The following is a 72,089-nucleotide window of genomic DNA, read 5'->3' on the forward strand; positions in this document are numbered from 1 at the left end:
GGTCTGAGGTAACCTAGGTAACCAATGACTAATAGAAAAGAACAATAATGCCTGTAAGTGTGGAGCAGCCCGGGGGAGGCTTGCAGCCAATTTCAAAGGGAGAGGAAGATGGAGAGCAAGAGGGATTCACGCACCAGGCAGCCTTGTGTCTCCTCTCTCACCTCTTCCCCGTCCGGACCCACCTGCGACTCTCCTGTGGAGCTAAGCTTTCTCTTTGCTCTTAAATAAAATTCACACAGAGACTTCCGTGGTTGCTTCGCTCTCTACCCAGGCTGCCTGAGTGGCTCAGGTTCTGTCTCCACTCACTTTTGCTTCTGATTCCTGCTCTCGGTGGAATTTTCTAGATCAGCTGAATAATTGAACTAGGTCAACTGCGTTCACGAAACTGGGACTCCCCAGCCCCAAAAGTCCCTCCTGGGTGTTGTGAGCAGGACTGTGTAACAAGCAGCAGCTTTGTCAGAGCACGGGTGCCACCTCCCTGGCACAGACGGACGATGCCAAACCAAATTTCCCAGGTGAGGGTAAAAGTCAACACCAGTTGGACTATGTGACATGCAGCACTCTGGCCATCCCTGTCACGGACTAAGGTGCTTGAACATGACATTTAGAGAACTGGCCTGGGAGCTGAGGTTGATCCCTTGGGCTGAGTCTTGAATGAAGGGGTGGTCTGGAGTCCCGGTGCCTGTGAGGGGGGTGGCAGCCTTCAGATGTTGAAGGTCTCGGGGCCACCCATCTCCAGGCACTGGCCTTGGTCTTTCAGGAGCTCCTCGGACACTCCCACTTGGCAGTACCTGGGGACATTGGCCACGAGGCCCAGACACAGCATGCAGTGTCCAGAGCAACTCATGGGTCAAGCCAGGCCTACAGTATGGGAAGGGAGGCCAACTCAACCCAGCAGGGTGCCCAGCTGCTCCCATAGTCAGGCCTGGAAGCGGATGGGCCCCTCGCTCAACTCCTGACAAAACTGTTTCTAAGACCCAATAATCATATTCCTGAAACAATTCATCATTTAATAAATCATTTATTTGAAAATCTACATATACTAAACCTAAAAATTTAAACATAAAGTACAAGGCATGTAGAATGACACTTCATTTACAAATTTAAAATGTATAAATAGTTCATTACATGCTCTAAATGTACTTCATTTATAATCTTATTTATGCTTACCAACTCCCCTCAGAAGAAACGGACACCACTTGGTCCTAGCTGAAGTCTTTATAGTTCCAAATAAAGCCTTATTGAGGTCCTCCAAAGCTGAAGTACTGGTCACTTCAGCCCTTTGTTTCCTGCTTGTACAAGGGGTAAGTTGTGTGAGCACAGAGCTGTACAAACTCTCATCCTTCAGGTCTAAACTGACAGCCAACTCTACTGTCCTCATCAAAGTGTGTACAACTCACGCCTGGGAGGAAAACCCTGAAGTCAAGGTGGTTACTGTCACTATTTTGCTGAAGATTCCTATTCAAATATATATTAAGAAGTTAATCTACAGTTTTTTACTTCAGAAATTTTTAAAAACTTAAAAACTTTTAATTGGCCTACAATAATTGCAGTAATATTTGTGGGGTACAATGTCATGTTCTGATCCGTGTCTATACATTGTGAAATGATCAAACTGAGACAGTTAGCATATCAGCAATTCAAACATTCCTCATTTCTTTGTAGTAATACACTCAAAATCCTCTCTAGCTATTTTGGCTATTCAATCCATTAGTGTTAACTACAATAACTCTACTATGCAATGGGACACCAGAGCTTATTTCTAATTGTAACTTAATACTCATTAAGAAAGGTTTTATGTGCAAATAATGGCCAGTTCTGCCCATAAATTCTATTTTCCAGAAGCAGAAGCATCTTAAAGGAAAACTGCAAAAATCTTAAAAGGCACTGAAGATTCCTCTGCTTCTACATCACTGATAGGCTAGAAAAATAAGGCTTGCTCTGCTGGGACTCACACGTTAGAATCAAGTACTTGCCAAACTTTCAGGCTAAAATTACTCAACATCCCCAATATCTACAACCACCTATCAAAGTGAATCCCGGTCAAAACAGTACAGTGTAATTAGGCTTCCCCAAATAGTTAACTATTTTAAAATTGCACGTGAACTTTATGGACAGCCTGTATGAGGCCATTATGTTCTTCTAAAATGCTAATAAACCACAACAGGAAATAATGAAATCAAACTGAAAGACTGTCACACGGTCTTTCAAACTGTCACACAGATTAGTTCCTTACTGTACCCCCCACTTTCTAAGACATCTTACTACAAATAAATTTTATGTATCACTAGCCATGAATTGTTGCCATCAGTGGTTACATGACGCTGATGGGTACCATTACCCAAGTGACACGGCCAATTTAGGACTGTTTTGGAAACAACAGTGTAGGAGAGACATATTCCATTGAGAAGTTCTAAGCCTCTAAACGAAGATTTTCCAGTGTCAAGTAGAAACGGTACAATGAGACATTTAGGAAACCCAGTCCGTGTCCACAGCCTCCTCTTCTTGTCTCTGCTTTCCTTTACGGGCATGAGGGGCCCAGAGACGATGAAAGCTCTGCTGTGCTTCCTGCAGGTCTTTATTCTGCTCACTACACATGCAGCTCGCAGCTCAGCGCTTCTGCTCCAACTCCCTGACTCTCCTTAATGCATCAACAGTTTCACTCGACAGCTCTCACTGGCATTTGACAGGTTCATTTCTGCATTTTTCAAATTCAGATGAATTAACTTTTTACACCAGCTGCTTCATGGAATGCTTTTAGTCCACCAATCTTGTGAGGATGGCACTTTGTAAAGTTTTTATGGTATTTGGATTTACAGAATCTGAGCAGCCTATAATAGCTGCAGACAAAAAATACATCAAGGCCAGGGTAGATGGTCCCAAAGGGAAGTGACACTTCCCAATATGTACGGTCCTTACTGACCAAACACCAAGCTTGAGAGAAAGTCACTTTAGAATCCCATGTTCTAACCCATCTTTTTTGAAGAAAAGTGATGCATAATTTCTGGATAACTGATAGAGAACTTACAACCTTTTCAGCTAGCTTTAAAATGAGTTTTGTTTATCAAATTTCTAAATTCACTAGTTTTTAAAACTGGCTTTAATAAAAGGCCCCAAACCTAGGCAACTACCAGAAACCACATAACCTCGCCCAAAAAGGTACTTCAAAGCATCTGAGAGTTAGTTTTCAACTTAGGGGAAACAACAGACTCCACTAAATCCTAAAGAGCACTTTATTTTTGAGACAGTCTCACTCTGTTCCCCTGGGTACAGTGCTGTGGTATCACAGCTCACAGCAACTTCAAACTCTTGGGCTCAAGCAATCCTCTTGCCTCAGCCTCCCAAGCAGAGACTTACAGGCATTTGCCACAATGCCCAGCTCTGAAGAGGATATTTTGCGAAAAACGGCCTGGTGTGCTAGAGATTAGACTCCCAAGACAATTCCACATTTTACTAGGGAGCCTTAAAAAAGTTTCATCTTATGAGTGACAGCTGTGCTCCCTGACGACATCGTTACCACCGAGCCCTCACAGCATAACCAAAGGTGCTAAGGAGTAAGATGTCCATTTCCACTCACATAGCAACAAACACAACTACCAGCTTCTTTTTTACCCAGAAAGAATATTTTCAAGAGGCTGAGAAAAACTTAAAACACTAGAAGATTAAAGAGTTTCAAAAATGTAATCAAAATCTACTGCACATTTTCTCCATACAAGAAAGGTACTAAATAAATTACATTTAGGTGTCCTAATCATATACAAGTATTTTTAAAAATCAGATACTTCTCATTTAAGAGAAAGGAGCACAGGTAAAGGATGAGCTATGTATCCAACTCAAATTACGTTAAAAGCCAAATACAAACAGAAGTGAAATTTTCCCAAAAGGAAATAAATATTCACTATTCCTCTCCTGAAGTAGGTAAAGAACACTAAAGAAAAAACCTATCTGGATTGAGACACTTTCTCACTTTGACATAGTAAATAAAAATAAATTCCAGGGTGGCGCCTGTGGCTCAGTGAGTAGGGCGCCAGCCCCACATACCAAGGTTGGTGAGTTCAAACCCAGCCCCAGCTAAAACTGCAACAACAAAAAAAAATAGCTGGGTGTGGCGGCAGGCGCCTGTAGACCCAGCTACTTGGGAGGCCGAGACAAGAGAATCACCTAAGCCCAGGAGTTGGAGGTTGCTGTGAGCTATGTGACACCACAGCACTTTACCGAGGGTGACAAAATGAGACTCTGTCTCTTAAAATAAAATAAAATAAAATAAAATCCATGTTGTCTAAATTTTTAGAGTTACATAGTTAGAAATATATATTCTACTTTTATGGGCAGGTCGGCTAGGGGAAGTAAGTTAACACAATCATCTGAATCGGCTGTCTACACACTGGGCAGGGCTTATTCCTTTTCTTTAGCTTCTTTGCACAGGTGAAGCACGCCATAAGGTGTCCTGTTTTGCCATGGACAATGCAACCATTTTTAGGTCGACCTTGGCAAATCACACAAGGTTCAATGGCATTAAGGGGAAAGCTGGATTCCACACTTTCTTCTTTGTCTTGTGTTTCTTCCCTTTCAGGCTCTTTGACGTCTTCTTGGCTGCTGTAAATAATGCTATTAGAAGTTGACGGCTGAGAATAGGCCTCGCTGTCTTGTGACTGGGAGGCCTGTGTGATTTTATCATCTTTTTCCTCCACAGATGACTCTTTGGAATCTCTCCCTGTAGTTTTTTTACAATCCGGAACATCAAAGCCCTCTTCTGCTTGTGTTGAGTTTTCTAGTTTGGCTTTCTCAGAGGTATCCCCTCTCTCTTTTCCTTTACCTTCAGGAAGCCAGTTCTCACGAAGGGCCCAACACCTGTTGCAATGTGGTGGGAGGGGAGGATTCATTTCATTGCATGATGTACATTTCCAATAGTCCTTCAATGAAAAAAGACAGAGTTAGTTTCTAGAACCCTTAACTACTAGTCCTAACAATGCCAACTTTCAGCATGTCTCAGGGAAAATGAATCACACAGCTCAATATTTAGCATCTCATGTTTTATATAAAACAGTCAATGTGTACAGCATGAAGACTTACAGTTAATAATACTGTATACTGGAAATCTACTGAGAGTAGATTTTAGGTTCTTTAACCATACACACAAAAAAGGTAACTGTTTAAGATAATAGGTGACAACTTGCTTGACTGTAGTAATCATTTCACTATTTATATATGGGGGTGCCAAAAAATGTATACACATTTTAAAGAAGGAAAAAACTGTATTAAAATTATAATACTCAATATATACCAGTAACACGCGTTATCCTCTATCTCGTAATTGCAGAAGTCAAACATACTATTATGATTTTAATACTATTTTTCCTTTCTTAAAATGTGTATGTATTTTTTGGCACCCTCTACATCTGTCAAAATATCACATTTATGGCTCGGCATCTGTGGCTGAAGTGGCTAAGGCGCCAGCCACATACGGGTTCGCATCCAGCCCGGGCCTGCCAAACAATAATGACAACTCCAACCATAAAATAGCCGGGCGTTGTGGCGGGCGCCTGTGGTCCCAGCTACTTGGGAGGCTGAGGCAAGAGAATCGCTTACGCCCAAGAGTTGGAGGTTGCTGTGAGCTATAATGCCACGGTACTCTACCCAGGGGGACAGCTTGAGGCTCTGCCTCAAAAAAAAAAAAAATCACATTTATAAATCTCAAATACATACAATAAAGCAAAGATTTTAAAAAGTCAACATGTAACAATCTCTCTTCAAGTATGAAACTGTAAACAATTTTTTCCCAGCCATATCTACCTGAAAAATTCTAGAACTAAAAATGCATTCACTGTGATATTAATCATGTACCTAAAAAATTTCAGGACACAGATACTGTTGGTTCATTTAGTTGAAGCAAGTGCTATGGGATATTTTACTCTGTAAAGTGACCTGGTCCCACTCCCTTAAAGCCTCAACCCTGAACACGATTCTCCAGAGTCCACCCAATCAATCTAGATAAAATGTGCCTCCTAGAGAAAGCCTCCCAATCCACCAGGGGTAGGACTACCTCAGCAACGCTCTCAATCACAGCTCAACTCAGACCTCCTGGTCTCTACTCTCAAAGGAAATGCTACCATGTTCTTCTCGGTCCCTGTCCGCAACGTACGCCGCTTTGTCCATCCTTCCCTGTGTTCCCAAATGTGTAACTGTTCCTTCTTCCTTATCCCAACCTTTCTCTGCCAAACCAGTCCAACACACACTCTTTTAGGCCCCCAGCCCCCTTACAGAACTATCCTCACTCCTTGCCTTAGCTGAAGCATGGGCCTTGCCTGAGTAACTTTATAAGTAAAACAGCCATGAGCAGGGCTTTCCCTCTATAACAGCGGTTCTCAACCTGTGGGTCGTGACCCCTTCGTAACAATGAAAATACATCACAGCATTAGGAAGGTTGAGAACCACTGCTCTATAACCGTTTTGAGACTGCCTAACAAATGACGTAAGACAGTCATGATAAGGGCAAAGACTGGTCACTCTCCCACACTGGTTCTTTCAAAGTTATCAAAGGTGATTTCCCCTAGCTCATAAAACCGAAGACAAAGGTCTTATGATATTGAACAGAAAATGCTTCAAAAAGTCTAATGAATTGCAAGATCTCCTTGTGTACCTAAAATATTTTACTCAACTTGACATCAAATGGGTCAATTAGTTACTAGTTTTCTACCAATACAGCAAATATTTTGAAAAAGATCTTAATATTTCATCTTTTGTAAATCTGGATAATTAGTATTTCTAACTCAGAAAAAAATGAAATTTATTCCCCATTCAAATATAATAAAAGTTTTAATTAAGTATTAATTAAGAGCAAAAATTAAACTGGTAACACTCAGTTAAATAAAAACTTTCTAATACCTCAGGAACCCAGTGAAACACACATGAGATACGTTTTAATTTCTTTAATGGCAAATTCTACCATATTCTTATACCATATTGATTCTACAAATCAATATTAAAAATCTTTACATTTATAAAAACAAAACAGTTTACATTTGACAAGACTGGCAAAATGCTGGTGACTGCGACAGCTTGGTGAGCACGCCGAGATATATCACACCACTCAGTGCTGTACACACTTGATAAAAGTTCAAATTCCAGAACATAAAAATAAAATTATAACAGATCTCATAACAAATAAAAGAAGAAAAATGCTTTAAATGATTCAGATTTTAAGAAAATATTTTAACTTTATAAAAACCACCCTATTTCCTGGAGGTCTTGAGACCCCTACACATATTTTCCCAATCTTGACCTCAGTAGTATTTTTTGATTCCTTCATAAAGTAGATATATACTTACAGCTAAAGAAATTTCAGGATCTTCTTCAAATGAATCTGTATCACTCTCCTCTGCTTGATACACAGTAACTCGATACACCTAATAAAACAAATTCATCAGCATCAATTCATCACCTTTCTTCCTTCAACTAAGGAGGCTTCTTAGCAGTAAGTCCTAAAACAAACACTGTGTACCACAATAAATGAGAAATTCTGAGACGATGGTCAAGTGTAGTGAGGACAAGGGGGGAAAATGGAGGACAGTGAAATCTCAGCCTGGGAAAGGTCAACAATGTCTAAAACAAACAAAACTAAACAGTCAACATTAAGTGGTTTTATGCTATAAATATGGAGGTATTAAATGACGGGGAAATAGCTAGAAATGTTGAAAGCAGTCACTTCCAGGAAACATAGATGGAGGTACTATTTGACATTAAAACTCTGTCTATGAGGCCAAGTGTGATGGCCCATGCCTGTAATCTGAGCAATCTGGGAGGCTGAAGTGGATGGATCACTTGAGCTCAGGAGTTCAAGACTGGCCTGAGCAAGAGTAAGACCCCATCTCTACTAAAAATAGAAAAACTAGCCAGGCGTTGCAGCAGGTGCCTGTAATCCCAGCAATTTGGGAGGCTGAGGCAAGAGAATCTCTTGAGCCCAAGAATTTGAGATTGGTGTGAGCTGTGACACCACAGCACTGTACCCAGGGTGACAAAATGAGACGCTGTCTCCAAAAAGAAATTGGGTCTATGTCTCACTTTTATAAAAAGCAAGTTAATATCAGAAGAGGGTAACTGAATATTTTAAAAAATGAACAGACCATTATAAGAATGTTTCTTAAGGCCTACTGACTTTTTTTTTTTTATAGAGACAGAGTCTCACTTTATAGCCCTCGGTAGAGTGCCGTGGCATCACACAGCTCATAGCAACCTCCAACTCCTGGGCTTCAGCGATCTCTTGCCTCAGCCTCCCGAGTAGCTGGGACTACAGGCGCCCGCTACAACGCCCAGCTATTTTTTGGCTGCAGTTAAGCCAGGGCCGGGTTTGAACCTGCCACCCTCGGTATACAGGGCCGGCGCCTTACCGACTGAGCCACAGGCGCTGCCCTAGGCCTACTGACTTTTTGGCATTAACAAGAATATAATAACATAAATCAAAAAATAAGATATATTTCAGTTTGAACAAATCAAGAGGCAAGGGTTTCTAGTGAAATCTAAATAATCTGAATATATTTATTACTGCAATCTCAATGTCAACGAACATGGAAAAAACAATTTTCTAATATAATTGGAGGGAAAAAAATTACCTCATCATCTTCATCTGAGAGTTCTTGTCCTTCTTCACTAAGACTATAATCTTCCGAATCAAGAGATTCAACTTCAAATTCTACACTAAACTGATCTGAAACTGAATCCTGATCCAACCAATCACCTGAATGTTCACTTCCACCAGCATCAAGATCCTGAAGAAAGAAAAAAAATACTGTGATTCAATATACATTACCTCCTAGCCTGTGACCGTGTCCTAATTCATCCCTGAGCCTCTATTCCCCCCAGATCCATCCCACACGCTGGCACTAGATTAAGGTTCAAGATTAGCACTGCCACATTATTATTTCCCCTATTCAAAACCCTACTGCAGCACTCTGGGAAGCCAAAGCAGGTGGATTGCTAGAGCTCAGGAATTTGAGACCAGCTCTGATCAAGAGCGAAACCCCCTCTCCACCAAAAATAGAAGTAGCCAGGCATGTGGTGGGTGCCTGTGGTCCCAGCTACTCAGGGGGCTGAGGCAAGAAGATCACTTGAGCTAAAGAGTTTGAGGTTGCTCTGATTATTGACCCACAGCACTCTACTCTACCCAGAGTGATAGAGTGAGACTCTGTCTCAAAAATTAAAAAAAACCACTCATACCTATAATCCTAGCACTCTGGGAGGCCGAGGTGGATGGGTTGCCTGAGCTCACGGGTTCAAGACCAGCATGAGCCAGAGTGAGGCCCTATCTCTAAAAAAAAAAAACAAAACAAAAAAAAAAAAAAAAAACATAGCTGTGTGTTGTGGCGGGCACCTGTAGTCCTACCTACTTACTTGGAAGGCTAAGGCAAGAGAATTGCTTTGCTAAGCCCAAGGAGTTGGAGGTTGCTGTGAGCTATGAGGCCACAGCATTCTACTGAGGGGGACAAAGTGAGACTCTGCCTAAAAAAAACCCACTGCAGAAAGGAAAAAGGCCACAACCCCTTGGCATTGAGGGTACACAGAGTTTAACTGTATCAACATCTTCATCTTATCTTCAACTAGACACCCTGCTCCCTTAGTAAATAGACAATCTAGCCAGATCTAGATTGCTTCCTAAATTAATCATGACACTTCAACTTCCATACATTCCCCCTTCAACAGGAATGATTTGACAGTGTCTAAATCCTACTAATCCTTCATTGACTAAGCCTCTGTCAATACTGTGACTGAAAGAGATTTTCCACCTTTAGTCATCTTTACTGTTAATACTTACATATTACTGACTACATATTCTCAACACATTGTGTAAAACTTAATTTTGTATGCATGCTTTTCATCTGAATTATATGTTCTTTGAGAGCTAATACTTGTCTTAATCATCTTTATATATTAAAACTGGTAGAAGCCAGGCCAGGTACAGGGGCTCACGCCTATAATCCTAGCACTCTAAGAGGCTGATGCGGGTAGATTAAGCTTACAAGTTCCAGACCAGCCTGAGAAAGAGTGAGACCCTGTCTCTAAAAATAGCCAGGGGTTGTGTTGGGGGCCTATAGTCCCAGCTACTCAAGAGGCTGAAGCAAGAGGATCACTTAAGCCTAAGAGCTTGAGGTTGCTGTAAGCTATGATGCCATGGCACTCTACCAAGGGCATCAAAGTGAGACTCTGTCTAAAAACAAAAACAAACAAAACTGGTTCAGGCTGGGCACAGTGGCTCATGCTAGTAATCCTAGTGCTCTGGGAGGCTGAGATGGTTGGACTGCTTAAGCTCAGGAGGTCAAGGTCAGCCTGAGCAAAAACTAACTGGACATTGTGGCAGGTGCCTGTAGTCCCAGCTATGCTGGTGGCTAAGGCAAGAGAAACTCTTGGGCCCATTAAGTTTGAGGCTATTGTGAGCTATATATAACACCATGCACTCTACCCAGGGCAACAAAGTGAGACTCTATCATAAACAAACAAACAAATAAATTTGGTAGAATGCTGCAACAAGACATATATTTATGAGAGTTTTCAGACTTAATTTTTAAAATTTTGTCTTTAAGGCCAGGCTCAGTGGCTCACACCTGTGATCTTAGCAATCTGCGAGGCCAAGAAGGGAGGGTTGCGTAAGCTAAAAACTTCGAGACCAGCCTGACCATGAGTGAGACCCATTTCTACTAAAAATAAGAAAAAATTAGCTGTGCAATGTGGTAGTGCCTATCGTTACTTGGGAAGCTAAGGCAGGAGGATCACTTGAGACCAGGAGTTTGAGGTTGCTGTGTGCTATAATGATGCCACAGCACTCTACCCAGGGCCACAGAGTGAGACTCTGTCTCAAAAAAAAAAAAAAAAAAAAAAACTTTAAAATTCTGCAGCTGCTCATCTGATTCCTCATTTTTGGACTTTTAATAAATTGTTTAAGAACCTAGTAAGACCTTCAGCCCGTATTTGCTGTTAGTGGCTAAAGGTGGGATCACACACGCAGCAAAGGGCCACAACTGTAGAAAGTCAGGATACGGACAGTCTCATTAGATTAGCCACTGAGGAGCTACTTAACCTTAGATGTTATCAGTTAGCTCCAACAGGATACAACTACTTCACCCGTGAAAGGAGTTTAAATGAGCTCTAAAATCTCCATCATTTTTAGAAACAAAAACAAAGCATATTATTTTATGACTTCTGACATCTAAAGACTTTTTTAGAGTGATGTTAGAGAAAGCATTATCAAGATACACTTCTAATTCCTATCAAGGGCTCTATCAGCAAGTAGGTTAGCATCAAAGTCAAGGTAGAATACGGTACCATGTCTAATAAAACAGCCCAACAAACCAGGTGTTTCAATTAAGTGAAGTCTTCAGTGCATTAATTTTAGACTAAAGAGATAAATCACAAGAAGAACTAAGTCTCAGAAAGCATATTCTACAGTAAGGGTCTGCGAAATGTTAGCTCACTGCCCATCTAGTTTTACCAAGTTTTACAGAACACAGCCATGCCTTTTTGTTTACCTGTTGTCCACAGCTGCCTGCATGTCACAACAGTGAAGTGAGAAGCTGCAACAGAGACCCGATGGCCCACAGAGCCCACAGAATTAACTATATGGCTCTTAAGTTTGCCAACCCCTATTCCAGGGTGCAACAAAGAATATAACACTGGGAGTGGTTTTAAAAAGTTTTGGCTAGCTAGGCGAGGTGGCTCACACCTAGAATCCTAGCACTTGGGAGGCCAAGGCAGGTGGACTGCCTGATCTCATGGGTTAGAGATCAGCCTGAACCACAGTGAAACCTCATCTCAAAAAACATAGCTGGGGCCAGGTGCGGTGGCTCACACCTGTAATCCTAGCACTCTGGGAGGCTGAGGCAGGTGGATTGCTTGAACTAATGAGTTCAAGACTAGCCTGAGCAAAAAAGCGAGACCCTGCCTCGACTAAAAATAGAAAAACTGAGGCAAGAGCTTGAGCCCAAGAGTTGGAGGTTGCTGTGAGCTATGATGCCATAGCACTCTACCCAGGGTAACGGCTTGAGACTCTGTCTCAAAAATTAAAAAAAAAAAAAACAAAAAAACCCAGTGTTGTGGCGGGCGCCTATAGTCCCACCTACCTGGGAGGCTGAGGCAAGAGAATCACTTGAGCCCAGGAGTTTGAGGTTGCTGTGAGCTGTGACGCCACTGCTCTCTATCAAGGGTGACAAAGGACTCTGTCTCAAAAAAAAAAGTTTTGGCTAATGTTCAAAAAGAATGACTCAGAAACTGTTAAATACTGTATATTTTAAAAGCATCAGATTGGCTTGCAGTAGAGGCAAGAGGATCACTTAAGCCCAATAGTTTGAGGATGTTGTGAGCTATGACATCATGGCACTCTATCCAGGGTAACAGAGTAAGACTGGGTCTCAAAAAAATGAATAGGCCCAGTGCTCACAGTTCAGTGGTTAGGGCACCAACCACATATACCGTGGCAGGCAGTTCGAACCTTGACTGGGCCTGCTAACTATTGCAACTATAACAAAGACAAAATAGCCAGGTATTGTGGTGGGCGCCTATAGTCTCAGCTACTTGGGAGGCTGAGGCAAGAGAATCACTTAAGCCCAAGAGTTTGAGGTTGCTGTGAGCTGTGATGCCATGGCACTCTACCAAGGGAGAGATAATAAGACTCTTGTCTCAAAAAAATAATAAAAATAATAAATAAATAGCCAGACGTGGTGGCATGTGCCTATAGTCCCAGCTACCAGGGAGGCTGAGACAGGAGGGTCGCTTGAGTCCAGAAGCTCTGGGCTGTAGTGCACTATGCTGACTGGGTGTCCGCAATAAGTTCGGCATCAATATGGTGACCTCCCAAGAGCAGGAGGCCCCCAGGTTGCCTAAGGAGTGGTGAACCGGCCAAGGTCAGAAATGGAGCAGGTCAAAGCTCCTGTGCTGATCAGTAGTGAGATCGCACCTGTGAATAGCCACTGCACTCCAGCCTGGGCAACATAGCAAGACCCCATCTCTTAAAAAAATAAAAAGTCGTTTGACAACTACAACCGAAAAATAGCCAGGCGTTGTGGCAGGTGCCTGTAGTCCCAGCTACTCGGGAGGCTGAGGCAAGAGAATCGCTTAAACCAAGAGTGTGAGGTTGCTGTGAGCTGTGACGCCATAACACTCTACCCAGGGCAACACAGTGAGACTCTGCCTCAACAATAAATAAATAAATAAATAAAATATAAACCATCTGGTATGAAGTCTAGAACACAGTTTCTCAATTTCTTAAACCCAAAACAGAGGAATACAATTTAAGTCCCTTCGTAAATTGGTGAATAATGACACCAAATGATGACTGTACCATTCCCACATGAAGTCAACTAAAACAACAGAAAAAAAATTGGCCCTACCGGCTCGGTGCCCGTAGCATAGTGGTTACAGTGGTTACGGCACCAGCCACATACATTGAGGGTGGCGGGTTCAAAACCGGCCCAGGCCAGCTAAACAACAATGACAAATACAACAAAAAAATAGCCAGGTATCTTGGCGGGTGCCTGCAGTCCCAGCTACTTGGGAGGCTGACGCAAAAAAACCTCTTAAGCCTAAGAGTTTGATGTTGCTGTGAGATGTGATGCCATAGCACTCTATTGAGGGCAACACAGTGAGACTCTGTCTCAAAAAAAAAAAAAAAAAAAAATTGAACCTACCAAGTTTTTACAATTAGGGACTGAGTCAAAAGTTTAGTTTTGTTTTTTGAGACAAAGTCTCATTCTGTCACCCTGGGTAGAGTGCTGTTGTGTCATAACTCACAGCAACTTCAAACTCTGGGGCCTGAGCAACCCTCTTGCCTCAGCCTCCTGAGTACCTGGGACTACAGGAGCCCACACCACAACACCCAACTAGTTTTTCTATTTTTAGTAGAAATGGGATCTCACTCTTGCTTAGGCTGGTGTTGAACTCCTGAGCTCAGGCAATCCACCCACCTCAGCCTCCCAGAGTGCTAGGATTACAGGCATGAGCCACCATATCCAGTCCTAGCAGATTTTTTTTTTTTGTAGAGACAGAGTCTCACTGTACCGCCCTCGGGTAGAGTGCCGTGGCATCACTCGGCTCACAGCAACCTCTAACTCTTGGGCTTAAGCGATTCTCTTGCCTCAGCCTCCCGAGCAGCTGGAACTACAGGCGCCCGCCACAATGCCCGGCTATTTTTTTGTCGCAGTTTTTGGCCGTGGCTGGGCCTGAACCCACCACCCTCGGCATATGGGGCCGGCGCCCTATTCACTGAGCCACAGGCGCCACCGTCCTAGCAGATTTTTAATAGTTAGGATTTTGTAAGAGAATACAGGACAGGACTAAAACACACAAACAAAAAAAAAAAAGAAATACCCTCCTATATTCTGTTTTGATAACAAAGCAGTGTCCAGGTACAAAGAATAACAAGGATTAAAAATATCATTTAGGTAGAACTCTGATACAGTTTTTTAAAGACTGTAAGTTTAAAGTGGTATAGTAACTCTCTCTCTCTCAGGTAGAATACGGTGTCATCAGCCCAGCTCTCAGCAACCTCAAACTCCTGGGTTCAAGTGATTCTCCTGCCTCTGCCTCCCGAGTAGCTGAGACTACAGGTACCTGCCACAACACCCAGCTATCTTTTTTACATCACTTGTAAGGAATAAAATAAGCCAAAACTCAGTTTGTGCACCCATCAAGTTTACTTCAATGGATTCAATTTTCAGATCACACAAATTTGCTCTCAAGAACCTGTATTTTTTTTTTATAGGCTTTTTAAAATGTTTTCATCATCTTGACTACCGCTGGATCCCCAAGGCCACCTCCACTACATGAAACCAGGCACAGAAACCACTCAGACATCTGCTGAACGAACCTGCTCAGACCAGCAGGAGCCCACCATGCCCTCTAGTGGCCTGCAGAGTGACAGCGCCGTTAAGTAACTGCTGACTGCTGGCAGGTCAGTGTGGACACAGTCCCGTCTTAGAAGAGAGAAGTGTGAAGGTGACACAGGAAGTAACAACAGGTAAAAGGTAAGAACAGGGCTGCCACCACAGCTGGTTCAGCCTCCTGCGTCATCTAGAGAACTGTACAAAATGGTCACTAATACCCAGAAATAATAACCAGGAGACACTACCGTATTAACAAAGATTTTTAAGCATTCTTGTTAGCAACAATTTTTACCAAACTTCTTTTAGGGACATCTCTTAAGAATTTTCTTCCCAATACTTAGAGACTCTGTATCAGTTACTCTCCCGTAATCCATGCAATAATACGCCCATATTTCACAGCGTTAGTGAACAGATCTTCCCTCAAGTCTCCACCTATACATGGCAATTGTTAAGCTCAGATTATGTTGACTTATTTGCTTGCAGCTGTAACAAAATATACATTTACTCAAATTTGTCTTAGAATCCTAAGATATTTCATTGAACCAAATTTTTTATTTTATTCCTTTTTTTTAATTAAATCATAGCGGTGTACATTAATGCAATCATGGGGTACCAAGTGCTGGTTTTATATACAATTTGAAATATTTTCATTTATTACCTATTTTTTAAAAAGCATAACTTCCAAATTCTCAGGTTATGCTATTCTCCAATTAATCTGAATTTACTATTGGTGGCAGTGATCTAAAGAGATTCTCTAATACACAGAGTGACATTAATAACCATTAATATCGGTGCCAATTTTACCAATATCAGTGTGCCTGCACTATCTTGCACTATTCACCCCAAACCCGGGGTTGAAGGTAGAGATCAATTCAGTAGAGTTTTGTTTGAAAGTTAAAATTCACCACCATATTTAGCAACAAAAGACTATTATTATTAAAAGGATCTGTTTTGTGAAATTTATGAGCACATACCGGGTGTGACGGTGTCCCTGGAGACTCACTGGGGCTGCTTCTTTCACAGCAGATCTCCCTGATCACACACAGAGCCAGGCTTTCATCAAAGGAAAGGGAAATACTATCAGATCTGTGACGTTTTCTCTGTCCTTCTCCAGACAATTCGTCTGAATTTTCTTCTGGATGTGCAAAGGAAAAAAGTAAATTACTGTTCAGAGACTGATTTAGAAATAGAGTTCAGTTTCAAGAAAACTTAGCTTTAAGAAAATTAAACAGAAAAATTATGAATTACTATTATTTCAAAACCGAACACTGTTTTATATGATCTGTCCAACTGAGAGATGTAGCAGAATACTGTATCTTAAAAAGCTTTCTACTCTTTTTTTTTGGAACTTTATCTCCTTAAACCACAATAAATTTTTTTTTTTTTTTTTTTGAGACAGAGCCTCAAGCTGTCACCCTTGGTAGAGTGCTGTGGCATCACAGCTCACAACAACCTCAAACTCCAAGGCTTAAGCAATTCTCCTGCCTCCGCCTCCCAAGCAGCTGGGATTACAGGCGCCTGCCACTGTGCCCCGCTATTTTTTTGGTTGTAGACCGTCGTAGTTATCTGGCAGGCCTGGGATTTTAACCCAACAGCTCAGGTGTATGTAGCTGGCACCTTAGCCACTTGAGCTACAGGTGCCAAGCCATAAACCACAATTAATTTAACCTGAAGTTTTTTTGTTTTGAGACAGAGTCTCAAGCTGTCACCCTGGGTAGAGTGCCATAGCATCACAGTTCACAGCAACCTCTAACTCCTGAGCTCAAGCGATTCTCCTGCCTCCACCTCCTAAGTAGCTGGGACTACAGGCACCCACCAAAACGCCTGGCTATGTTTTGGTTGCAGCCAACATTGTTGTTTGGTGGGCCCGGGCTGGATTCGAACCCGCCAGCTCAGGTGTATGTGGCTGGTGCCTTAGCCGCTTGAGCCACTGGCACCGAGCCTAACCTAAAGTTTTATTAACCAAACGATCTAGGATTATTCTGTCAAAACCAAACATCATGATGTAAGACTTCTTTTTTCTTTTTCTTTATTTTTTTTTTTTTTTTGTAGAGACAGAGTCACTGTACCCCCTCAGGTAGAGTGCCATGACGTCACACAGCTCACAGCAACCGCTAACTCTTGGGCTTACACGATTCTCTTGCCTCAGCCTCCCAAGCAGCTGGGACTACAGGCGCCCACCACAACACCCGGCTATTTTTTTGTTGCAGTTTGGCCAGGGCTGGGTTTGAACCCGCTGCCCTCGGCATATGGGGCCAGCGCCCTACTCACTGAGCCACAGGTGCCGCCCAAGACTTATTTTTTCTAAAATAAACCAAATATGTTTATTTAGCAGGTATTCATTTTCTTTTTTTTTATCAGCTGAATTTAAGATTCAGAAGGTACTCTTAATGTTTCAAATTCTTCAGTACCCTATATTTTCAATAGAAATTAAAATCAGTAAAAACTGTCCATTTTATTGTAAATAAAAAAATTATCTGACTTAAGTCGGAATGTCAGCCAAATCTGATATGAGAGTCCTACCTAAGAACAAAACCACTAAGCACCTGTAAGAGAACAGCCTTATAATATTAGTAAAGTATTTCACACTACAAAGCCCTCAAAAAAAGACTGCCAATACTACTAGACCACATTAAGGTTACATGGCAAAATAAAACACCGTAAACAAAAATTAAAAGGGAGGGGCAGGACCTGATGGCTCACACTTGTAATCCTAGCACTCTGGGAGGCTGAGGCAGATGGACTGCCTGAGCTCAGTAGTTCAAGACTAGTCTGAGCTAGAGCTTGACCCCACCTCTAAAAACAGCCAGGCCATGTGGCCAGTGCCTGTAGTCCCAGCTACTTGGGAGGCTAAGACAAGAGAATTGCTTAAGCCCAAAAGTTTGAGGTTGCTGTAAGCTGTGACGTCACAGCTCTCTCCTGAGGGCAGCAAAGAGAGACTCTGTCTCAAAAAAAAAAAAAAGTTAAAAGGCAAATGTCAGATTAGATGAAAATACATGCAACGTATCTAAATAGATAATGGTCAAATATTCAGATTATATAACAAAGTCCTCCTAAAAATCAAGATACACTATTTTTCTTTAGTCAAAAATTAAAAAAAAAATCATAGAGGAAATACAAATGATTAATAAACAAGAAAAAAATCTACCTTCTAAGGGTCAAGGAAACGCTAATTGAGATAAATTATTTTTCACCCATGAAAATGACAAAAACGAGTGGACTTCTTCTCGGTTGGAAATCTTACCCCACCTGCACCCAGGTGGGATAAAGCCATTTTAAGTGCACAAGCCAAGCCACCGTTTTTGTCTCACGCCTCAGAATACTCTTTCATCTTTGGTTCTGTAACCTTTCATTTGGTGCTGAAACCTACGATGCAGAGAAGCCCCTTTGGGGGGACAAAGTATATCCCATCGGACCCACCTAAACGGACTCTTCCAGGGAGAGGAAAGAAAACGGGAAACCTCTCCAACCCTGCCTAAACTTCATCCTTCTAATGGTGAGCTTTATTGTCCAGAACCCCTTTTCCTTTTTTTTTTTTTTTTGCAGTTTTTGGCTGGGGCTGGGTTTGAACCCACCACCTCCAGCATATGGGGCTGGCGCCCCACCCCTTTGAGCCACAGGCACCGCCCCAGAACCCCTTTTCTAAACTTTTTTTTTGGAGGCAGAGTCTCACTATGCTGGCCTGGGTAGAGTGCTGTGGTGTCATAGTTCACAGCAACCTCAAACTCTTGGGCTTAAGCGATTCTCTAACCTCAGCCTCCCAAATAGCTGGGACTACGGGTGCCCGCTACAACGCCTGGCTATTTTTTGTTGCAGTTGTCATTGTTGTTTAGCTGGTCCAGGCCGGGTTTGAACCTACCACCCTTGATGTATGTGGCTGGTACCATAACCACTGTGCTATGAGCGCTGAGCCATCTAAACTTTTTTTAACTTCCGTTCCCATCATCTATCCTTAACTTCCTCTTTCCCTCTCCCTCCATCTCTGGATCTCTTACTTCTCCATTTTTTTTTTTCCAGCTGATTTCATACACGGAGGCCTTGCCTCCCTGATCTTAGCCCCTTTCACCCCGGCAAGCCAGGCTCACCCATCTGTCCAGTGCCTTGTGTTTGAGGACACCCTCTTGTAGGCCTGGACTCCGGCTAGTTACACCAGCCTCATTTTTTCCAGCTGGTTTCACACATGGAGGCCTATACCTCCCTGATCTCAACCCTATCCACTCCAGTGAGCCAGGCTTGCCCGTCCATCCAGTGCCTCATGTGTGGGGACACCCTCTTGTAGGCCTGGACTCCGGCAGGCTCCCCAGCTTCACCCCTCTGGTGCCCTACTGTAGGCCTAGACCCCTTGGCTCGTTAAGGTCATGTGCAGAGGCCAGGCCCTCTTTTGACCAAAGTCATACTCGGAGAGTCCAGGTTATCTCCTGACACTGACACCAGCCTCAATGAGCTGGCTCGTCAGTCCGTTGCCCTACTGTGGGCTGGACCATTTTTAGTAGTTCCGTGAGCCAGGTTCACCCGTCCAGTCTGGATGACCATTTTTCCAGCCAGTCTGCCTTTCTCCTTCCTCTTCCTACATTCTCCTTTTAATCTCATTTCTTCTCCTACCTCCAGTTTTCAATATGGGCACCACTCAGTCGCAGATTTCCCCTTACCAACCTTTAAGCTGCCTTTTACCTCCAGAGTCACACATTCCCCCTTCTTCACCTCTAAACTGCCTTTTGACTAATCTCAAGCTTCTAAAGCTCTATCCTGACCTCGAAGCTAAACGTCTCCTCTTTGTCTGTAATACTTCTTGGCCTACGTATAAACTTGACAGCGGCTTGTACTGGCCTGAACACAGCACCTTTGATGTCTCAATTCTCACTGATCTCAATAATTATTGCCAAAAATTGGGCAAATGGTCAGAGATTTCCTACATCCAGGCATTTCTTACTCCAAAATATTTCCTTCTCTGTGGTTATCTTGAGAACCCTTTCAGATTCTTCTGACCCATCAGAATTTCCATTGTTTATTCCTAACCTGGCAAACAGCTCTTCCCTCCTGCCCTTCCACAGCCCCTGCTGCTCCTCTCCAATCCCTCTCCTACAATCCCCTCCATTCTCTCAATCAGAACAACTGGGAAATCTCTCTGTGCGGGATACCTCTCTTCCATCTATAACCTCCCGTCAATCACCCATTCTCACTGACCTCCAAACCCCCTTTTTCCACCACCTCCCACCCGCCCTCCACCACACACGGTAGAGAAAATAATGGTAGAATCTCTCCAGGGCCCTCAGACCTCCCAGCGAGATCTCACTGATCTGACTGGTGTGGCAGGGCCTCTCAGAACTCCAGTAAGCAAAACCTGGCTACTTTTTTTTAAAGTCCGGGAAGCATTCCGAAAAAAAACAAAATCTTCCTCAGGATTGTGCTTTAAGTGGAGCAAACTAGGCTTCTGGGCAAAGCAGTGCTCCAAATCCAAACACCCCCTCCCCCCCAAACCCAGCCCGCATGGGTCTTGGCTGCCCGGGTCTTCTTGAAGATCTGGGGCAAACACTCTCAAAACACGGCTGTAATTCCCTCCTGAACCCAGATGCAAAAGACTGACAACCCCCAGGAAATGAGAATGCTTCCTGAATGCTATCCTAGAAACCTCATTTCTAATTATTTGTGCTTTAAGCTGATCTTTTCTGTTTTCTAACATCCACGCTGCCACCTTGTAAAAAATCCTCTAAAAACGGGCAGAGATCTTGGTAATGGGTATTAGATGTCCTCTCAGGATTGCTGGCAGCCCTGGCAGCTCCAGCTGGTTCCTGCCTCTCACTGTCCATCTTCCTCTTTGGTTACTGTCTGATATGGTCACTAATTATGATTTTTTTTCCCTCATTCTCAGTTTTGAATCAGTAACCCTCTGCCTCAGATCTCGACAGACATCTGAAAACAACAACTCATATCCTCACTTTACTTGATACTAACCCGCTCAGACTAAAAAAGCCAAAGAGAGGCGGCACCTGTAGCTCAAAGGGGTAGGGTGTTGGTCCCATATGCCAAAAGTGGTGGGTTCAAACCCAGCCCTGGCCAAAACCCACCAAAATAAATAAATAAATAAAAAATAAAAATAAATAAAGCCAAAGAGTTCCTGTAAACACCACTCCCTTACTACAATCCCCTCTCCCTCCCATTCTCTTTTACAGGCAGCCCAGACAGCCTCTCCTCCACAGCAAGTAGTCAGAGATACTGCCTAAAAGAATCAACCCCCTACCCTACCCCCCTAGATGTCCCACCTGGGAAAGGTAAATGGTAAACCCAGGAGAGGGAAAGTCCCAACCCCCACCTTCCTGACCTTTAAAACCCCCATTTGCCATTACCCACATGGGGATTTCTTCCTGGTTGGAAATCTTTTGCCACCTGCACCCAGGTAGAATAAAGCCATTTTAATTGAAATAAATAAAAATAAAAATAAAATGACAAAAATGAGCATAATCAAAGAAGATCTGAAAGTGCAATATTGTGTGAACAATTTCTCTAGGTAGAGAAATACCCACATTAATTATTTAAGGATGTATTAGCAAGAGTATTAACCACATATGTAAGTACTAAATTAGGTTATGGGATTAAAATACATAATCCCTATGTCTGAAAAAGGTACAACTCTCTCATCTTTGCTCATTCCATTTCCATCTTTTGACCTACCTAGTCATTTTAAAAAAGCATCTCTTCTTCCTATAAATTCTCAAAACACTCTTACATACTATACTGTATGTTTGTGTTTTATCTTCATAACTAGATCACAAGTTCTTAACCCATAGCCATGTTTGTATTGCCTATAAAAACAGGTGATCTTGGTTCAATGATGTGGGCTAAAAGCCTAAACCACACGACTGGTTCATATTTTCCCTCCATTGAAAGGGGGGGGGGGCTTTTATTATTATATATTACTCACTATAGAATTCTAAAGGAAAAAGATATAAATCATCCATAAAGCTACCACTGAGAATTTAGTGTCATAAATCACCAGTTTTTATTTATTTAGCTATTTACTAGGATAATATTAAGAACTCTAAGTTTTTATAATCCATAAAGATTTAATCAATTTATACCAACTGATACCCCAATAGTGTCTCACTGCCAATACAAGTTGCAAAGATGAGTAAAAAATTTATCTCTGCTGGCTTGGCACCTGTAGCTCAAGTGGCTAGGGCTCCCGCCACATACAATGCCCGGGCCTGCCAAACAACCACGATAACTACAACCAAAAAATAGCTGGGCACTGTGGTGGGTGCCTGCAGTCCCAGGTACTTGGGAGGCTAAAGCAAGAGAATCACTTAAGCCCAAGAGTTTGAGGTTGCTGTGAGCTATGATGCCATGGCACTCTACCAAGCATGACTGACAGCTTGAGACTGTCTCAAAAAAAAAAATTTTTGAGCCCAGGAGTTGGAAGTTGCTGTGAGCTGTGATGCCACAGCACTCTACCCAGGGCGACAGCTTGAAGCTCTGTCTCAAAAAAAATAAATAAATAAAGTTGGAATCTAAAAAATTTTTATCTCTGCTTAACTAGACCAAAAGATACCCTTTTTTGTATTTTTCTTTTTTTTAAAAGCAGGGTCTCTCCTGGATGTCATCAGAGTGCAATACAACCTCAAACTTGAGGATTGCCTCAGCCTCTCAAGCAGCTAGGGCTACAGGCACTCACCATCCTGCCTGACTCATTATTCTGTGTTTTGTAGAGAATGCATTTCACTCTTGCTCGGACTGGTCTCAAACTCTTGGCATCAAGTGATCTTCCTGCCTTGGTCTCCCAAAGTGGCAGGATAACAGGCACGAGTGAGCCGCTGTATCTGGCCCCTTTTTTGTATTTTTATCTACAAAGCTACAATCACCAAAATTCCCCCCCCCCCATAGTTATTTAGCTATTTGTAAAAATTTTGTTCACTTTCTGCCTTATTTGAATTTTAATATTTTCCTTACTGATTCTTGGGAACATCTTATGTAATAAAGATACTAACACTATCAAATTTGAAGTGACTATCTCTTTCACAGGACTGCTCAGTTCTATAAGTAAACTAAGTGGCTATGTTTCAAATACCTTGTATTGTTTTTCATTTATCTTTTAAATTTACTTAGAATTCACTTTAGACATACAGTATAGATGTAACATCATTTTTTCCCCCAAATAACTACTTATTTGTTCCAGAGCTCCACATATTTAATAAACATCCTCTGCCCTTCCCCTTCTGCCCTCATGTTTATTACTCTAGTTCACTGACCCGTCTCTCACCCGACTCATTACAGTTCCAGTTATCAAGACTTCATCAGAGTACAGTCCCTGGCACTATCTTGTCTGTTAAAAAGTGTTCTCATCTATTTTAATTCTTCATTTATAAGATGCTACTTGTTTCTCTATTCTAAAACATACTATTATGTTTTACCATTTATTGAAAACAATTAAAATTTTTAACTGCAAAAGTAACTAAGAATAATGGCTAAAATAGAGTTTATATCCTTGTCCTCTGTTATCTTGGTAACAATCAACTCCAACGGAGCACAGGAAACAGTGCCTACTGTGGTAAGCCGGGAAAATATTGCTAAAAAAGCAACTGGATATAAAATAAAATTTAAAAATAAACTCAGAAGTTCATTCATCTAAGCAAAAAAAGGAGAACAATTTCATTAGCTCTAAAAGCACTAATTCCATTAGAGAAAAAACACCAAAGAGCTGTTTGAATGTGGCCAAATAAACATTTGCTATACCCGTCTCACTGATGGCTCTCCTTCTAGATGAGGTAGACGGTCTAGAAACCACATTTGAAGAGGAAGGTTTCTCTTCCTGTAGCTCTGGCACAGGATCCTAAGTATTCAAGAAAAAAACAAAATATGACAAACTAAACATAACGCCAGGAAACTGAAATTCTTTGTTTTAAACAACCTTTCTAATTTCCAAGAAATATTACACTAAAATGAGAAATCTAAAGATTACCTTTTGGTCACTCCCATCTTCAAGGTGACATTTGTTCTCAGTCACAGATGTACCTGAGTTTGATAATTCTGAGAGAAAATGAAAATGAAGAATCACAAACTAGGAAAGGGCTATTTAATAGTTACCAGTCCTACACTAACTCTTACACAATTTAACCTTTCAACAAATACTAAACATGTATTCCCCAGATGGCAGTTCCATACTAAACACTGCAAATATAAACAACTCAATTTAAATGCAAAAGATAAAGAGTAATTAAAAACACATTTAAAGAAAGTATTATAAAACAAATTCACATAGAAGATGAATAGTAATTATTTGGTAGGGGAAGGTCTGAAGAGCAAAAAAATCAGTAAAGATTTCATAGTACAATGTAGAAACAGGGCTAGGAAAGGCCATTCCAGACCATGAAATACCATATGAAAAAGAATGCAGACACAGTTCCTGCTGCAGGAACTACAGGTAGTCATTTTTACTGGAATGTGAGAAGTCAGACTGCAAAGACCGTGTGTCCAGCCAAACAGCACAGGACATCACCCAGCGACACTGAGGCTTTCATCCCAGCACTGCTGCATTCTTCCCAAGGGACACTTGACAATCTTCCCTAAGACAATGTTATAGCCACTCACCATTAAAAAGGTTTTTAGTCTGAGCAGAGAGAGAAAGGAAGAGGGAGGGGTGGGGAAAGGAAGCGCAGGGAGAGGGAAGGAGGGAGGGGGTGGGGCCTTGGTGTGTGCCACATCTTTTGGGGGCAAGACACGATTGTTAAGAGGGACTTTACCTAACAAATGCAATCAGTGTAACCTTGTTTCTTGAACCCTCAATGAATTCCGAACAATTAAAAAAAAAAAAAAAAAGTAAAATTCAGATTACTATATGGATACAAAAAAAGGGGGGGAGTTTAGTCTAAGAAATAGAACTGATTTCTTAGCTCACAGAAAGTAGTACATCTAGGAATAATAATGAACCTCTAAAATGGTGATTTTAAGCAAGAGTGACAAATCACTGGGAAAACAGAAGAAAAAGAGGACAAAGGCAGAGAAACCAGTGACAGCAGGAAACCCAGTATAAGACAGTAACTGCAATAAAACAGAAAGTCTCACAGCCTAAATTAAGGCATGGAGAAGATAATTCAAAAAACATTAAAAAGGTGAAAACCAACAAGACCTGGTCTGGTGTCTGATACATAAAGCAAGGAAGAAAGAAGTTAAGAGGACTCCAAAATTCTATGCTGGGTGAATAAATGGGTGTTTATCATTCACTGAGACAAACTTCAGAAAGGTGAACAGATTTGGATGGCAAGATAATGAACTAAAATGAGTTATTCAGGATGGAGCTGGAACATATTCTTCTTAGCAAAGTATCTCAAGAATGGAAGAAAAAGTATCCAATGTACTCAGCCCTACTATGAAACTAATTTATAGCTTTCATGAAAGCTATAACCCAATTATAGCCCAAGAAGAAGGGGAAAGGGGAGAGCGAAGGGGAGGGGAGGAGAGAAGGGAGGATGGGTGGAGGGAGGGTGATTGGTGGGACTACACCTACAGTGCATCTTACAAGGGTACATGTGAAACTTACTAAATGTAGAATATAAATGTCTTAACACAGTAACTAAAAAAATGCTGTGAAAGCTATGTTAACCAATTTGATAAAAATATTTCAAATTGTATATTAAAACCAGCACGTTGTACCCCATGATTGCATAAATGTATACAGCTATGATTTCATAAAAAAAAATAAAAATTAAAAATAAAATGAGTTATTCAGGTAGACAGGTTTAGTCAGATATATACAATTAGAATTCAAAAGTCAAAGTTTCTGATTTGCAATATATAAAATCATAATCAAATACCCTTTTCTACTCATTTGGAAATATTTTCATCTTAATAGGGAAGTCATTCCTGAGCATTAACATCCTAAAATGATACACCTATATTATCATGTACTAATTTTCTCTTTATTCTATGGGGAGGCATTGTGCTGATTTCCTTAAATTGGACATATAGATAGGTGTTACTACCCAGGAATTTTGGTTAGTATAATAAAAGAGATGTTAAAAAGAAAGCATTAGGTACGACAAGGTTGGGAACACAGATGTTAGAGTTCTGAAGTTAATTTTACGAAACCTAAAACAAACTCATAGTGGAAATACGTAGGTAATCTACGAGTTACCATCTCATCAATGTAAGTTCACTAGCAATCTGCCAAAATTTATTTGAATGAATAAACTCATTAGGGAGCTAACAAAAAACTCAAGATACAACTACAAATACTACAGTTGCATGTGTTGCCATCTTGTGATTTCTTGAAGAGCTTTAAAATAATGAAAATGCCAAGTCGCTAGCTTAATAACTACTATTTTTTTCCCTAATAACTACTATTATTTTGGGATAAGATGATGATACATTTTTCTGGGTTTTAAAACCTAACTTTGGAAAAATAAGTATTCAATTCAACCCATTTACTGAACACTATGTTAATAAAACACTGCTTTGTGAGATGCAGAATGCAAACCTGACTACAATACAGGTAACAGAAACACAAACAAGTGTGACAAAGCAATACAGCAATAAAATCTGAACATGGAGAGAAGGAGCACAGGGAGAGTCAACTCATTTTGGGAACCAAACAAGCTTCGGAGAGCATTTCTTAATGACAGCTCAAGGGTGACCCTTAGGGCTATCGGGTGCTAGAGACAGCACTCAAAAGTAAACAGTGTAAATCTCGTCCAAACCCCATTTGCAGCCTGAAAATGGGACTATTTACACTATGTAAATCAGCAACCACACCAATAAGGGTTTTTTCCCAGGGACAGTGGGTTGTTAAACATTTATCAAGGTCACAACGGGTCTATGCATCTTCCTGGAAAAACAACATAGCCCTTTCAAAAGATTATCAAAGAAAGGTCTGACCCAGAAATGACCAGTTAAGAACTGCAAGTCTAGAAACAACCAGTGAAGACAGTCAAGTAGAGACATAAAATGCCACTTCTCTGCACAAATTGGTAAGCAAAAATTTGTCTATTACAAAAAAAAAAAAAAAAAAAAAAAATCCCCAATGGGTCTACCTAGGTAACTACATTTTTTCCAACACCTTTGGTAACATTTTTCAAGGTTGATCGCACCTCTACAAAGCAGGGGCTTTTGAAATTATCTACCTTTACACCTTTCAACTCAAACCCTAACTCTGGTATCACAGCGGTTAAACTTTTTTTTTGAGACAGAGCCTCAAGCTGTCCCCCTGGGTAGAGTGCTGTCACATCATAGTTCACAGCAACCTCCAACTCCTGGGCTCAAGCAATTCTCCTGCCTCCACCTCCCAAGTAGCTGGGACTACAGGTGCCCGCCACAAGGCCTGGCTACTTTTTGGTTGCAGTTGTCATTGTTGTTTGGCAGCCTGGGCTGGATTCAAACTCTCCAGCTCAGGTGTATGTGGCTGACACCTTAGCCTCTTGAGGCACAGGTGCCAAGCCAAGGCCTAAACTTTTAACAGGTTGGCTTTACATTAGAATCTTAGTTTCATGTTTAGCTCATACATACTTCTTCCTGTTAAATGTACCACTTTTATAGCAATTTTTAAAGAAAATCAAAATATGGGCACACAAAAAAAGTCTTCAATATCTTTTTATGGTATATGTTTATGATGTTCAAAGTTAACTTACCCTGCTGATTGACTACTACCAAGTTTCTGTAGATCATTGTATATATTTTCCTTGTAGGAGAAAAAAAAGATTCATTTTAAAATAAAAATTAAACTGAATTCAACAAGACTTTTAAATGCATACTTAGTATGAACTACTGTACACGTTCAAAACCAAATTTTATTATTTATTTATTTTTTCTTTTTTTTGAGACAGAGTCTCACTTTGTTGCCCTGGGTAGAGTGCTGTGGCATCACAGCTCACAGCAACCTCTAGTTCTTGGGCTTAAGTGATTCTCTTGCCTCAGCGTCCCGAGTAGCTGGGACTACAGGCACCTGCCACAATGCCCGGCTATTTTTTGTTGCAGCTGTTGTTGGTCAGCAGGTCCGGGCTGGGTTCAAACCCTCCACCCTCGGTGTATATGGCTGCTGCTGTAACCACTGTGCTACAGGCACCGAGCCTCAAAACCAAATTGTAAATCACTGTATTCAAATTGTACCACTGGCAAGGTTCTAGGCCCTCTAAAGCACCACAATAATTAGTAGCACAATGATTACATACGGCTACTTTTTATAATCACTAAGGTCTCCCAGAGGGAAAACATTTCACATCTCCATTTCCTGAATTGTGCCACGTTTCAACTTTGCCAAAAGACCCCCCAAAATGGGTGTGCAAGTAGGAAATACATCAGTACGTTCATTTTTAAACAGAAATGGACTTTTCCTAACTATGTGCATACAAGCAAACTGCCTAAAATAGTAGTGTTATGTAACCCACTAAATAAAAACGTGGTTATATCTTGACTTTAATAAAACTTGAAATCAATCATCTGATAGATTTTCTTTTTCCTTCTTTTGTCTTTTTTTTTTTTTTTTTTGAGAGAGAGTTTTACTTTGGTGGGTTTGGTAGAGTGCCATGGGGTCACAGCTCACAGCAACCTCAAACCCTTGGGGGCTTGAGTGATCCTCTTGCCTCAGCCTCCCAGAGTACTGGGATTATAGGCTTGAGTCACCGTGCCCAGCACAGATTTTCTTTCTTGAGCTCAAAAATTATTAAAAGATGGTGGTGCCTGTAGCTCAGTCAGTAGGGCGCCAGCACATACACTGAGGGTGGCGGGTTCGAACTGGCCGGGCCAGCTAAAGCAACAATGACAATTACAACAACAAAAAAAGGCGGACATTGTGGCGGGTGCCTGTAGTCCCAGCCACTTGGGAGGCTAAGGCAAGAGAATAGCTTATGCCCAAGAGTTTGAGGTTGCTGCGAGCTGTGATGCCACGGTACTCTACCTAGGGTGACAGCTTGAGACTCTGTCGCAAAAAAAAAAGGAAAAAAAAAAGAAAAGGCTTAGCGCCCATAGCACAGTGGTTATAGCACTGGCCACATACACTGCAGTTGGCGTGTTCAAACCCAGCCCAGGCCAGCTAACCAGCAATGACAACTGCAATAAAAATTAGCCGCGCGTTGTGGTGGACGCCTATAGTTACAGCTGCTTGGGAGGCTGAAGCAGGAGAATCGGTTGAGCCCTAGAGGTTGCTGTGAACTGTGACACCACAGCACTTTATCGAGGGCTTATCGGCATGATAAGATTCTATCCCTGCACCCCCAAAAAAATTTATAAAAGAGAAAGCACTGGCCAGCCCCAGATATCAGAGATGGCAGGCAGGTTCATACCCAGCCCTGGCCAAAAACTGCAAAAAAAAAGACAAAGCACTATTCATTCACTCAATAAATAGAGACTGAGAACCTACCACATACCGTCTACTATTTTAGACACTGGGGCAACCAAAGAATGACATGGAAACAAACGTCTGCCTCATGCGGCTTATGTCCTAATAGGAAGACAACTCAGTTACCCCAATATTCACTGATGTCACAATACACTTTTGTTCACCTTTGTTTTTAAAGGAATTGATTTTAGAGAATGCTTGTCACAAAATACCACTTCTAATTCTCAACGTTACAGGGAAAGCACCAATCCCAACTATCTCTTTTTTTCTTTTTTTAATTTTTTTTTTAGAGACAGTGTCTCACTTTATCACCCTTAGTAGAATGCTGTAGCATCACAGCTCACAGCAACCTCCAACTCCTGGGTTTAGGCGATTCTCTTGCCTCAGCCTCCCCAGTAGCTGGGACTACAGGTGCTGCCACAACACCCGGCTATTTTTTTGTTGCAGTTTGGCCAGGGCTGGGCTCCACCACCCTCAGTATATGGGGCCAATGCCCTACTCACTGAGCCACAGCGCCACCCCCAACTACCTCTTTTCACCTCTGGAAATGGCACAGCAACCTACCCCTGCCAACTCCCTCTCACACACAGAGAGCCCACGATACTCCTAGTCACATCCTTTTGCAAGTCAGCAATTTCCTCAATCTTCTAATCTCTCCTCTCAACAGTTAGAATTCGAAGAGAATTTTATCAGAAATTATATCTCCAAACATTATCAGAAGATTCAAAGGACAAAAAATATATAATTATTTTTTAAATTTGTAAAAGTAAACCTTATATCCCAAAGTATAAAATGACAACACGAATATATTAGACAAAAGTGGTTTATGCACAGAGAGAACTTACATAATGTTATTTAAGAAGATGAAATTAAATATAATATTTTTACAATTTGGTTAAAACACAGATCTGCACATAATAGAAAAATGACTGGTAAAATTGGTGACAAACTACATTTGTTTCCCTACTCTTCTTAGCTTTCTATCTTTTCTTAATGTTCAATAAAGAAAATATTATGGTTATAATGACTTTTTTTTTTGAGACAGAGTCTCACTATGTCACCCTCGGTAGAGTGCCGTAGCATCACAGCTCACAGCAACCTCAAACTCCTGGGCTTAAGTAATTCTCTAGCTCAGCCTCCCAAGTAGCTAGGACTACAGGCACCCACCACAACGCCCAGCTATTATTATTATTTTTTTTGTCACAGTTGTCATTGTTGTTTAGCAGCCCCAGGCCAGGCTTGAACCCACCAGCTTCAGTGTATGTGGCTGGTGCCCTATTCACTGAGCCACAGGCTCTGAGCCTATAACAAAATTGTTTTAAAGGTAAAATATCCTGGGCGGCGGCCCCACATACCAAGGGTGGTGGGTTCAAACCCAGCCCCAGCCAAACTGCAACAAAAAAATAGCCGGGCGTTGTGGCAGGCGCCTGTAGTCCCAGCTACTCGGGAGACTGAGGCAAGAGAATCGCCTAAGCCAGGGAATTGGAGGTTGCTGTGAGCTGAGACGCCACGGCACTCTACCGAGGGCGATAAACTGAGACTCTTGTCTCTACAAAAAAAAAAAAAAAAGTAAAATATCTCATTTAATTACCATCTTTTTAACCATATTATTGATCGTTCAACACTAGAATATGTTTAACTGTTTTAGGTAAAAAGTATTCTTTCCCTTTATTAAGGTAAGGCTCAACACAGATTACACCAAATCAAACATGCCAGTTCCAAATGTAAGGTAAAATAACTGAAAAACATTCAGTTCCCAAAAGAGTAATTCTAGCAACGTTACCTGGGTTAAATTCTGCTGATTAAGTGCCGTAATAACATATCACAAAGAAAATGATTTCCAATTAAGCTCAACTTTAAGCCTTTACCATCTGATGGTATAAAGATGATTTCTGAAGGTGATTGGAATAGTGACTTACAGTAGCAACTGCAGCTATACAATTTATAGCACATAACTGAATGCTATGTGCCAAACACTATACTTTTTATACAATAACTTTTCGTGTGATATAACCTCCACAGAGATATTTATAAATGGGGAAATTAAGGTTTAGAGAGATTAAGTCAATTTTCCTGGTAACACAGCCAGTAATGACTAAGTTAGGTCTGGGTCTCAAACACACTAAGATTCCAGAGCTCAGGTTCTCAAATAATATGCTAGAGCTAGGAAATTAAATTTCAGTATCTTTTACATATATGGCAACAATTTTTCTCTGACAAAAGGGAGTAAGGGTGAAGGTGAATTGAAACTTTTGCGCAGCTGGGTTTTTACAATAGAGTAACTCAATTTACCTGTGCTCTTTCACAGAGAAGCTTGGCACTCCAAACAAATCTCCTAGAAGATCATTTGAACAATATACAATATGTTGTTGCTTTTCATCATATAATCGTTTCGTCATAATATACTGGCCAAGATAAAATATAACCTGAAAAAGAAATGATTTTTGAGCATTAAAGAAAACTAAATGTTAGTTTCAAATACTTCAATAATATCCCATTTATCTGAACAGAGTTAAACCACTAACGACCATATCCACAACCATGTAGAATAATAACTACTTTATACTCCAAAAGAAGCTATCTTAAAATGGTCTCCTTCAAATTTGATAAAAATTGAAATAACTGCTTCTCTCTTTACTTTAAACCTAAAATCATTTTTTCTTTTTTTCGAGACAGAGTCTCAAGCTGTTGCCAACTCTTGGGCTCATGTGATCCTCTTGCTTCAGTTTTTCTATTTTTGCTCAGGCTGGTCTCAAACTCATGAACTCAAGCAATCCACCTGCACGGCCTGCTAGAGTGCTAGAATTACAGGCATGAGCCACACACACACCCAGCTCCCTAAAATCTCCTTTTAACAAGACATTTTTTTCTTTGTGTACTTTTTTTTTTTTTTGTAGAGACAGAATCTCACTTTATGGCCCTCGGTAGAGTGCCGTGGCCTCACACAGTTCACAGCAACCTCCAACTCCTGGGCTTAAGCGATTCTCTTGCCTCAGCCTCCCGAGTAGCTGGGACTACAGGCACCCACCACAACGCCCGGCTATTTTTTGGTTGCAGTTTGGCCGGGGCCGGGTTTAGAACCCGCTTTAACTCTGTCCAAATATCTAAATATTACTAGGAAGGAAAAGACAGCAAAATGCAAAAACCACTAATAGCAATAAAAAGTTACAGAATTAAGAAAAAACAACTCAAATATGTTTTAATGTTTGGACTAAAACACTGGAGTGTTTTAGGGACCTTGAGCCTTTTAGCAAATAGTCACAAACATCATACACCTCTCATCAGAGGAGAAAGATAGAAAAATGGCCAATGATATCTACATAACAGTTTGAGATAATTCAGTGAATGATATAAACCCTCAAAGATATCAATATTATCTATACAGCAATAAATAATCAAAATAATGACCCTGAATCATTAACATAAATTATATTCTGCAAGTTCCTTTAAGACACAGAAGTTGGCGAAACATTTTAAGATATCCAAGAACAAACCCAGTAATAGGCACCTAAATACATATGATATTTTACAGTTTACAATGCACTTTAACAAGCACTGTCTCATAAACACAGACTGAAAATAAAGGGATAGAAAAAGATAGTTCCAACATATGGAAACCAAAAAAGAGCAGAAATAGCTATACTTCTATCAGATAAAACAGATTTCAAGACAAAAACTGTAAAAAGATACAAAGAAAGTCATTATATAATGATAAAGGGGTCAATTCGTCAATTCATCAATTCAGCAAAAGAATAAACAATTCTAAATATACATGTACCAAACACTAGAGTACTCAAGATATCTGAAGCAAATAATATCAGAGCTAAAGAAAGAGACAGACCCCAACATAATAAACACAGAAGATGTCAACTCTCTACTTTCACCCTTGAACAGTTCATCCGGAAGGAAAATTGACAATGAAATACTGGGCTTTAATCTGCGCTATGGATCAAATGGGCCTAAATAGATACTTATAGAGCATTTCATCAGCAGCTGCAGAATTCACATTCTTCCCCTCAGCTCATGGATCATTCTCAAGGATAGATCATAGGCCACAAAACAAGTGTCACAAAATTTAAAAAACATTGAAATCATAAACAAGTTATTTTTTTCTGACTACAATGGAATAAAACTAGAAATCAATAACAAAAAGAATTAACACTGGAAAATATGTAAACATATGGAAATTAAATAATCATCTGCTCTTGAGTGACCAGGGCTCAATGAAGACATTAAGAAGAAAATTAAGAAATTCCTTGAAACAAATGAAAACAAAAATACAACATATCAAAACCTATAGGATATAACAACAGCAGTAATAAAGTTTTTAGGAAGCACCCACAACAAAAAAGTAGAAAAGCTTCAAACAATCAACAGTGCATCACAAAGAACTAGAAAAACAAGAGCAAACCAAACCCAAAATCAGAATAAAACCCAGAGCAGAAATAAATTGAAACAAGCAAAACAAAACCCCACAAAAAAATCAATAAAACTAAAAGTTTATTGAAAAGATAAAAGGGGGCGGCGCCTGTGGCTCAAGGAGTAGGGCGCTGGTCCCATATGCCGGAGGTGGCGGGTTCAAACCCAGCCCCGGCCAAAAAAAAAAAAAAAAGAAAAGATAAAAGGATAGGACATATATCTTTCGCCACACCAAGAAAAAAAGAAAGACGACCCAAAAAAAATCAGAGATAAAAAGGAGACATTAAAACTGATACGGCGGCCAGGTGCAGTGGCTCATGCCTGTTATCCCAGCACTGTGGGAGCTAAGGTGGATGGCTCACCTGAGCTCACAAGTTCAAGACCTGCCTGAGCCAGAGCGAGACCCCATCTCTAAAAATAGTTGGGTACTGTGGTGGGCGCCTGTAGTCACAGCTACTCAGAAGGCTGAGGCAAGAGAATCTCGTGAGCCCAAGAGTTAGAGGTTGCTGTGAGCTGTGACGCCACAGCACTCTACTGAGGGCAACAAAGTGAAACTGTCTCAAAAAATAAAAAATAAAAAAACTGATGCTGCAGAAATTGAAAGGATCATTATAGAGTATGACTACTAAATTATTCATCATGATCAAGTGGGATTCATCTCAGGGATGCAAGGATCATTCAACATATGCAAATCAATCAGGATGATACAAAACAAAGGACAAAAAACATATGATCATTGCAAATGATGCTGAAAAAGCATTTGATGAAATTCAGTATCCCTTCATGATAAAAGCCATATGTGACAGAACCATTTGTGATATGTGATAGTAACACATCGAATGGGGAAAAACTGAAAAGCCTTTCCTCTAAGGTCTAGAACAAGACAAAGATGCCCCCACTTTGACCACTATTATTCAACACTGTACCAGAATTTCTAGCTAGATAAGACAAGAGAAAGAAATAAAGAGCATCCAAATTGAAAAAGAAGTCAGAATATCCCTGGGTTTTTTTTTTTTGTTTGTTTTTTGGCGACAGTCTCAAGCTGTTACCCCGGGTAGAGTGCTGCAGTGTCACAGCTCACAGACAAGAGAAAGAAATAAAGAGCATCCAAATTGAAAAAGAAGTCAAAATATCCCTGGTTTTTTTTGTTTGTTTGTTTTTTGGCGACAGTCTCAAGCTGTTACCCTGGGTAGAGTGCTGCAGTGTCACAGCTCACAGAAACCTCAACTCTTGGGCTTAAGCAATTCTCTTGCTTCAGCTTCCCAAATAAAATATCCCTGTTTGCAGACAATATGACCATATATCCAGAGAAACCTAAAGACTCTACTCAAAAACTACAAGAACTGATAAACAAATTCAGTAAAGTTGCAGGACACCAAAAAAAAAAAAAAAAATCAACATACTAAAATCAGTAACATTTCTATATGTCAATAGTAAGCAATCTGAAAAAGAAACCAAGAAAGTAATACTGTTTATGGTAGCTAGAAATAGAATAAAACACATAGGAATAAACTTATCCAGAGAAGTAAAAGATCTCTACCATAAGAACTATAAAACACTGATGAAATTGAAAAGGACAGAAAAAAATGGAGATATTCCATGTTCATGGCTCAGAAGAATCAATGAAAATGTCCATGCTACCCGAAGCAATCTACAGATACAACACAATCGCCATCAAAATACCAATGACATTGTTTACAGAAATAGAAAAAATTGTAAAATTTGTAAGCAACCACAAAAGACCCACAACAGCCACAGCTATCCTGAGCAAAAAGAACAAAACTGGAGGAACTGCATTACCTAACATCAAATTATAGCCAAAACAGCATACTAACATAAAAAAGACACACAGACCAATGGAAGAAAACCCAGAAATAAATCCACACCTCTACAGCAAACTTACCTTCAACAAGCCAAGAACATATGGTGGAGAAAAGACAGTCTCTTCTGTAGAGGGTGCCAGGAAAACTGGACAGCCATATGGAGAGGAATCAAACTAGACCCTTAACTCCCACTATATACAAAAATCTAATCAAAATGGATTACAGCCTTAAACCTAAAACCTGCAACTACTAATAGAAAACACTGGGAAAAGACTTTAGGACTTTGGTCTGGGCGAGGATTTCAGTACCCATAAGCAGAGACATCCAACCTTTTTTCTTTTCCGCCACACTAAAAGAATAAGTTGTCTTGGGCGACACATTAAATACACAAACATTAACAGCAGCTCATGAGCAGAAAAGAAAAGGGCCATGCATACTTCTCATGGTATCTAACACCACAGATAAGCAAAAGTCCTTAAGTAATCTGCACACGGCCCAGGCCCCTGGGGCCACAGGCTGGACACCCCTGAACACCGGCAACCAAAGAAAAACCGGGCAGATGAAACCACATCAAGCTGAAGAGCTTCTGCACAACAGAGGAAACAATCAACAAAGTGAGGAGACAACACACAGAATGGAACAAAGTATGTGCCAACTACCATCTGACAAGGGATTAACAAGCAGAACATGTAAGGAACACTCAACAGGAAAAAAATCAAATAATCCAATAAATACAATGGACAAAGAATCTAACTAGACATTTCTCAAAAGAAGAAATACAAATGGCCAACAGGTATATGAAAAAATGCTCAACATCATTAGTCGCCAGAGAAATGCGAATCAAAACTACAATATGAGCTCAGTGCTCGTAGCACAGTGGTTACAGCGCCAGCCACATACAAGGCTAGCAGGGGCCAGTGCCAATCGCAAAAAATAAATAAATAGCCAGGCGTATGTTGGGCACCTGTAGTCGCAGCTACCGGGAGGCTGAGGCAAGAGAATGGCTTAAGCCCAGGAGTCTGAGGTTGCTGTGAGCTATGATGCCATAGCACTCTACCGAAGGCAACATAGTGAGATTTTGTCTCAAAACATAAATAAGTAACTACGATATGGGCGGGCACTTACAGTCCCAGCTACTTGGGAGGCTGAGGCAGGAGAATCACTTGAGCCCAAGAGTTTGAGGTTACTGTGAGCTGTGATGCCACAGTACTCTACTAAGGGTGACAGAGAGACTGTCTCAAAAAAAAAAAAAAAAAAAAAAAAAAAACTACAATATGGGATCAGTGCCTGTAGCTCAGTGGTTAGGCCACCAGACACATGCACTGGAGCCTGGATTTAAACCCGGCCCGTGGATTCGAACCTGGTCGAGCCTGCTAAACAAATAAACAAACAAAATACCGGGACGTTGTGGCAGACACCAGTAGTCCCAGTTACAAGGGAAGCCGAGGCAAAAGAATCACTTGAGCCTGAGCGCTTATGAGGTTGCTGTCAGCTGTGGATGCCACAGCACTCTACCGAGGGCAACACAGTGAAACTGTGGCTCAAAAAAAAAAAACTGCAGTATGATACCATCTCAATCCAGTTACAATGGCTTTTATCAAAAAGACGGGCAAAAAGTTAAGGCTGACGAGGATATGGAGAAAGGGGACCCTCTCGTTGCCACAGGTCAAGGCCTGGGACATGCTTGGTCTCCGGCCCTGGCTTATCTAGGTTCCTGACGTACAGCACTAGGCTACCTGCTCAGAAACTATTGCTCTTAGGTGCCTGAGGGCTATTTGAGAGGAGAGAGAGAAAGACAGTATTTGAGGGAGTAAAGCCATCTTGATAGAACAGATCTTAGCAGTCCTTAGCAGAGAGATACTGTGCTGGCGTTCTGCGAGCAGGTCCATGACAGAATGAGCTCACTAATGACTGCCTTCTCCTCCAGCCTTTTATGGAGCTGATCGTGTGCCTGTTACACCACAGGTGTAGCAATTGCTGCTGCTCTTGTCTCGCAAGCTCTCATGCTTGTTAGGAGAGCTAAATCCCTCCCCATGCCCTTTTCACCAAGGTGTGCCATAATGGAGTTATGCAGGTGTTTCTTATAACTCTCCCTCCTCCTTGCCATATGCTATACCGGCTGTTACAGGAACCCTTGTATATTGTTGGTGGGAATGTAAATTATTGCAGCCACTATAAAGAAAAGTATGAAGGTTCCTCAAAAAACTGGAAATAGTACCATAAAACCCAGCAAGCCCACAACTGGGTCTATACATATCCAAAGGATAGAGTCTCAGTACATCAAAAAGGTATCTGGACTCCCATGTTTACAGCCACAATAGTCAATATAGGGAATCAACCCATGTGTCCATCAATGGAGGAGTGGATAAAGAAATCCGGTACATATACACAATGTTATCTAGCCACAAAAAAAAGATGCCATTTAAAACACCATGGATGGCTCGGCACCTGTAGCTCAGCAGGTAGGGCACCAGCCACATACACTGGAGCTGGCGGGTTCGAATCCAGCTCAGGCCTGCTAAACAACAATGACAACTACAACCAAAAAACAGCTGGGCATTGTGGCTGGCGACTGTAGTCCCAGAAACTTGGGAGGCTGAGGCAAGAGAATCGCTTAAGCCCAAGAGTTGGAGATTGCTGTGAGCTGTGACACCACAGCACTCTACCCTGGGCAACAGCTTGAGACTCTATCTCAAAATAAATAAAACAACATGGATGGAACTGGAGAACATTGTTAGGTGAAATAAGCCAAGACAATCTCACATGTTCTCACTCATATGTGGGAGCTACATATTAAAAAACATCTGGCTGGGTGTGGCAGCTCACACCTGCAATCCTAGCACTCAGGGAGGCCAAGGTGGGAGGATTATTTTAACTTAGGGAGTTCAAAATCAGTTTGACCAAGAGTAAGATTCCATCTCTACTAAAAATAGAAAAATTAGCAGGGTATGGTAAAGCTTGCCTGTAGCCCCAGCACTCGGGAGACCAAGGCAAAAGGATCACTTAAGCACAAGAGTTTGATGTTGCTGTGAGCTATGACGACACCAGGGCACTCTTACCCAGGGTGATAGAATGAGATTCTGCCTCAAAACAAACAAACAAACAAACAAAAAATCTCATGTGATGATTCCCAGAGGCTGGGAAGGGTCAAGGGAAAGGGGATATGAAGGGGGGATGGTTAGTGGATGCAAAAATATACTTATATAAACTGTATTTGATAGCATAACAAAGTGATTACAATCAACAAATTAAAGAGTACACTTTAATATACCTAAAAAAGTAGAACTGGAGTGTTCCTAACACAAAGATAATGGTAAATGCCTAAGGTGAAAGATACCCCAATTACCCTGATTTGATTAATTCACATTGCATACCTATGTTAAAATAGCGCATGTACCCCATAAAGATATATAACTTTTACATACTCATAATTTTAAAAAATTTTTGAAGTACTATCTCATCCTTTTGATAGTTCATAGAATTGTTTCTGCTGTATCAGAAATGAAGAAGCTGATCCTAGGTCCTAGTCCAATGCTTTCTACCAATCCATAATAGCTTTCACCACTTTCTGATATGTGCCCCTGAACAAAGATCCTGTAACTGAGAACAGCATCAATTTATACTTAGTGTTACCCACTCCAAGTCTTTATGATGACCTTCATCAATTTTCTCATTTCTACCTACTGCCAAATCCATACTTTGTTTTCTTAACTAATCATATGATAAAATCAATTACAAATTAACAGCACTAAAATACCATTTAACCTGGCACTTCCCTGTAAGCACTTAGCATCAACCTTAAAGGAATATTCCTAAGCGACTGCTAATTGGAGAGATGGCTGGCCGGGTAGCTGGCTGACTGGCTGTAGAAAGGGAAGAAGAGAGCCCAGATTCCTTCTAACAAACATCCCTAAAGGGAAGTTTGTAAAAGAGCAGCTGAGTTTCTTCCTGCCCCACTATCCTGTCATAACAAAGAATTTTAATGTTTTAAGAAAATCTGAGCCCCAAAAAATAAATGGAAGAGGTGGGGAACAGGCACATTTCATTCACACTGAAATTTTACTGAGATGGCTCAATCTTTCACTGAAAAATCATTCTCTACACCAATTTAAAACTGGAGAATGCACTGAAATGTTGTATCCACTAAAAAGAACTTCTGTTCCTGAATAAGCTCACCTCCATCCCAGAAAGATCAGTATACTGTACTCATTTATCTCTAGTACACAAGTTTTTTTTTTTTTTTTTTTTTGAGGCACAGTCTCACTTCGTCCTCCCCAGTAGAGTGCCCTTGCCTCATAGCTCACAGCAACCTCTAACTCTTGGGCTCAAGAGGTTCACTTGCCTCAGTCTCCCATGTAGCTGGGAATACAGGTGCTCACCACAACACCCAGCTATTTTTGGAAATAGGGGTCTCACTCTAGCTCAGGCTGGTCTCAAACTCGTGAGCTTAGGCAATCCACCCATCTCGGCCTCCCGAAGTGCTGGGTTTATAGGAGTGAGCCACCGTGCCCAGCCAGCATGGAAGTTCTTAACCTAGGATAATCCAGGGATGCCCAAGAAGTTTTTGGATAAAATCCATGGAGTCCATTCATTTGGACGGAAAAATTGTTTTTTTTTTTTGCTTTTATTTTCACTAACTTCTAACTGAAATTTAGCTGTCTTCAATCACAAATGTAGGCAACAAAAGTATCTGTAATACCTGTGATTTAATCACTAATAAAAACCACAAGTGTTTTCATATCATACTGTGGATCATGTATCAAACATCTCAAAATATTACTTACATTCCTCATTATATAAAAATTATATTTATTAGATCTATTCTTCTTAGTATTGAATGTGTTGGGCGGCGCCTGTGGCTCAGCGGGTAGGGCGCCGGCCCCATATGCCGAAGGTGGCGGGTTCAAACCCAGCCCCGGCCAAACTGCAACAAAAAAATAGCCGGGCATTGTGGCGGGCGCCTGTAGTCCCAGCTACTTGGGAGGCTGAGTCAAGAGAAATCGCCTTAAGCCCAAGGATTTGGAGGTTGCTGTGAGCTGTGTGACGCCACGGCACTCTACCAAGGGCGATAAGGTGAGACTCTGTCTCTACAAAAAAAAAAAAAAAAAAGCACGTGTATCACAAACTTGTTTACTTATTTTATTAACAATATTTAAACATAAGTTTCCTTGGTAATCCTGAATAGTCTCATACATTTAAAAACATGATTCTAAGGAGTTAACCAGTCTACCAAATGGGCTCACAGCACAAAAAGGCCAAGAATGCATATAGGCCTTTCTGTTGTCTGAGTTCCTAGCTGAGAAATCAAACTAGAAATATAATTAGAACTTCCAGGTTCAAAATATAAAATTTAATGTTGCTGCTTAATGAAAAAATCCCTCTAGGGGTGGTGCCTGTGGCTCGAAGAGTAGGGCACCAGCCCCATATACCGGAGGTGGTGGGCTCAAACCCAGGCCCAGCCAAAAACTGCAACAACAACAATTAAAAAAAAAAAAAAAAGAAGAGGACGGCGCCTGTGGCTCAGCGGGTAGGGCGCCGGCCCCATATGCCGAGGGTGGCGGGTTCAAACCCAGCCCCGGCCAAACTGCAACAAAAAAAAATAGCCGGGCGTTGTGGCGGGCGCCTGTAGTCCCAGCTGCTCGGGAGGCTGAGGCAAGAGAATCACGTAAGCCCAAGGATTTGGAGGTTGCTGTGAGCTGTGTGACGCCACGGCACTCTACCGAGGGCGATAAGGTGAGACTCTGTCTCTACAAAAAAAAAAAAAAAAAGAAGATTTAAAAAAAAAAAAAAAAAGAAAAATCCCTCTATGTGGCCAATTAATCCCAGTGGTCTTGAAAACTATAACTATGGTTATATAATTAGTAAGACTTTAGTTTATTTCTTTCTCTTGGTTCAGCTTACCTCTTTCATTGTGTAAGTGTCTTTTTGTGCACCAACAGACTTTAACAACTTCAAAAGCAATGGTTTTGGTCTAACCTGTAAAGGGAAAAAAAAGAGCTGTTATTATGACACCCAAGTTAGTCCAGAACTATAAGCCTTGCAGCAAACATGTCCACAAAGATGTTTAATAAATGTAGCAGACACTATGTTTAACAATTTCATAAGGTCAGACTCAAAAAAAAAAAAGTTATAATGTTTTTACTAAGTGTAATGGTTAGACTCTGTAAACTGAATACCATAAATAACCAAAGGTGTTAGGGAAAAAATGCTGGGAGGATCACTTTTTATGCAAATATCACAAAATTATCAAGCATCATTAGCTGAGATCATAAACAGTACCCATCCCAAGACAATGAAGGCTATTTTTTCCTCTGGCTATTTCTATCATCTGCTTCATCAACAACCATAAATTGTTGAGATCCAATTATTACACTGATCCAATGAACTAACTGTAAGCTAACATAGAGAATCAAATAGAAAAGAACACATCTCTAGGGTAGGTCCTGTTACCAGTCTTCACTTTCTACAGACTAGGTTCATGAAAGCTAAAGAATTTAAATGACTAACCAAAGTTGACCAGGACAACTGATAATCATCTGAGGTAGTGACTCGTCCTTCAACAGCTCAGCATTTTCTTCCTACTCTTATCACACTGCCTCTTAGTGGGTCTATGTTTCAAATAATTACTCGACATTTATTAAGCATCCACTATGAACAGACAGTTCTAGGTACTGAAAAAAAAAATTACAAAGCTGGGTGGCGCCTGTGGCTCAGAGTAGGGCACTGGCCCCACATACCAGAAGTGGTGGGTTTAAACCCGGCCCCAGACAAAAAAAAAAAAAAAAAATTACAAAGCAAACATATGACCTTTATCCCATGAAGCCTGCCAACTAGATTAGGCATCAATTTGTTCTGTTAAGGGCCAGACAGTAATTATTTCAAGCTTTTCACACCAGATGGCCTACCCAACTAAAAGCATAACCACTATGCAAACCAGTAAAATTTTATTTGCAAAAACAGGCAACAGGCCAAATTTGGCCCAGAGCCTACAGTTAGCCTGACCCTGACCTAGAGGTTCTATAAGGGGTACTGAGATAACCCACAGGCGTTAGGAGTGTAATGTGCTTATATGCCTCCTTTCCCATTACTACATCAGAATGCAAAATTCAAGACCCTTTATAGCTTGCCACCCCATATAGACCAGTGCTTTTATACCCCTCAATATGCCTCTGTCTCGTATCTAACTTTGAAATCTCACAGCATCCAATCTGGGACCTCTCAAAATTGGATATGAAAAAACTGCCTGTTTCCAGCTAATCAACAGAACAAATGTTATTTAATAACTGACAATGTGGCTGGGCAGGGTGACTCACATCTGTAATCCTAGCACTCCGAGAGGTCAAGGTGGTGGACTGTTTGGACCAGCCTGAAGAAGAGTGAGACCCCATCTCTACTTAAAATAGAAAAACTAGCCAGGCATCGTGACACTGTAGTCCCAGCTACTCAGGAGGCTGAGGCAGGAGGATTGCTCAAGCCCAAGAGTATGAGGTTGCTGTGAGCTATGATGGCCACCACAGCACTCGACCCAAGGTGACAGAATGACACTGTTTCAAAAAAAAAAAAAAAAAAATTGAAAATGTACATGTACTTTACTTTCAGACTTCAGGATGAACCCTCTCAGAGAAAATTAAAAGATAACTTTTTTCCTAATTTTAAATATGGTGTATTAACTTCAAATCACATAAAAAACTCAAAATAGGGCAGTGCCTATGGCTCAGTGTGTAGGACGCCGGCCCCATATACGGAGGGTGGTGGGTTCAAACCCGGCCCCGGCCAAACTGCAACAAAAAAATAGCCAGGCTTTGTGGTGGGTGCCTGTAGTCCCAGCTGCTCGGGAGGCTGAGGCAAGAGAACCACCTAAGCCCAAGAGCTGGAGGTTGCTGTGAGCTGTGATGCCACAGCACTCTACCGAGAGCGACAAAGTGAAACTCTGTCAAAAAAAAAAAGAAAAACTCAAAATAAAAATCCACAATAGAAAGCCATCAATTTTTTACTGACTTAGAAGGCACGCACTAATAAGAAAATACAAAAGACAATGCCATTCATAGTCTTACATTTAAGAAAAATATATACAGGGTGGCACCTGTGGCTCAGTGAGTAGGGCGCTGGCCCCATATGCCGAGGGTGGCAGGTTCAAACCCAGCCCCGGCCAAACTGCAACAAAAAAATAGCCGGGTGTTGTGGCGGGCGCCTATAGTCCCAGCTACTCGGGTGGCTGAGGCAAGAGAATCGCTTAAGCCCAGGAGCTGGAGGTTGCTGTGAGCTGGGTGCTGCCACGGCACTCTACCAAGGGCCATAAAGTGAGACTCTGTCTCTACAAAAAAAAAAGAAAAATATATACAAATTTCAGGTGAAGATGTAAACATAAAAATTACAGATACCAGAAGAAAATATAGAATTATATATACTGGGGTGGGTGAGTTTTTCCAAAGCACAATATGAAATCAAAAGCCAACAAATTTGTCTTCATAAAAATGTTCTCAGTGGCAGCGCCTGTGGCTCAAAGGGGTAGAGCGCTGGCCCCATATGCCAGAGTTGGCGGGTTCAAACCCAGCCCTGGCCAAAAACTGCAAAAAAAAAAAAAAAAAAAAATATTCTCAGTAAGAAAAAGACAACATAAGTTAAATGAAACATTAGCAAACAACAAAAGTTATATGCACTTAAAATACAGAGAACTCTCCCAATTAAGAAAAATACAAAAAAACCTAAAAGAAAAATAGATAAATAAGACAAGGTAAATTCCAGAGGAAACAAGTGATTTCACAAAATGGAAAGATGCCCAGCCTCACCAAGAGACCAAGAAAATATAAAACCACGGCAAAGGTGGCGCCTGTGGCTCAGTGAGTAGGGCGCCGGCCCCATATGCCGAGGGTGGCAGGTTCAAACCCAGCCCTGGCCAAACTGCAACAAAAAAATAGCCGGGCGTTGTGGTGGGCGCCTGTAGTCCCAGCTGCTCGGGAGACTGAGGCAAGAGAATCGTGTAAGCCCAAGAGTTAGAGGTTGCTGTGAGCCGTGTGACGCCACGGCACTCTACCGCGAGGGCGGTACAGTGAGACTCTGTCTCTACAAAAAAAAAAAAAAAAAAAAAAAACTGCGGCACAGTGTCTTTTACTCCCCCCAAAGGCAAAAATATAACATTAAAGGCTGGTAATAGTTAGCAGTGGTAGGAGTGAAACTTGTTGAAATGTTTTGGTGAGCATGTTACCAGCAGCAATCAAATATAGGGATGATTTAGGATGCATGAGTTCTAATTCTATAAAAGCTTTCTTACAGAAATAGTCACTTAACACTTTTTTTAGGATGCACATACATAAACAAAGCAGTGCTAACTGTACTACTCAAAAACAGGAGGCAATTTCTTTCTTTCTTTTTTTTTTTTTTTTTTTGAGACAGAGTCTCAAGCTGTCGCCTTGGGTAGAGTGCCATAGGATCATAGCTCAAGGCAACCTCCAACTCTTAGGCTTAAGCAATTCTCTTGCCTCAGCCTCCCAAGTAGCTGGGACTACAGGCACCCACCACAACACCCAGCTAGTTTTTGGTTGTAGTTGTCATTGCTGTTTGGCAGGCCCAGACTGGATTTGAACCTGCCAGGTCCTATGTACATGGCTGGCACCCTAGCCGCTGAGCTACAGATGCAGAGCCAGCAATGTTTAATAATCTATCAGTAAAAATACAAATAACTTAAAATGGTATACTTGTGTTCTGGAATACTATGCAGCCATCAAAATTCTGCACATTTTATTTATTAATAAAGATCCAAGCTGTAAGACACCTTTAGTTTAATCCTAAGCAGAACACCACAGATCTAAATCCACATGTGAATATATATGTGTACACAGAAAAAAAAATCTAAAAAGAAAGAGAAGACTAAAATTTTCAGTTTTTACTTTACGTACTTCTGTAATGTCTAATCCTTACAACAAGCATGAATTACTTTTGTGACTTCTAGAAACCATTCAAAAAATACTAAGGGGTCAAAATAGAAAAAATAATGATCACATAACAAACACAGCTTCAGCATCGATGCTTAGGAATGTAATAGAATTCATTTTTATAGCCCATGTGGTAAAGGGCTAAGAAAATACTGACTGATTCCTACAGTTCATTTTTTACTCCACAGTTACGCCTGACATAGCAGAATTTAAGCTAGGCACACACAGTTCCATTTCAGGAGACAAGCTACAATTAGGGTGCACGAAATTTAGTTGATCGCCCCATTAATTATTTTTGAAAGTTACACTTGAGACAAAAATACCAACCAGGGTCTCCTGTTCCGAAGCTGAAATCTGTGAGGTGGTTCCATCATTAGACACAGACATGTTGGTATTGCACATTTGCCTAAAAGTAGGAAATAAATACAGCATAAAAACTAGAAATAATGAAACATCTGCGAAAAAGAAAACCATATATAAAAGAGATACTTCCCTTATTAAAACCATAAAAAGCTATAACAGCAAGCTGGCCCTTACTTGGATCAGTATGGACAAAGCCCCCGCGCGGGCCCACAGGTGTCTCTACCATCCAGTGAGCACAGCTGGGAAAGAGCCCCAGTTAAATAGCCCGGCTGGAGGCAAGTCAGGGCTTAACTCCTTCCACTGCGACTCGGAACGTGTCCGAACTTGACCAGCCCCAGCGGAAAAGCTGAGTCAACTCGCCCACGGAACCAGCCCAGCCTCGCCCAGACTCGGCGCTCGGCTCAGACCCGCAACTCACCGGCACCTGCTAGGGTCTCGGCCCCGGAGCGGAGGCGCCAGGCCGACCCCAGCCCCCCGCCCACGTGACCTTGACGCTGCGCTCCCGGGGAGACCCCCGCCCCCGCCCGCCCGGGCCCAAACCGCGCCCTGCTCCCCCGCGGCGCGGCGCCGAGCGCGCCGGGTCCCCACGGAGCCTCCGCCGGGCCCAGCGTCCCCCCAACCCCCAATAACACAGAGCCTGCGTGCGGGGAGAGGCTGGGGACTGAGCGAGCCAGGGGTCCCACCCAGACCCAGACCTGACCCGCTCCCCACCTGGCAGGGGTTTTCAGGCCTGGAGTTATTGGGGGGAGAAGGGGTCCCTCGAGGCTTCCCAGTTCCCTTCACCAGGCGCGCGGAAGTCAGACGCCCTGGGCCTCGGCGACCATTTCACTCTTGGGCCCCAGCCCGCAGGGAAGCCCGAACACACTAGTCCAAGAGGAAGGGGGCTCCCGGCGGCAAGACCTCCAGTTCGGCATCTGGCTCCAGCTTCCTTCCAGTCACACAGGGCAGCGCCGACCCCACACGGAGCTCCGCGGCGCGCGCCTCCGGCCGTCCAGAGAGAACGCGCCCCGCGGCGCGCGCCTCCGGCCGTCCAGAGAGAACGCGCCCCGCGCCGCCCCGGCTGATCCGCGCCTTTCCGCGCGCGCATGCGCTGGGCGCCGCCGCTGCCCAGAAGGGGCGGAGCTTAGCCGCCGCCTCGCGAGAGGCGGAGGGTGGGGACCCGGCGGGCGGGCGACTGGCCAGGTGGGCTGGGAGTATAGGCCGCTGTTGCCGGCCTTTGTAGCGCGCCACTCTCGAGACTCGCCTTTAGCCATTGGGCAATGGGGTTTTTTTTTTGGCTTTTTTTTGTTGTTGAGACAGTCTCACTCTGTCGCCCTGTGCCGTGGTGTCATCCTAGCTCACAGCAACCTCAAACTCCTGGGCTAAGAGACCTCCTTCTCAGCCTCCCAAGTAGCTGGACAAGCGCCTGCTACGGCGCCGGGCTAGTGTTTCTATTTTCCTAGAGACGGGGGTCTCACTCTTGTTCAGGCTGGTCTTGAACTCCGGAGCTCCAGCAATCCACCCGCCTTGGCCTCCCAGAGTGCTGGGATTTCAGGTCTTCCCTGTGCAGATTTTGTGTTGTGTTTACGCCCCAGGTGTCTGTGCTACCAACAAGAAACCAAAGTTAACAGCTGTGTGATATGTTAAGTCTACTCCAGCTGCTGGAGTTGTATACAAATGAGTTATTTTAAGACTTGTTTTTTAAGATTAAAAATAGCATAGAATACAGGTTCATCTCGCAGGGTATACAAATGTTCTAGTTGGAGAAATAAATGGTGGTTATAGTTGTGGGGCTGGTGGTACAAGAGAGCATGCTTTTGGAATGTGTGGGTTAAAATATATATATATAATAAATGTATATGTACATGTGCACTCAGTTCTGAGAGTTCTACTTGCTCACATAGGTGTGGCAAGAGTTTTGATGCAGTCTCAGAAATTAATGCGAACATGAATTCCGTTGGCTCCATCCAAAAAGCAGTCATTGCAAAGAGCAGCTTCTCTGGTCAGGAAGTGATTAGTGCCTCCTGAACAAGAACCTTTTATTTGTATATGTGTGTGTGTGTGTGTGTATGTATTTTTTTTTTTTTACAAGAACCTTTTTTAAATAAAAGTAATCCTGGGAGGTGCCTGTGGCTCAGTGGGTAGGGTGCCAGCCCCATGTATACTGAGGGTGGCAGGTTCAAACCCAGCCCCAGCCAAACTGCAACAAAAAATAGCCGGGCGTTGTCGGTGGATGCCTGTAGTCCCAGCTACTCGGGAGGCTGAGGCAAGAGAATCACCTAAGCCCAGGAGTTGGAGGTTGCTGTGAGCTGTGACACTACCGCACTCTACCAAGGGCAGTAAAGTGAGACGTAGTCCTTCCCATCTCCTACTCCCCAGCCTATTAGAAAGGAACTTCTCTTTAAGACATAGTGGTCACCCAATTGATTTAATTTAATTGCCATCACAATCAACTTCAGGGATTTAATTTGGCTTTTTAAAAACAATCTCGTTGCATTATGGCGGGCGCCTGTAGTCCAGCTACTAGGGAGGCTGAGGCAAGAGAATCGCCTAAGCCCAGGAGTTGGAGGTTGCTGTGAGCTGTGATGCCACGGCCCTCTACAAAGGGTGACAAAGTAGTAGTCACATTCCTGCTGTCAACAGAACTTAGAAGTAAGACTCTGTCTCTATAAAAAAAAAAAAACCCTCATCTTTATTTGATCAAATATGTTAAGATATCTGGTTGTGAGACCTTGGTGCTTGACTCTGGGTGAAAGAAAATCTCTACTGGTAAGAAAGAGTAAACAAAAAGATACCAAATGAGCAAACGGGTCTGTACTAGGAGAGTTCAAACAAAATTGCTCAGTCAACACTAAGGCAGTTTGCAAGGACCTTAGAGAGGATCACACCTGTTTTGTGTCTCCGGGGGTGTTAAGACTTAAATAAAAGTAAAGAATACTCCAGGTGCAAGAAAAATATTATTAAAAAATATAGAAGTGAAAATATGACAAGATTGAGAAACTGTAAGTCAGTTTGACTTGCTTGGAAGTCAAGAAAACATTTTAAGAACTTAGAGTTGCCTTAAATGCCAAGCAGGGAAATTTGGGTTTTAAACAGGGTAGGCAGAGCTTGGTAGCATATAACTTGGTGATTTGCTTCAAACCGTTCTTTTTTTTTTTTTTTTTTTTTTGTCAGTTTCTGGCCAGGGCTGGGTTTGAACCCACCACCTCCAGCATACTGGGCTGGTACCCTACTCCTTTGAGCCACAGGCACCGCTCTGCTTCAGACCATTTTAACTGGCCCACCAAAAGCTGACTCAAACTCAGAACATTCCGGCCAGCCCCCTTCAAGACTGACTTTCCCCATTCTCATTGGCCCTGTGCTTCAAAAATCTTGACAAAACTAATACAGCAGAAAACAAAAGGCAGAGCTGATAGGATTAATCCTTTTCTATTGGAACCAGAAATGAAGGTAGAAGTGATAGAATTTAGAGAAATAAAGGGGTGAGGCAAGCATTCAGTCCCTCACAGACCAGGCATTTGACGCTTGCCGTGTGCACTGTGCCCTCCTCAGGCCCCAAATGGTGACCAAGGTAGTCACAGTCCTGATGTCAACAGAACTTAGCCAGATGACTCAGTTTCCACCTAAAGAAGATTGAGGATAATACAAAAAAAAAAAAAGCCTGGAGGGATGAGAAGTTGAGCTGCTGATGAGTTGTAGGTGATACTCCACAGAACCCGGCTCACGGTAGGAAGCTCAGGCGGGGGCAGAGCTTGGAACAACAAAGGAATGAGAGGAGCAACCAGAAAGCCGACCCACCCAGGACTATAGTGGTGTCTCAAAAACTGCAAGTACTGTGAAGTCAAAATGAGGAATAAGAAAGCCAACCGAATCAGCTCACTCTAAAAGCAGTTTCTCTTCAATGCAGACCAGCTGCTGCTGTTTACCCACAGTCACGATTGTCCTGTGTCACTTGCCCTTCATTGTGCTTACTTGAGGCTTTACTACCCTGTTTCCCCGAAAATAAGACAGTGTCTTATTTTAAGGTGTGCTCCCAAAGATGCACTAGGTCTTATTTTCAGGGGATGTCTTATTGTTCCTGTGAGTTGGTCTTATTTTCGGAGGATGTCTTATTTTCGGGGAAACAGGGTAATACTGTTTTCAATGCCCACGAGCTTTTCCAGTAGGTGGAGATATCTTGAATATATATTCTTTGGGATATAAACAGCAAACATATCCACAATAGTAATTCTCTTGCCTTAGCTTCCCAAGTAACTGGAACTACAGGTGCCCACCACAACGCCCAGCTATTTTTTTGTTGTAGTGGTCATTGTTGTCCGGCAGGCCCTGGGCTGGATTCAAACCCACCAGCTCCGGTGTATGTGGCTGCTGCCCTAGCCACTGAGCTACAGGCTCCGAGCCCACTTCATACTTATATTTATTAATGACAAGTGACTAATACTTAAAGCATGGTGAAAAATAAACAAGATTTATCTCAGAAATAGTCTTTACATTGCTGAATTTCACAATATTTATGAGACTATCAAAAGGACAGAAGTAGTTTAAATTCCGTATATCTTTCCAAACATTTGGAACTGAATAGTGTTATTTACAAAGCAGACCAGGCACAGTGGCTTATACCTTGTAATCCTAGCACATTGGGAAGGCAAAGCTAGAGGATTGCTTGAAGCCAGGAGTTCAAAACCAGCATGAGCAAGAGTCACAAAAAATAGAAAAATTATCTAGGACTAGTGGCACATGCCTGTAGTGCCTGCTACTTGGGAGGCTGAGGCAGGAGGATCACTTGAGCCCAGGAATTTGAGGTTGCTGCACTCTAGCCCAGGCAACAGAGCAAGACCCTATCTCAAAAAAATAAATTACTAAACATCAAAAGCCCAGCAAATGGTGAATATAAATACAGACTTTTTATTTCTATTTTGAAAATTAACGTTTTGTTTTAACAAGTTTAAAACATTCAGAAACATTCACAGAACAATTAATATCCAATATATCCACTGATCAAAAATTTCTATTTATCACTTCTATAGCAAATACATTTTTAAAATGCAACATGAATTTTAAAAGTTGAGGCTGGGTGCAGTGGCTCAAGCCTCTAATCCTAGCACTCCAGAAGACCACGAGATAGGAGGATTTTTTTGTCCTCACAAGTTCAAGACCAACTGAGCAAGAGTGAGACCCCCATCTCCTGAAGATGGAAAAACTAGCCAGGCATGGTGGCAGGTGCCGGTAGTCACAACTACTTGGAGGCTGAGGCAGAAAGATTGCTTGAGCCCAAGAGCTTGAGGTTGCTGTGAGCTAGGCTGAGGCCCTGAATCTACCCAGGGTGACAGAGTGAGACTCTGTTTCAAAAAAAAAAAAGCTGAAAATCCAGTTATTCTTACTCCCATTCCTCTCCCATCTCTTAAAGCAATCATTATGATCAATTTAATGCATATCCACTAAGTGTATATCTTATATGTTGGCTATAAATTTATGAATCCTGGCTTGGTGCTGGTAGCACAGTGGTTATAGTGCCAGCCACATACACCAAGGCTGGCAGGTTCGAACCCAGCCTGGGCCAACTGCAACAAAAGAATAGCCAGCGGTGCATCTTACAAGGGTACATGTGAAACTTACTAAATGTAGAATATAAATGTCTTAACACAATAACTAAGAAAATGCCATGAAGAGTATGTTAGCCAGTTTGATGAAAATATTTCAAATTGTACCCCGTGACTGCATTAAAGTACACAGCTATGATTTAATAAAGAAAGAAAGAAAGAAAGAAAGAATAGCCAGGCGTTGTGCTGGGCGCCTGTAGTTCCAGCTACTGGGAGGCTGAGGCAAGAGAATCCCTTAAGCCCAGGAGTTTGAGGTTGCTGTGAGCTATGATGCCACAGCACTCTACTGAGGGTGACGTAGTGAAACTCTATCTCAAAAAAAAAAAAAGTTTATGAATCCATAAACATATATAGGCTCTGTGTGTGTGTGTGTGTGTGTGTGTGTGTGTATGGAATTGCTGGGCCACAGAGTATTCAGCTGTATAGTAGGTTATAATATCTAAGAGGGCAAATACTCCTTATCTTTTTCTTTTTCTTTTTTTTTTTTTTTTTTTTGTAGAGACAGAGTCTTACTTTATGGCCCTCGGTAGAGTGCCGTGGCCTCACACAGCTCACAGCAACCTCCAACTCCTGGGCTTAAGCGATTCTCTTGCCTCAGCCTCCCGAGTAGCTGGGACTACAGGCGCCCGCCACAACGCCTGGCTATTTTTTGGTTGCAGTTTGGCCGGGGCTGGGTTTGAACCCGCCACCCTCGGTATATGGGGCCGGCACCTTACCGACTGAGCCACAGGCGCCGCCCCTCCTTATCTTTTTCAGTATTGTTTTGGCTCTTCTTAGATGTTATTTTTAAAACCAGTTTGTCAATTTCATAAAAAGAATCGTGTTGTCATTTTGCTTCAGATTGAATTGGATTGATAGATTAATTTGACATCTTTTCGGTATGAATTCTGACCAAATTTGAACATGACATATTGCTTTTTTTATATTCTATCTTGACATCTTTTAATAATGCTTTCTTTTTTTTTTTTTTTTTGGTTGGGGTTTTTTTTTTTTTTTTTTGGTGTTTTTGTTTTTTGAGACAGAGTCTCACCACTCTGTCGCCCTAGGTAGAGTGCCATGGCGTAATCATAGCTCACAGTAACCTCAAACTCTTGGGCTCAAGCGATCCTCCTGTTGCCTCAGCCTCCCAAGTAACTGGGACTACAGGTGCCCACCATGACTGGCTAGTTTTTCTATTTTTAGTAGAAACGGAGGTCTCACTCTTGCTCGGGCTGCTCTTGAATTCCTGATCTCCGGTGATCCACCTGCCTCAGCCTCCCAGAATGCCAGGATTACAGGAGTGAGCCACTGTGCCCAGCCCTTTAATAATGTTTTATTATTTTCTCGTTATAGTTCTTGTATCTTCAGCTAATTTTTTTTCTGAGGTATTTTATAACTTTTATTACTAACTTAATTTTGATTATTGCTGACATATGAGACAATTAGTAATTTTTGCATTTTGATCTTATGGCCAGCAATACTGCTGCACTTTGTGAGATACATATATATCCATGCACACACGTGTCTATATACACACACACAGAGTGTGCTAAAAAAAGTATACACATTTTAGGAAAGAAAAACATATTGAGGTGCATCTTACAAGGGTATATGTGAAACTTGGTAAATGGTCTGTAAAGCTAGTGAATGATGCCCCATGATCATATCAATGTACACACCTATGATTTAATAAAAAAAAAAGAAAAACATATTGAAATTGTAATACTCAATGTAACAAAAGATGAATACTAGTCACGTTTGACTTCTGCAATCACGAGAGGTCCTCACTGTGGATCCCATCAGTGTCCAGACACTTCTGATTACAGTGAATGAAAAGTAATAGACTGTTTCTTAAAACACATATACATTGGGAGGCACCTGTGGCTCAGTGGATAGGGCACCGGCCCTGTATACCGAGGGTGGCAGGTTCAAACCCGGCCCCGGCCAAACTGCAACAAAAAAATAGCTGGGCCTTGTGGTGGGCGCCTATAGTCCCAGCTACTCAGGAGGCTGAGGCAAGAGACTTGCCTAAGCCTAAGAGCTGGAGGTTGCTGTGAGCTGTGATGCAATGGCACTCTACTGAGGGTGATAAAGTGAGACTCTGTCTCTACCAAAAAAAAAAAAAAAAAGCACATATACATTTTTTGGCACCCTGATGTGTATCTATTAGTTTTTCAGCAGATGCTCTTGGATTTTCTTTCTTTTTTTTTTTTTTTTTTGACACAGAGTCTCACGTTGTCATCCTCCATAGAGTGCTGTGGCATCATAGCTCACAGCAACCTCTAACTCTTGGGCTCAAGAGATTCTCTTGCCTCAGCCTCCCAAGTAGGCGGGGACTATAGGCGCCCACCACAACGCCCAGCTATTTTTAGAGACTAGGTCTCAATCTGGCTCAGATTGGTCTCGAACTTATGAACTCAGGCAATCTACCCGCCTCAGCCTCCCAGAGTGCTGGGGTTACAGGCGTGAGTCACCACAACTGGCCTGGAGTTTCTATATAGATAATGTTGTCTGCAAAAACTATCACCTTGTTTCCTCCTTTGTTATGCCTCTTATTTCATCTTCTTATAATCATTAGAACAATTATTACTTTATGGAATAGTGGAAATGGTAGTAGGCATCCTCATATTACTTCTGACTTTAAAAAATGCTTTTAAAGTTTGATGTTTGCTATTTTAGGTAGATGCCCTATATCACATATAAAAGGTTTTTTTTTCTATTTCTAGCTTTTTAAGATTTTTTTTTCAAGCTGTCACCCTGGGTAGAGTGCCATGGCATCACAGCTCACAGCAACCTCCAACTCCTGGGCTCAGGTGATTCTCCTGCCTCCACCTCCCAAGTAGCTGGGACTACAGGCGCCTGCCACAACACCCAGCTATTTTTTTATTGTAGCTGTCATTGTTGTTTGGCGGCCCGGGCCAGATTCGAACCTACTAGCTCAGGTGTATGTGGCTGGCGCCTTAGGTGCTTGAACCACAGGCGTTGAGCCTTTTAAAATTTTTTTATATGAATGAATTTTTGTTTTTATATTTATTTATTTGCAGGGGGTTTTTTTGCCTGGGGCTGAGTTTGAACCCACCACCTCCGGCATATGGGGCCAGCACCCTACCCCTTTGAGCCATAGGCGCCCCGATTTTTGTTTTTATTTGAGCTGGTCTTTCTCTGTTGCCTGGGGGTAGAGTGCAGTGGCATCATCGCTGCAACCTTAAACTCCCAGGCTCAAGTGTAACTCCTGCCTCAGCTTCCCAAGTAAATGGGACTACAGACTCACCCCGCAACACTCAACTAATTTTTTTCCCCACTTTTTATGGAGACAGAGTCTTGCTATGTTGCTCAGCCTGGTCTTACATGTACCGACCTCAAGAAGTCCTCCCACCTTGGACTCACAAACTACCACACCTGGCCTCAATTTTATATATTGCTTTTTTCATGTATCTAGAAATGACCATGTGGCTTTTATCCTTTATATGTTAGTGTGGTGAGATTATATTGATAGATTGTCTAGTATTTAACATCCTTCTATTACTCAAATAAAACCCTACTTGGTTACAATAGACCTTTTTTGACACGGATTAATTGAATTTCTAACAGGAACAGTGTATTAGAATGGAGCATGTTTGAGAACTGAGCCTGCTCTTAGAGGATACCAGATATTTCAGACTCTTCATAGGAGATTGTCCTGTTTAGAACAGTTACTCAGATCTCTGAGGCTGAGTTCAATTAAGACCCAGCCCTTGGGCTCGGCACCCATAGCTCAGTGGTTAGGGTGTCAGCCACATATACTGGGGCTGGCAGGTTCAAACCTGGCCTGGGCCTGCTAAACAGCAATGACAACAACAACAAATAGTTGGGCGTTGTGGCGGGCACCTGTAGTCCCAGCTACTTGGGAGGCTGAGGCAGGAGAATCACTTAAGCCCAAGAGTTTGAGCTGTGACACCACAGCACTCTACCCAGGGTGACATAGTGAGACCCTGTCTCAAAAAAAAAACAAAAAAAAGACCCAACCCTTGGCCTCAGACTCTGGTTCCCACAGGAGCAATACAGGCTCAACTGGTTTGATCATTTTCACTGTCTAGAGTTTGAAGAGAGAACCAGAAACAACAGAGGCCACCTATTGGAGGAATGAAGAGTTTCTAATCTCCCACAAGGCCCAATTGAATCAAAGATTTATAACCATATGCGGTTGGAAAGTTCCTGAGGCCCTGGACTGGCAGGAGAGAGAGAGAGAGCTAGAGCCGCACCCTGCTCTGTGGTGCAGAAAGGCTGCTGAGTTTCAAGTGGTCCCAAGAGTAAAAGCACTTTTGTTAGGAGCCACTAGGATCGCCACTACCTGGGTAAAAGAACTCTGGCAGCAAAAGACTAGGATGTCTACTGGGAGAACGTGCTGAACTAGGGAGAAAGAAGTTAAGTATCATTCAGATCTTCCCTGTCCCCCTTTTCACCAGAACCACATCACAGGACCCTTTGGAGAACTATCATTTGGACCCCTGCCACATGGAGGGAATTGCTACCAATTGGTATTAATCAGAGAAGCTGAGAAAACCAACAGAAGGGGACAGAAATGTCTCCCGTTATCTAGTCAGGGTTGTTCATATAATACACTGGAACCATGTGCCGCTGATAACAGGTTGACATACCGTTGATGGCTTGAGATGGAAGGGGTCATGTGCCCAGGAATGCAGGAAGCCTTTAGAAGCTGAGAGCAGCCACAGACAGCAAGAAAAGGGGTGGTACGGTTCTACAATCACAGAGAGCAGACCGGCCAACATTCCGAATGAGCTAGAAAGCAGGTTCTTCTCTGTAGCTTCCAAAGAGAGGCCAAGCTGGCCGACACCTTGATGTAGACTTCAGGGAACCTGCAGTGGAGGAACCATGTGACCCCATCCCCCACCTCAGATTTTGATAAACAAAACTGTGAGCTAATGAATTTGTGTTGCTTTAAGCTACTACATTTGTGGTGATTTGCAATGGAAGGCTACTGTGTCACTCCTACTGTCCCAAGACCAGGTGTGGCAAACCGTCCCAAGACCAGGTGTGGCAAGGAGGAGGGAGGAGAAAATTACCTTCCTGTGACCCTTGCCCTGTGAAACCCTGTCACCTTTAGACAGGGTAGAACCTGTGAAGATGATGATCAAGTTACATCACCTGGTGGCAAATGGAAGATAATCTAGATTGGCCTCATCCAATCACATGACCCTCTAAAGTCAGGGTTTCTCTGGCTGGCAACAGCGGACTAATTCCCAAGCTCGAAGCTCAGGGGGTTTGACTCACCATTGCTGGCTTCAGAGGAGAGGGCCATATGCCCAGGAATGCAGGAAGCCTTTAGAAGCTGAGAGCAAGGATCACAGGCGTCATCTTGGAATTCTTAGCACCACAGGTATAAACGGGGAAAAGGAAACGGGATGTGACAAGAAGGCCCAGGCCTCACATCCCATCCCAACTCCCAGTTCACAAGGCCAGTCTGCTCTGCTGAGAAAAGGTGAAGTCTCAAAATGAAGGGATCAGGCGGTTTATTTTTATTTCTTAAAATTTACTTTTCTTGGCAGCGCCCGTAGCTCAGTGGGTAGGGCGCTGGCCATATACACTGGGGCTGGCGGGTTCAAACCCTGCTCCGGGCCTGCTAAAACAACAATGACAACTGCAACAAAAAAAAATGGCCAGGTGTCGTGGCAGGCACCTGCAGTCCCAGCTGCTTGGGAGGCTGGGGCAAGAGAATCGCTTCAGCCCAAGAGTTTGAGGCTGCTGTGAGCTGTGAGGCCTCAGCACTCTACCCAGGGCGACCGCTTGAGACTGTCTCAAAAAATAAATAAATAAATAAATAAATAAATAAATAAATAAAGCCCTCCTCCCGAGCCCAGCGAGAGAGGCTGTCCCTGTGCCGGGTGGGCGCCTTGACTGGGCCTCAGGACCTCCGCCCTGGCCGCCAGCAGTCTGCTGCCCTCCCCAGTTTGTGCGACGGCTGCCGCTGACACATGTCTAACCACTACGACGCGTTCCAGTATCTGAGCTGTTGATCTTCAAGTGGTTAAAATGTCACTGGGACTCCTCCCTGAAGAGGAGCTGCCCTGTGGGCCCAGGATCTGTGGTGTTTGTCTGCGGCAGCCAGAGCTAGACAACCCCTGCTAACCTCTGGCAGTGCCCCATCTGTCACATCTGCTTTCTAAAAACTGCCATGATAGTCTCTGTCTCCAGCCCACACTATCACTTACATAGATTATGTCAGACATTTGGGGTCAATCTGTTCCTCAGAACACAAATAAACCCACAGGCCAAAGAGGGACACATGACCCACCATGAGCACAGCTTAGCCGAGGATAGCCCAGGGATAGCTCAGGGCTGCGCCAATGGCTGAGCCTCAGCAGCCACCTACCTGCTGGCTGAGGCGGTCAGCTGCCCCACCTGCTGTGCGGGCTGTGACCACAGGCAGCACTATGAATGATATTATAACTAACTATTACATAACCAGGGGGGTTGCACATTTAACTTATTTCAGCTCAGACCGGCAGAGAAAATAGCACTGACATTCTGCCTATGGGTCTTCCTGAAGCCGTGCCTGCAGTTTAATAGGAAAACTAATTAAATGTCCAGTATCATTTAAGTCTAGTTGGATCTGATCATTTAATCAGTCAATGCAGTGTCTAGTCTCTTTTATTTATTTTTAATTTAATTTAATTTTTTTTTTTTTGAGACAGACTCTCACACTGTCACCTGGGTAGAGTGCTATGGCATCATCCTAGCTCATGGCAACCTCAAACTCTCGGGCTCAAGTGATCCTCCTGCCTCCTGCCTCAGCGTCCTGAGTAGCTGAGACTACAAGTGCCTGCCACCATACCCAGCTATTTTTTCTATTTTTAGTAGAGATGGGGTCTCACTCTTGCTCAGGCTAGTCTCAAACTCTTAAGCTCAAGTGATCCACCCGCCTCACTGCTCAGAGTGCTGGGTTTACAGGTGTGAGCCATCCACTCTCTTTTAAATAGAAATGTTTAGTATTTCCTTTAGATTTCCCTCATCTCTGCTTTTCTCTCAGCCAGAATTCTAGTTTGGGGTCGAGGGTCTTGGCCTTGTGCTGTTCCATCCATGCTGCCCACACCCACCACTTTCCAGCCTGGTGCCCCTTACTCACCTCGCTCCATTTTCTGTCAGCCTCTGACTGCAGCTTGGAGCCCAAGCCCAGGCCCGGTCCTGATGTCTGGTTCTGGCTTGCCAGGTGTGAGCCCCTTGGCTTTTGCACTTGCTCACTGCTTAGATTTGGGGGCTCTCTTTTCATTACTGGTTCAAAAGAAAATCCAAATTATTCTGTCTCTTTATATATAATGCAGCATTCCTGTCTCCTGTATTCCATATATATCAGTTACTGACCAGAAAAATAATTTTTAAAAGTAAAATTTAGATAAGTAATACATAAAATTCTCCTTGTTTAAAAAAAAAAAAAAAAGGGGAGGGGTGGCGCCTGTGGCTCAAAGGAGTAGGGTGCTGGCCTGACAGGCCGGAGGTGGCGTGTCCCAACCAAAAACTATGAAAGGAAAAAAAAAGCGGGAGGGAGGAATATTATAGATAAGGACAAACCCCTTCAAACCCTTCTTAAATCCATATCCTTCATCATCCCAGCAGCAACCTGAGGACCTAACCTTTATAAACACTTTAGCCTTCTTTCAACAGACTTACCTTAATGACCAGACTTACCTGTAAAATGAAAACTGCACCTTAGTTATTTCAGCGCTTGTCTAGAGTAATATAAAGGGCGTTCCTTTTTGTCTTAGTCCATTTTCTATTGCTGATAACAAAGTACTCAAAACTGGGTGATTGATAAAGAAAGGACTTTCTTATAGTTTTGGAGGTGGGAAGTCCAAGGTCGAGGGCTACACATGGTGAGGGGCTGTCGGGGCTGAGTGCTAGCTAGCTCTGGTTGCTCTTCCTCTTTTTTTTGAGACAGAGTCTCACTTTGTCACCCTCGGTAGAGTAGCACGGCATCATAGCTCACAACATCCTCAAACTCTTGGGCTTACGCAATTTTTTGCCTCAGCCTACTAAGTAGCTGGGACTACAGGTGCCCACCACAACACCCAGCTATTTTTAGAGACGAGGTCTCACTCTTGCTCAGGTTGGTCCCGAACTCGTGAGCTCAGGCCATCCACCCACCTCAGCCTCCCAGAGTGCTGGGATTATATGGGTGTGCCACCTTCCTCAGCCCTCTTCCTTTTTTTTTTTTTTTTTTTTTTGTAGAGACAGAGTCTCACTTTACCACCCTCGGTAGAGTGCCATGATGTCACAGGACTCACAGCAACCTCTAGCTCTTGGGCTTCCGCGATTCTCCTGCCTCAGCCTCCCGAGCAGCTGGGACTACAGGCGCCCGCCACAACGCCCGGCTATTTTTTGGTTGCAGTTCAGCCGGGGCTGGGTTTGAACCCACCACCCTCGGTATATGGGGCCAGCGCCCTACTCACTGAGCCACAGGCTCCACCCCCCTCTTCCTTTTTTTATAAAGTTACCAGTTCCCCTCCCAGGGTAACTCATTAGCTCATTAACTCATTAACCCATTAATTCATGAATAGATTAAGTCATTCTATGAGGGTTCTGCCCTCTTAAACATCCTGCCTCTCAGTATTGCCCCATTGAGGACTAAGTCTGAACATGAGTTTCGGAGGGGACGTTCGAACCACAGCACACACAGGAAATACATCAAAAGGGGAATTAGATACTAAGAATTTGATCATGTTCTCACTTTGGCAGCATATATACTAAAATTGGAACAATATGGAGATTAGCATGGCCCATGTGCAAGGATGACATAAGAATTCGTCAAGTGTTCCGTATTCTTGGGGGAAAAAAAGCATTTGATCATGATCATCTAGCATGGGAATAATCGATTTGCTGGAGAAATAAATAGACATTTCCAGGCCTTTCCATAGCTTGAAAGACATAGCTTCATACTTTTGTCTGATGACCACTGATTATACATATATGCCTCCTAAAAAAACCTACTAACCTATCTAGTTTTAAGGTACCATTATACAAAAGAGAGAATGCCCATAGATGGGAAATGGATAGTTCAGGTGAATCCACCTTTCTGAGTTAATAAACTGATGTTCTGGTGTATAAACCAGTCCCTTTAATTGTGTAGTTTAAACAGCTCAATCCATGCAGTTTTCCTATTTTCTAATTCTGCAGTTCTATCTCCAGAGCTTTCAATCTGAGTAGTAGAAGGTATTTAGAACATCTGTTGAATGAATGGATGGCAAAAGCATCATTGTTGTTTTGTTAGGTTAAATTTTTAAATATTATGAATCGGCTCAGCGCGTATAGCTCAGCTGCTAGGGCCCTAGCTACATACATCAGAGCTGGCAGGTTCAAATCCAGCCCGGGGCCCGCCAAACAATGACAACTACAACCAAAAAATAGCCGGGTGTTGTGGCGGTCGCCTATAGTCCCAGCTACTTGGGAGGCTGAGGCAAGATAATCACTTAAGCCCAGGAGTTTGAGGTTGCTGTGAACTGTGATGCTACAGCACTAGGGCTGTGTTGAGACTCTGTCTCAAGAAAAAAAAAATGTTATGAATCATTTTCTTCCTTACAGTACTGCTGTGTAAATGATTTCTTCTCACAGAAGGATGCTGGCCTACAGCTTGAAGTAGAGTGAATCACATCCAAGACAGATTGCAAATGGGAAAAGAATAGTTTTGTCTAAGGAATGCAAGTCCTTTTAAATTATCAGGCCCAGAAAAACATTAACACAATGGACAGCAATCACATTCTACTCCCCTCTTTGAGATATGCACTCATCTCCTGAAACTGTTTGCTGTTGCCCCAGGTAGCAATAAATTGACCGAATAATGCCAAGCTACACACGGTAACCCACACCCTGCAGCTAAACAATGTATAGCCAATCATTAACCCACGTTGTTTCTGTAAGCCAATGAGAATTCCTGACCAACAACTCTGTAACAGGCCCCTCCCTGTTACCTTTTTTGCCTTTAAAATCCTGCTTGTAGCAAAGGCCAAATGGAGCTCGTGTGCAAGGCAGCTGTCCTTACTTTGACTTAAGAAATCCCTTTAGGGTGGCGCCTGTGGCTCAGTCGGTAAGGCGCCGGCCCCATATACCAAGGGTGGTGGGTTCAAACCCGGCCCCGGCCAAACTGCAACCAAAAAATAGCCGGGTGTTGTGGCGGGCACCTGTAGTCCCATCTACTTGGGAGGCTGAGGCAAGAGAATCGCTTAAGCCCAGGAGTTGGAGGTTGCTGTGAGCTGTGTGAGGCCACGGCACTCTACCCAGGGCCATAAAGTGAGACTCTGTCTCTACAAAAAAAAAAAAAAAAAAAGAAATCTCTTTAAATCATATTTTGTGCTTCAGCCTCTTCCTTTCAGATAGATGCACACATCTCATTCATTTATTCACCATTCAATAAAAAATTGCTAAATGCTTATTAACTATGATGCTAAGCTCCGGGGAATACAATAATAATAATAATAATAATAATAATAATAATAGACCATGGTGGAAGACAGAGTAGAAAGTAGCTCGAAGGTCCAAGCGGCTGTTGCAAAAGATTAGGAAACTAAGTTGTTTAAGCTTAGGAATGAGAGAGTAGCAATTAATAACAGTCAAGGTCCACGGACCTCCAGGGACTCATTCATCCTCTTGAGGTTTAGGTGACAAGTCTAAGGCTAAAAACCCCGGGCCCTTCCAGAAGTCTGGGAAGCAACACAGATGGTGGACCAGGAACTGTTGGACACTGAGGTGCTTTCTAATTTTTTGCTATTATCAATAATGCTGTGGTAAACTTCCATGCACAAAAATCCTTGTGTACATCTTTACTTCCTTAGGATAAACTCCTGCGAGTGGATCTTCTGGGGTCAAAGAGCATAAGCACTTTTCTGGCAATACAATTTATAGTCTCATAAAGGGTGTGAGAAGGTAAGCATTTTCCCATGCCCTTTGCTACATGGTTTTACAGTTCTCTATTAAAATTAAAACAAGGGTTGGTTCGGCACCCGTACTCAGTGGTTAGGGTGCCAGCCACATACACCGGGGCTGGAGGGTTTGAACCCGGCCCAGGCCTGCTAAACAACAATGACAACAAAAATAGCTGGGTGTAGTGGTGGGTGCCTGTAGTCCCAGCTATTTGGGAGGCTGAGATAAGAGAATCACTAAGCCCAAGACTTTGAGGTTGCCGTGAGTTATGACACTACCGCACTGTACTGAGGGCAACTTAGTGAGACTCTATCTCAGAAAAGTAAAATTGAATTAAATTAAAACGAAATGTTTGCCGGTTTTATCTGCTAAAAATTTATTTATTTATTTATGTATTGTAGAGACAGAGTCTCACTTTATTGCCCTTGGTAGAGTGCATCACAGCTCACAGCAATCTCCAACTCCTGGGCTTAGGCAATTCTCTTGCCTCAGGCTCCCGAGTAGCTGGGACTATAGGCACCCACCACAACACCTGGCTATTTTTTTGTTGCAGTTTGGCCAGAGCCGGGTTTGAACCCACCACCCTCGGTACATGGAGCCAGCACCCTACTCACTGAGCCACAGGCGCCACCCATGCTAAAAATTTATTTAACTTTCTTTCTTTTTTTTTGAAACAGAGCCTCAAGCTGTCACCCTGGGTGGAGTGCTGTGGCATCAAAACTCACAGCAACCTCCAACTCCTGGGCTCAAGTGATTTTCCTGCCTCTGCCTCCCAAGTAGCTGGGACTACAGGTGCCCGCCACAATGCTTGGCTATTTTTTGGTTGCAGCCGTCATTGTTGTTTGGCGGGCCCCGGCTGGATTCGAACCTGCCAGCTCCGGTGTATGTGGCTGACGCCTTAGCCACTCGAGACACAGGTACCAAGCCTTATTTAACTTTCATACAAAAACAACTTTAATTGCTTGAAAAGACCTGTATGTTACATTGATAGGAAAGTGGTTTACTTTACCTTATATCACAACGACCATCTATGCTTTGTTCTGTACTAACAGGTGTTTTGTGAATCGAAGTGCAAAGTGCAACGTAGGAGTGAGACAGAAGGAAAAGAAGGTGGCGGAAAAGGTTAGGGGAAATGTGTAATATGATAGGAAATAAAGATGAAAAGAACTAAAGTGAGAAAGGAGGCTAATGGGGCAACCATGGTGCTCAGACGTCTGCCACCAAAGCGGGGACCCGTCCGTGCCTGTCCACCACAGAGGAGACCAGTCTGTGCCGTCCACCACAGGGGAGACCTGTCCGTGCCATCCACCACAGGGGAGACCCGTCCATGTCTGTCCACCCATGGGACTCAGATGTCTGCCACCACAGGGGAGACCTGTCCGTGCCTGTTCACCACAGGGGAGACCCATCCGTGCCGTCCACCACAGGGGAGACCCGTCCGTGCCATACACCACAGAGGAGACCCATCCGTGCTGTCCACCCATGGGAGACCCATCTGTGCCCTCCACCACAGGGGAGACCTGTCCGTGCCGTCCACCACAGGGGAGACCTGTCCATGCCTGTTCACCACAGGGGAGACCCGTCCGTGCCATCCACTGCAGGGGAGACTCGTCCATGCCGTCCACCACAGAGGAGACCTGTCCGTGCTGTCCACTCATGGGGAGACCTGATCATGCCTGTCTATCTTCTGTGTTGTCCAAGGTTTTCAGTTCAAAAGTTGAGCAGCTGCAGTCTCCTTTATCATTAGAGAGGGAATGAACGAGCAAGCACAATTCTAGTAATTATTGGTGCCAAAATGAGAACAGTCAACACAGAAGTTTTTGTCTTTTTTTTTTTTTTTTGGCTGGGGCTAGGTTTGAACCTGCCACCTCTGGCATATGGGACTGGCGCCCTACTCCTTGTGCCACAGGTGCTGCTGTCTTATTCTTTTAAAGGGAAAGCCCATGTGTCGCAACTTGCTGAATCGCCAGGCTCGAGGGCTCTGACCTTCAGACGTTAGTCATCCCTTCCTTCTCAACAGTTCCCACCCTAGTTTTCTAGCTGGTCCTTGTGTTGTTAAACACAGCACAGACCTTCAAACCTCTCAGGAAAACCTGAAAATGAATTCAAATTCTAATAAGCAGCATTTCTAAGTATTCAAATCTGGATGAATTGACTATATTTTTTTCTCTCAAGATCCTTCCAAATTAAGGGAGTTCACTGTGCTAAATTCACTGTACAATATTTTACAAGAGGCTGTGATTTAAAAAATGGCTGAAAACTTAGGAAACCAACCGTAACGGGGGTTCCACCTAATGACCAGAACATGACACGGTCTTCCTGGGGTTTTGTTTTCAAGCTTAGAGGCTGTCACCCAACTTAAAAAGAAAGCTAAATGTTTCTAATCTCTCATTATCTTACTTAACACTGTCCTTATCACTTTTTTACTTAAAGACGCAAATCCAAATACATCATATAAAAATATAATTGAAAATTAATAGAGTAATTTAAAAAAATGTAGACTATTGTGAAAAGTAAACTAGAATCTCTACCACAATTAAAAGTAAATAAATAAGTTGAGAAATAAAGAAAAGTAAATGAGTTTCTAGACCAGAACTTTGCCAGCAAAAAACGAAGTCATTTAGCTCAGTATGAAAAGATAAATCCTGATCAAGTCATGTCAGAAGTACACCACCAGTTTCTTGAATCACCACTATAATCCTTTCAGGTTTCAAAATATTTTAATTAGGAAATTGGCTGTGATTCCTCCTTCATCTATTCATTTTTAGAGACGAGGTGTCACTACACTGATCAACATGGAATGCGGTAGCTATCCACAGACATGACCACAGCTCACTGTAGCCTTCAACTCCTGGGCTCAAATGATCCTCCTGCTTCAGCCTCCCAAGTAGGTGGGTCTTCAGCTGGGTGCCACCATACACAGCAATTCACATATTCAACCAATATTTACTGGCACAGTGCAAGGCAAATTTGAAATATGACCTGATCAAAACCCACATAGTCCTTGCCTTATTCGGAGCTTGCAATGTAGTGAAAAAGAAATACTACGTACAAGAAGCAAATAAGTATGTAATTGCAAATTAGGGTGAGTTGTTAGAAGGAAAAAACTGGATTCTTGAAAGACTTACTAGACTGACGAGAACGCTGACAGACGCAGCGTGAGCAATGATCACCCACCACTCAGACACACAGCATTTGGTGCAGTGGCAGGTTAATACTTTTTTGTTCACATATGTGTCATTGCACAACATTTTAATATTTGGCCATGCTCTTTCCTTGGAGAGCTCTGAGATGAAGAAGAACTGTCTTCCATTTCTTTCCTCTTTTCTGGGAGTGGTACAGTGTGCTACATGCAGGGACGCCTAACTCATGAGTGAGGAAAACACTGTTTCTCTGAGTTGGATTAGTTGGGAAAGTCTCCCTCATCAGACTGCTTGCCCATGGATCATATACTCCAGCCATCTAGCAGAGTGCCCAGCAGAATCAGTGCTCAACAAATATTTGCGGAATAAGGCCGGGCGTGGTGGCTCACACCTGTAATCCCAGCACTCTGGGAGGCTGAGGTGGGTGGATTGCCTGAGCTCGTGGGTTTGAGACAGGCGTTGTGGCAGGCGCCTGTAGTCCCAGCTACTCTGAAGGCTGAGGCAAGAGAATCTCTTGAGCCCAAGAGTTGGAGGTTGCTGTGAGCTTTGATGCCACGGCACTCTGCCGAGGGCCTGAGAAAATGAGACTCTGTCTCAAAAAAAAAAAAAAAAAATGCAATCAATGTAACCTGGTTCTGTGTACCCTCAATGAATCCCCAACAATAAATACATATATATATATTTTTGCAAAATAGTAAATAAAAGACTAAATGGATAAATTTTTCACTGGACTGATAATGTCTATTTTCACGTGTCCAGTTAAACCATTCATCTAATCCTTCACTCACTCAGCGTCTCTGAGCACACACCACGCGCCAGGCACTATGCCAGTGCTGGCTACAACGGTGAACAGACACAGACCAGACCCCACCCTCCTGGAGCATACAGTCTAGTAGGTTATGGTGAACAGACAGAGGCCAGACCCCACCCTCCTGGAGCATACAGTCTAGTAAGAAACGGTAAACAGAACAGACCAGACCCCACCCTCCTGGAGCATACAGTCTAGTAAGTATTACCAGCGTTGGGAAGAATATGATCAAGCAGATTTCACCATGTATTTATAGACACTCAGAGCAGGGGCCCTTGGTGAGCAGAAGCTGTGGTCTGTTACTAGGGCTGGGGTGCAGGGGGCTAAGCCCTGGACTGGAGTTAGTCTTCCAGGTTTAGTCTCTTAGAAAGCAATGCTGGGCCAGACACGGTGGCACACGCTTGTAATCCTACCCCTCTGGGAGGCCAAGGCGGGTAGATCACTTGAGCTCAGGACTTCAAAACCAGCCTGAGCAAGAGAAAGACCCTGTCTCTCTAAAAATAGAAAAACTGGCCAGGTGTTGTGGTGGGCACCTGTAGTCCCAACTATTCAGAGGCTGAGACAGGAGGATCACTTGAGCCCAGGAGTTTGAGGTGGCTATGAGCTATGATGACACCACAGCACTCTACGGAGGGCGACAAACAGAGACTCAGTCTCAAGAAAAAAAAAAGCAACATGATAACAGAGCACCTGCCAGCAAGGGGGAAGCCTAGTACCCCCCAGGGACAGCCCCCAGGGATGGATCTCCAGGGATGGACCTCCAGGGATGGCTCCCAGGGACAGCCCCTCATGCTGCTAGGTGCATTCTTCACCTGCGGTTGGGGTGGCTGAGAGGAGGCCAAGCGGAGAGGACTCCACAATGATAAGATTAAAGACAAGGTGCAAGACCAGCACGCGCCTGTCAGAGTGCAACAAGGGGGTCTGATTGCCCCTGTCTGGGACAAGGCTGGTCTTTCCTACCAAAGCGGACATGTAGGTGCCCTCACCTGTGGGTCTCAGGTGAGGTTTGCTCCTGCCTGTCTGTGTAGATCAGGCAATAGAGCATTAGATCTTTGTCCTTGTTGGGTCGTCATGGAAATTAGAAATGTCACTCAAAGACTTACCTAAATAGGGGAACATGGCAGAGTGGACTGATCAGTCCCACAGTTCACTGCTCTTTGTCAGGTGGAGACACTTTTCAGGGGAATTATTCAGAGACGCTCCTTTGTACTGAGCTCATGGCTACTGTTCCTTCTACTAACGTGTCTCAGAGTAGCCTTAATAGTTTCTGGTCCTCCAGACCCAAAGCAAAGAGGGATAAATAAAATATCTCTCACACACGCACACACCCAGTACACTTTATATACTCTAACAAGGAAGTTTTAATCTAATAAATGATTTTCAAAACAAAAGACTTTAAAGATTATAAGGTGTAGGTCCTGTGGCTGGACTCCCTTGGTGTTCAAGCTCCAACACCAGTTTCCTCACCTGTAAAATGGGAATAATAACAAGGTTGTAGAAAGGATTAAAATACTTAATACATATATTTTTATCATTTTTAATGCTAATAACCTGGCATGTCCCTTATAGAAATTTTAAAAGGGCCATAAAAATACTGCAGCAGCCTGACAATCCTTTCCAGCCTCAGTATTTGTCTTTGCTGCATCACCTCTCCAAAAACTTCTTCCCAGTTTTGTGGATGGCCGACTCCCTTTCATCCCAGAGCTTTTGGCTTTGATGTTACATCCTCAGAAGGCCTTGGGGGACGGGAACATCTGGCCTTAAAAAATCTTGTAGCCCGTGTGGCGCCTGTGGCTCAAAGGGGTAGGGTGCTGACCCCATATGCCAGAGGTGGTGGGTTCAGCCCCGGCCAAAAACTGAAAAAAAAGAAAAAAAAAAAATCTTGTAGCTTTCCTGGTCCTTAAGTGCAGGATTGAATTCAAATTTTACGTAACAAATACTTTCATTAAAAGGGGTGAAGCGGGGCAGCATCTGTGGCTCAAAGGAGTAGGGCCCCACAGGCCCCATATGTTGGAGGTGGTGGGCTCAAACCCAGCGCCAGCTAAAAACTGCAAAATAAATAAATAAGGGGGTGAAGCAGAGAAAGGTAAAGTTTTTCTTGCTGCCTTTGGTGCTTTGAAATCAGAAGGATGCAGGTTCCCCACCCCAGAATATGACTTTTTTTGAGATAGAGTCTCTTGCTCCCCATCCTGGGCTAGAGTGCCATGGTCTCATCATAGCTCACTGCAACCTTGGCTCCTGGGTTCAAGGGATCCTCCTGCCTCAGCCTCCTGAGTAGATAGGGCTACAGGTGCCTGCCACCACACCTGGCTAATTTTTATTTTTTTAGTAGAGACCTGGTCTTGCTCTTGCTCAGGCTAGTCTTAAAGTCCTAACTTCAAGCAATCCTCCCACCTAAGCCTCCCAAAGTTCTAGGATTAAAGATGTGAGCTACCCACCCTACCTGAACCAAAATTTTACTTCTTAAATGTTCGTCTTTTCAAGGTTCCTGGGGGCAAGGACCTTGTTTTCCTGTTCACCACGATATCCTAAAGTCCAGGGCAGCTTTTCTCAAAGTGCAGTCCACAGATGCCCTGAAAAGTTCTTGAGAGGACAAAACTCTTATCATAATAATGCTAAGACTTTATTTGCTGTTTTCACTTCTCTGACCTTTAGTGGGTAGCAATGTTGCCTTGGCGTGACTCAAGGCCCCAGCTGGACAGTAGCCATGGTGTCCTTTATCACCAGGTACGCAGCAGTTTTTTTAAAAAGCCAGTTTCACTGGGCTGTGCCTGTGGCTCAAAGGAGTATGGTGCCAGCTCCATATGCCGGAGGTGGTGGGTTCAAACCCAGCCCTGGCCAAAAACTGCCAAAAAAAAAAAAAAAGCCAGTTTCACTTAAGATTGTTCTTTTTCCTTTTATTTTCTTTGTTTCTTTTTTTTTTTTCTTTTTCTTTTTTGAGACACAATCTTACTCTGTCACCCTAGGTAGAGTGCTATGGCACAGCTCACAGCAACCTCAAACTCTTGGTCTCAAGAGATCCTCTCACCTCAGCCTCCCGAGGAGCTGGGACTACAGGCACTCCCCATGATGCCCAGCTAGTTTTTTTCTTTTTTTTTTCTATTTTTAGTAGAGATGGGTATCTCATTCTTTTTATTTATTTATTTTTTTGTAGGGACAGAGTCTCACTGTACCACCCTCAGGTAGAATGCCATGATGTCACACGGCTCACAGCAACCTCTAACTCTTGGGCTTACGCGATTCTCTTGCCTCAGCCTCCCAAGCAGCTGGGACTATAGGCGCCCACCACAACACCTGGCTATTTTTTTGTTGCAGTTTGGCCGGGGCTGGGTTTGAACCCACCACCCTCAGCATGTGGGGCCGCTGCTCTACCCACCGAGCCACAGGCACCGCCAGATATCTCATTCTTGTTCAGGCTGGTCTCGAGCTCCTGAGCTAGGCCGGGTGTGGTGGCTCACACCTGTAATACAAGCACTCTGAAAGGCCAAGGTGAGTGGATTGCCTGAGCTCAGGAGTTTGAGGTTGCTGTGAACTGTGATGGTGCCAAAGCACTCTACCCAGGGCAACAGTGTAAGACTTGCTCTCAAAAATAAAAAATCTTGGCTCGGCGCCTGTGGCTCAAACAGCTAAGGCGCCGGCCACATACACCTGAGCTGGTGGGTTCGAATCCAGCCCGGGCCCACCAAACAACAATGACGGTTGCAACCAAAAAATTAGCCTGGCGTTATGGCAGGCGCCTGTAATCCCAACTACTTGGGAGGCAGAGGCGGGAGAATCACTTGAGCCCAGGAGTTGGAGGTTGCTGTGAGCTGTGATGCCACGGCACTCTACCCAGGGTGACAGCTTGAGGCTCTGTCTCAAAAAAAATAATAATAAAATAAATAAAAATAAAAAATCTTTGAACTCCTGAGCTTAAGCAATTCTCCTGCCTCGGCCTCCCAGACTGGTGCTAGGATTACAGGCATGAGCCACCAGGCCCAGCCACTGAAGAACGTTCTTGAAGAAGTAGTAAAGTTTTTTTTTTGGTGGGGGGGGGTTTGTTTTGTTTTGTTTTTGAGACAGAGTCTCACTTTGTTGCCCCCTATAGAGTGCGGTCACATAATAGCTCACAGCAACCTCAAACTCTTGGGCTTAATGGATTCTCTTGCCTCAGCCTCCTGAATAGCTGGGAATATAGGGGCCAGCCACAACACTCGGCTATTTTTGTGTTGAAGTTGTCATTGTTGTTTAGCAGGCCCAGGCCAGGTTTGAACCCTCCTGCCTCGGTGTATGTGGCCGGCGCCCTAATCACTGAGCTATGGACACTGCTGCTCTGGCTAATTTTGAACCTGTGGGCTCAAGCCATCCACCTGCCTTGGGCTCCCAGAGTGAAGTAGTAAAGTTGTTAGTTTTATTTAATCCTCACCCTTGAGTGCACATCTCCTTCTCTCTTGACGAAACGGGAGGAACATATACACACTTCTGCACATGCAGTGTGAACACTGCTCATCTCAAGGAAAAGCTCTGCTGTGAATGAATCACAAGCTGGAGTACATTCCTGTTTTCATAGGCCATTTTTTACTTGAAAGGACAGTCACAAACTACAAACAAGAGAACAGAACCAAAGATGTAGATTTGAGAGTCACCAGCTCAGAGATGATAAAGAAAAGGCATAAAATGTGCCTGACACTGACCCACCGGGCACTGAGAGGGTTTCTGCTCTCCAAAGCTAAGAGAAGAAAGAAAGAGTAGTAAGCAGAGTGATAGTTTGATGAAAGTCAAAGCTTGGGGCTCAGAGGAGAAAGGGCAAAAGGAAACACATTAGTTGAAGAACGGACTACGCAAAGCATTAGTGTTTATTGGAGTAGCTGTAGGATATCAGCCAACATGCAGAAACAAACTTGCTAGAACTGTAGCTATAAAGGTTTTATTCTGCAGAATGCTGCTCTGCTTACACTGATAAAGGATCTTGCTTTTCTCCTTTTATAGAGAATCCTCCACATGAGAACATCCGGAATTAATTGGCAAGTGGCAATATCACAGACTTCCCTAACTGCAAATACTTCATCATATTTATAATGAGGATGATGGTTCATTTTTCATTTTGCCCCAAACATTGTTGTTTTCATTCCCAAAGTGATTAAGGTTTCTATTACAGTCACAGATCTTATACTTTTATATTTATTTATTTATTGAGACAGAGTCTCACTTTGTCACCCTGGGTGGAGTGCCGTTGTGTCACAACCTACAGCAACCTCAGACTCTTGGGCTTAAGTGAATCTCTTGCCTCAGACTCCCAAGTAGCTGGGACTACAGGTGCCGGCCACGATGCCTGGCTATTTTTAGAGATAGATTCTCGCTTGGGTTCAGGCTGGTCTTAAACTTATAAGCTCAGGCAGTCCCCTAGGATTACAGGTGTGAGGCACCTCACCTGGCCTACAAATCTTATACTTATTATTATTATTTTTTTTTTGTAGACACAGAGTCTCATTTTATGGCCCTGGGTAGAGTGCCGTGGCATCACACAGCTCACAGCAACCTCCAACTCCTGGGCTTAAGCGATTCTCTTGCCTCAGCCTCTGGAGTTGCTGGGACTACAGGCACCCGCTACAACACTCGGCTATTTTTTTGTTGCAGTTCGGCTGGGGCCAGGTTTGAACCAGCCACCCTCGGTATATGGGGCCGGCGCCTTAATGACTGAGCCACAGGCACCGCCCACAAATCTTATACTTTAAAAAATAATGCTCTTGATGAACTCAATCTGAATTTTTCCTCCCAGAGACGTTTGCTGTAACCACAGTGTAAACAAGGCTTCCCGCCTTCTCTGCTGGTTGTGACTGTGCATGGGGTCCATGTCAGCGTCTGCGCCCCCTGAATCAACACTGTGGCTGAGAGGTAGTCGTTAGACGAGCCTCCTTCACAGGCTGATAGGCAGCCAACTACATTCCTTTAGCCTTAGGAATGGAGAACAT

General features: G+C 42.9%; 1 protein-coding gene and 1 non-coding gene across 4 annotated transcripts; one reads left to right on the top strand and one right to left on the bottom strand.

Annotated features, from left to right (window-relative positions):
- Positions 1-1,007: 1,007 nt before the first annotated feature.
- Positions 1,008-46,785, bottom strand: MDM2 (MDM2 proto-oncogene). Of its 3 annotated transcripts, XM_053584712.1 has the most exons (12): positions 46,433-46,785; positions 45,686-45,764; positions 41,328-41,402; positions 31,477-31,610; positions 27,479-27,528; positions 23,818-23,885; positions 23,592-23,688; positions 15,839-15,999; positions 12,108-12,203; positions 8,610-8,765; positions 7,329-7,406; positions 1,008-4,913 (listed from the first exon to the last, which is right to left on the bottom strand). In XM_053584712.1, the coding sequence occupies exons 2-12, from the start codon at positions 45,758-45,760 to the stop codon at positions 4,338-4,340; spliced, it is 1,566 nt and encodes a 521-aa protein (XP_053440687.1). In that variant the 5' UTR covers positions 45,761-45,764; positions 46,433-46,785; the 3' UTR covers positions 1,008-4,337. The 3 variants fall into 3 exon arrangements, with proteins under 3 accessions (XP_053440687.1, XP_053440688.1, XP_053440689.1); XM_053584713.1 differs by lacking the exon at positions 12,108-12,203; XM_053584714.1 differs by lacking the exons at positions 8,610-8,765; positions 12,108-12,203.
- Positions 46,786-59,991: 13,206 nt separating this feature from the next.
- LOC128582786 (U6 spliceosomal RNA) lies at positions 59,992-60,097 on the top strand. The gene has a single exon (XR_008379228.1). It is a non-coding gene; the product is annotated as a U6 spliceosomal RNA (small nuclear RNA).
- Positions 60,098-72,089: the final 11,992 nt, after the last annotated feature.

The sequence above is a fragment of the Nycticebus coucang genome, chromosome 3, assembly GCF_027406575.1.
Source record: "Nycticebus coucang isolate mNycCou1 chromosome 3, mNycCou1.pri, whole genome shotgun sequence".
Taxonomy (NCBI): Eukaryota; Metazoa; Chordata; class Mammalia; order Primates; family Lorisidae; genus Nycticebus; species Nycticebus coucang.

Bases quoted from the DNA above. Each gene is read 5' to 3' on its own strand.
- MDM2 (XM_053584712.1), bottom strand. From the start codon at position 45,760: ATGTGCAATACCAACATGTCTGTGTCTAATGATGGAACCACCTCACAG. The intron at 41,403-45,685 runs GTTGGTATTTTT...TTCCCTTTACAG, and splicing joins CTTCGGAACAGGAGACCCTG to GTTAGACCAAAACCATTGCT. The intron at 16,000-23,591 runs GTATAGCAAATG...TTGCACATCCAG, and splicing joins GAGAGCCATCAGTGAGACGG to AAGAAAATTCAGACGAATTG.